General features: G+C 38.4%; 5 protein-coding genes and 1 pseudogene across 8 annotated transcripts in view; 3 read left to right on the top strand and 3 right to left on the bottom strand.

Annotated features, from left to right (window-relative positions):
- Positions 1 to 58, top strand: part of LOC306738499 (N-acyl-aromatic-L-amino acid amidohydrolase (carboxylate-forming) B-like) — a 5,208-nt gene extending 5,150 nt beyond the window's left edge. Inside the window, exon 7 of the mRNA XM_079220358.1 lies at positions 1 to 58. This exon is cut by the window's left edge and continues 468 nt beyond it. The gene's annotated coding sequence lies outside the window, so the exon portion shown is untranslated.
- A 26-nt stretch (positions 59 to 84) lies between these two features.
- Positions 85 to 5,446, bottom strand: cldnd1b (claudin domain containing 1b). Of its 2 annotated transcripts, none has more exons than XM_079220356.1 (5): positions 5,375 to 5,446; positions 4,544 to 5,066; positions 3,851 to 3,964; positions 2,983 to 3,120; positions 85 to 1,839 (listed from the first exon to the last, which is right to left on the bottom strand). In XM_079220356.1, the coding sequence occupies exons 2-5, from the start codon at positions 4,827 to 4,829 to the stop codon at positions 1,619 to 1,621; spliced, it is 759 nt and encodes a 252-aa protein (XP_079076482.1). In that variant the 5' UTR covers positions 4,830 to 5,066; positions 5,375 to 5,446; the 3' UTR covers positions 85 to 1,618. The 2 variants fall into 2 exon arrangements, with proteins under 2 accessions (XP_079076482.1, XP_079076483.1); XM_079220357.1 differs by lacking the exon at positions 5,375 to 5,446 and having other exon boundaries at positions 4,544 to 4,832; positions 4,995 to 5,068.
- Positions 5,447 to 7,211: 1,765 nt separating this feature from the next.
- On the bottom strand, positions 7,212 to 13,708 carry glb1 (galactosidase, beta 1; the record flags this gene model as incomplete). The annotated part of the gene is made up of 16 exons (XM_079219724.1): positions 7,212 to 7,799; positions 8,453 to 8,686; positions 8,929 to 9,060; positions 9,374 to 9,487; positions 9,604 to 9,693; positions 9,787 to 9,861; positions 10,029 to 10,141; positions 10,285 to 10,325; positions 10,532 to 10,653; positions 10,743 to 10,801; positions 11,394 to 11,574; positions 11,664 to 11,758; positions 11,854 to 11,914; positions 12,328 to 12,478; positions 13,078 to 13,247; positions 13,652 to 13,708. 16 exons carry the CDS (start codon positions 13,706 to 13,708, stop codon positions 7,542 to 7,544), a joined length of 1,953 nt encoding a protein of 650 aa, XP_079075850.1. The 3' UTR covers positions 7,212 to 7,541.
- Positions 13,709 to 21,191: 7,483 nt separating this feature from the next.
- LOC306738161 (arachidonate 12-lipoxygenase, 12R-type-like) lies at positions 21,192 to 25,707 on the top strand (annotated as a pseudogene). Its single transcript has 9 exons — positions 21,192 to 21,344; positions 21,653 to 21,971; positions 22,327 to 22,493; positions 22,647 to 22,790; positions 23,834 to 24,026; positions 24,215 to 24,287; positions 24,320 to 24,414; positions 25,132 to 25,302; positions 25,528 to 25,707. The product of its transcript is annotated as an arachidonate 12-lipoxygenase, 12R-type-like (transcript).
- A 2,667-nt stretch (positions 25,708 to 28,374) lies between these two features.
- On the top strand, positions 28,375 to 33,155 carry ccdc86 (coiled-coil domain containing 86). Its single transcript, XM_079219144.1, has 4 exons — positions 28,375 to 28,937; positions 31,430 to 31,559; positions 31,653 to 31,727; positions 32,676 to 33,155. The coding sequence occupies exons 1-4, from the start codon at positions 28,393 to 28,395 to the stop codon at positions 32,826 to 32,828; spliced, it is 903 nt and encodes a 300-aa protein (XP_079075270.1). The 5' UTR covers positions 28,375 to 28,392; the 3' UTR covers positions 32,829 to 33,155.
- An 8,228-nt stretch (positions 33,156 to 41,383) lies between these two features.
- Positions 41,384 to 57,412, bottom strand: rnf24 (ring finger protein 24). Of its 2 annotated transcripts, XM_079219706.1 has the most exons (6): positions 57,308 to 57,412; positions 55,008 to 55,157; positions 51,863 to 51,905; positions 51,079 to 51,120; positions 46,656 to 46,735; positions 41,384 to 45,604 (listed from the first exon to the last, which is right to left on the bottom strand). In XM_079219706.1, the coding sequence occupies exons 1-6, from the start codon at positions 57,322 to 57,324 to the stop codon at positions 45,463 to 45,465; spliced, it is 474 nt and encodes a 157-aa protein (XP_079075832.1). In that variant the 5' UTR covers positions 57,325 to 57,412; the 3' UTR covers positions 41,384 to 45,462. The 2 variants fall into 2 exon arrangements, with proteins under 2 accessions (XP_079075832.1, XP_079075831.1); XM_079219705.1 differs by lacking the exon at positions 57,308 to 57,412 and having other exon boundaries at positions 55,008 to 55,489.
- Positions 57,413 to 72,089: the final 14,677 nt, after the last annotated feature.

Raw genomic sequence — 72,089 nt, 5'->3', positions numbered from 1 at the left:
TGCACTGTGGCAATGATGCAAAACACCATGTTTGAATAAATGGAAAATATGGATTCCTTTGAGTTTTCAGATGTTGTATTTTGTTCTTGATTTTTGAACAACATGCTCATGTTTAGCTGCTTTGATATTTACAATGTTCACAACTAAATGTTGCATGATCTGCAAATTAACACTTTACACACAGTACAGCTGAGGCTGATGGGAATGTCATTAGTTTTGCAGGTGTTTAGTTATAAAGTAAAGTATGGCATTGCGATTTCAAGAGCCATGTTTTGCTAGTATGGCTAGAAATAGCAATGGCAAAGCATCTCTGTAGCTTTCATTTCTGTTAGGATTGATGATGTTTTACCAATTCTACTACACAGGATCACAGAAAAACAAGTCAGCAAATGTCAAATTTATCAATACATAAAAGTGTGCTTCAGAATACATAGAAAACATTTACAAAAGCCATGTTGTATACACATAAGACAAATAACAAATCATTTGTATTCTAGTGCCAATGAATCCTCTATTTTGGACACACAATGAAGTAACAAATTCCTTTACTTTCCACACAAATGTTAAGTTTAATGAGGATTTTCACCAGCAAATGAAGATTTTGGTAATTCAATTGTCATTCAAGTTACCAGTCTCTTTGACTCTGGAGTATCAGGAACACACATTTAGAAAGTTTTACATTATCAAACCAGTCTGTTAAGTCATTGATTAAACGGAGCTCAAAGTGGAAGAGAGAGCTGACCGCAACCACGCATAGAAAAACATTTTAAGTAGCTTAACAATTGGAAAGTGGCAGTAGTATAATTTGGGGCTGAAACATTAGTATTTAAATGTTACAAAGAAGTCACAGGTCAGCCAGATCAAATCAAGTCAGTTTTTTCAAAGAAAATAAGTGTATTAATAAATATTAGACATATAAAGACGGTGACAATGGGAGATGAGTGGTTACACCTTTAGTGAGTGACATTTAGTCAACACATAACACAGACTGAAATCGACAATAACCACAGATGACAGAAATGTCAGCTTAAAAAAGGCATGCACAGCCAAGGCTTGATATTTAAGATTATGCAAAAATAAAACCACACCAAAAAAAAAAAAAGAACACAAAAATAAAGGCTTGGGTAATATTTTTCATGCATTAACAAAGAAACCTACCCTGATAACAGCAGGCAGGAAATCTGCTTGCAAGTTTATAATCTATGAATGATTAAAGGGCAATGTGGTGAGCAGCTTTAGAAGCAATGGCAACTGAAAAGAAGGCATTTAAATAGAGCACACCAACACCAGAGAGAACTAATGATCCACAACATCTGGGTGTTAAAATACACCTAAGAGCATGCGCTGGGTAAGAGTCAGGTTCCAAATGCGAGAAAACAAAAAGGTGAAATAACACAACTCAAAGGTATTAAACCCCTAATTATGAGCACTTATGATGATTAGCTGCAAACTTGTTTAATGCATTTCTGTCTAGATCTGTGATATCATGTAATTGTTTTTTTTTCTACCTAAAGATTGCTGCAGAAGAGGTGAAAAGTTATAACCAGAAACCTTTTTTTTTGTCCTGAGACCAGTAGGCGGCTTTAAGGTAAGTTGTTGTAGTAGTAGTAGCCTCTCTTTAGGCTACCCTGTAAGCAGTCATGCGGGTGTAGTTTTTGCGGTGACTCCGGGCCGCCCACAGGAACAAAGCAGCTGCCATCATCTGCAGAGGGACGGAGATGAGAGCGAGGTAGAGGGACCAGCCCAACGAGCCCTCCACCCCTTCTGGGAGGGGGGAATACTGCTGCAGCAAATCCACCCCGGCCAGGAAACAGCAGACGGTACCCAGAGTACACAGACCTGACGAGTAGAGCAGAGACTTACGAGAGGAACACCACAAACCAGCAAATGTGAAGCACTGCGTTCGTGGAGGTGTGAAGGCAGCAGGATGAGAGAAATAGAGTGAAATTATAAGGTGTGCATTCTGCAATTTAACAGCAACCGTCACAGATTACTGTTGAAATCAATATAAAAATTGTGGCATATTGTTGCAGAGGCATACATTAATAAATCAAGACCAACCTTGCTAACATCAGAAGAAATTATTAACTTTTATTAAATCTAACGTTCATCTTTAAAGGGAAATTGCATATATAAATGTTTGGGAATTTAACGAGCGAGGCAGTTGTTTAGACTATCATCTATTAACTGAATTGTTAACAACACAGGAGTCAGGACCCATTAAGGTCACCAGGTAAAGTCGATAGATCAGATAACAGTATATGTTTGCTTCAGAGTAATTAAAACCTTCTAAGGTTTAGACATCTGGGAAAGTAAAAACAAACCGTTCAACTGGTCGGGTGAGGATGTATGAGGAAGAATTCACCTTACAAGAAGAAGACCGTAAGCAGCGCCGCCAGGCTGATGTTAGTTTTAAGTTTGAGAATCACCAGCTGGACATGTGTTGGGCACAAAAAGGCGCTGGCGGCTCATGACATGCGTACAAATACCAGCAATTTTTTATTTTTTTTTCACACACCATCATCATGGTCAGGGAGTCAGTATACTCCATTGGAAATTTATTTACACATTTGCTCTCCAGATAGCAACATAGCCGTACCTTAACTATTTTAAGTGTATGTGTTACTGGTGTCATTGACATAGCGCTATGAAAAGCAGTCTATATGTTTAACACTATACCAAATACAGTCTGCATAGAGTTGAATTTAGTATTACGTCAGATGATTACCAAATCAAGCATGCATTTTAATTTCAGGAGATTTATTTGAATGACTTTTTTTTTTTTTTTTAAGTTTCTTGTTACAATACTTGCCACCACCCCTTTCCCCTTGATTTGTGTTTTCTTGTTTAGATAATTGCCAATATGGCAGTGAGCATTACACTTAAATACAAATGTCCCTTCAGAACATCAAAGATACCATGCCATTTTTTTTGTCTGTGGCCCATGGCAGAAATGGGATAATATACATGGATTTTGCTCACCTGCGAGTACATGGAGCACTCCCACCCCCAAGGTGGGGGTGAAGCTGCGGCACAGACAGGCACAGACGCCAACGAGGCCGCCGAGAAACACCAAACCCAGAGACACCAAGGGCAAGAGAACCTGGCACCGCCACAAGTCTGAAAAAAAGACATTAAACATTAACTAAAAAAAAAAAAACACCTCTTAAAATCTACGCACAAAGACATGTAAAAAAGATGTCAGGTGCATATTTATACAATAAAGAAAACAGAGCAAGTTGGTCACAATTTGAGCAATAATTTGAAGGAAAGAGAGACAACTGAAGGAGGATCTGGCCAGAGGTGATTTGTTATAAAGTCTTATTGCAGTTGGCCGTGTTCTCCTGTATCTGTCCTTGTGACAGCAGAGCTGAATCAGGCATTTGTTGGAGAGCAAAATCAAGAACCTATAAGGAACATAACAGAAAAAGTCCCCTGATGCAAAACAACATGGGCCAATAATCTGAATGCAGGATTTTACAGTATGTTGGTGCCTAAAATTCCCTCACCGAAGGCTGAAAAAATAATTGTCCAGCTAAACATAACTTCACAATAGAGTTTGTATTTTCTGAATAGTCTGGCGTATTGCTTTAATATTGTATGTGTTAGTGACATGCAATTGTGACTGCTGATACATCAATATTACATACTTTTTATATTCCATATCTAAAAAAGTTCATTGTGAACACCAACACCAATAAATGTCACTCACACAAAATTCACCAGCTGTGGTCGTGGCTGGTGACCTTTTTGTCTGGTGAAACTCAGCTAAAATGAATGCAGGGTAAACAGAAAACTTAAACACAACCTTGTGTACTCTACAGACACAAGCGGAACAGAGTAAACTCACATGTTCTCAGCAGATCTTCTTCACTGTCATGGTTTCCAGATCCAGATTGTTTGTACTTTGGACTGAACTGCTGAGGAAGAGTGAAACTCACACACTGTGTCTCCATCTTTGGATCTGAAGACAGAATCAGAGAGGGCAAATTCAACGGATCTGTCATCGTGTACCGACACATAGGGTGTGAGGTTGGGCAGCAGGAGGATACACACCACGATACAATATACATTTATCATGTATTTGATACTGAGGTAGTTATCCATTGCATTGTCAGTGGTTGCATTGCAAATCGAATATTGGACTTACAGGTAAGGATATATAGATTCAACTTTTGATAAGTTTGAAAGTGTCACCCTGAGGAAACTTTAAAACTAGACAAAAACCTTTATTTTGTACCCTTTTAAATTAACATATGATGCATCTGCATTATCTGGCGTTTCAATAAAACTCTAGACATATTTTTGTTTTGCTTCCACATTTCCCTGAAATGAGAAAATTCGTGGTGTCTTCTAAATCATTTTTAATCATCACGTTCCTGAAAATGCAACCGGACATATTTGGTGTCGCGGTTGTGATGTTAACTATGATTTACTTCAGGCATAGGCATAACGATCTAGCAAATAGTGTGGGATGTTCATTTTTTTTAAAGAGTCGTTAGAAAAGCTGTCGAGATGTCATATTTTGACCAGGAGCACATACCTGGCTGTTTGAACCAGTGCGACTCGCTGGGCACCCGTATGCACCGCCACCACAGTCCCAGTGTGCCGTTGAGGCGGAACATGGTGTCGCGGTAGGTCTTCTCGTCAAACTCTCCATTGAAGAACTCCTCGCGGAGCACGGAGGCGTTGGTGCCCTCGCGCTTGGCTGGCGGGCAGCTGTACTGGTACCAGTGCTGCGTTCCCACAGCCACAGAGAGGTAGACTGTCGCCAGCAGGCTGAGCACCGAGCCGATGACCAGAGCTGTGGCATAGCGATTGTCTACCATGGTCTAGATGAGGATAGGGCGTGTTTACAAGAATACACGATATACTAAAAGAATAAAAGATCAGCTTTCACTGTGGGCTGGTTAAAAATTATATTTCCGCTTAGTGTTCAGGCACCACGGCATGTCTGTCAACTGTCCTCAGGTATAGTGATAGTGCCCCAGTACCTCAACAAAGGATACTCTATTTAATCATGCTGCATCTGGAGCAACGTTCCCAAACACAGAGGCGTTCACAACCTGTCGGAGAAGCAAAGATACACGAGCTGTATTTTAAGCGTCAGGTTCAGTTCTGTGCTAAATCCTGTATACGTAGAACACGTTACAACAGCACGGCGTTACAGCTAATTAACTGTCTCAGCTAATAATCACAACGAAGGCAGCTTCCTCAACTGTGCAACTAAGTGAGCCTCTCAAGAGCTAGCTAACGCCCAGTATAGTTAGCCACAGCTGGCTGCATACGTACGAGACATTTCACGAACAGTTGACGTCAAACGTTAACGTATATACTACATTTAATGTTGTCTTTTTCTTCTTCTTCTTTTTACCTAATTTCTGGACAAAACTTCCTTATATTCGCGTTATTTCTTCAGCTCGTCAAATCCCAAGCAGGCCTCCGCCCACTTATCTACGTCATTCAGTTTTTCTTCTTCTTCTTTATTTGGCAGCCAGCGCGTTTAGGTACGTTACCGCCACCTTGTGCTTGCGGAAGTGGGACTAGAATCCAAACTATATCCAATAATCCTGAATATATAAATACTAATAATAATAAACATTTGAAAGAGGAAATAAAACATACCTTTAACACTTTAGAATATCATTAATCCAACATTCCAGCCTTACTTATTATCTATCTACTTGTTGGACAGATTAAATTGGCCCTACACAAATGCCAATGTAGAAATAGTGTCGCTATTACATAGTTTGTCCTCTTAACAAGTTTATTGCATATTTTTACTGAAGTAACAAATACAATGCAGGGTTTTAACTTGAGTGAAGGATCTGAATACGTCCTCCAAAATGTGGAAGCACACAAACAAAAACAAGCAGAATAATAGTTTAGAATTTGATGTTTTTGACATCTGCCCCCTTCCTTCCCTCTCAATACAACAGCAGTTTCATTACATTACATTACATTTCACATGATCAGCTTATCAGTGTTCTCAGAGATCATCTTTACAGATGTGTTGCCCATGGTAATGGTGAAGAAGTTGCTAACACAAAAGCTTCAGTGTGTGTTGCTGCATGGAACCTATCTGAATGAACTGGCCCCTAAATGTTGTATCTAAAGCTATGGCTGGACTAATAATACAATTGGGGAATTTGAAGGTTCGAACACCAACACTGGTTCTGCGCTCACATTCCCGGGCATTTTACCCTCAGTCTTGCGTGAATCAATCTTCATTTGCTCATACTCTATCCCAGCTGCAAATTTGAGGTGTTCATGAAAAAGTTTGCTTGTGTGAAAATAACTCTGGATCACGAACAGGTGAGCAGATTTGCCTTGTCCCACCAACAGACAGACGTTAACATTATTACTGGAATGTTACAAGTATTAAAACAACTGGAAACTTGAAAAGTTAAGATCCTGGAACATTCACGAAGAGATTATAACTTCCGTAACAACTTTCAAATAGTTTTATTTCTCATTTTCCCATGTATGAAATTTCCGTGACACAGCAAAGATGAAAACAGGAGTGAAAATCTAAGACTCCATGTTGCCTCCAAACACAAACACACAAACATCTCTATCAATAATATTTTAGCATCGGTACTGGTCTCAAAAATCCTTTATTGGCTATTTCTTATTGTCTGAATTGTTTTTATTAGAATGTCCAAGTATATTTGAAGACCCTGTGACCTCTTTCATGTTCAGCTTTCAACATTGCTGTTAAAATTATGTTTCTCTTGCCATGTTTTACTATTGCCAAGTGGTTTTGCTCCAAATTATTGTTGGTAGACTGGATGTTAAAAATGCATTGTTGCCATCAACTGTCAATGAAACCACTTGGTTCATGTTTGGTAAAATAATATACATATATAAATCATATTCACAAGTTTAATGGTGTGGACAAATAAGATGATCCTTAATTTTCTGCCCCATGCTCTCTGTTTTCTATCAATATTAGGAGAGGATTTTGTGCTCACGCGGCAATACATATTTCCCCTTGGGATAATAAAGGTTATTTCCCATGCTTCCTAGAAAATTATTTAGATAGAAAACATTTTTATACAAGATATGGTTATGGTGGTACATACGTATATCCAACTAGCATATAGTCACATAATAAGAAAGGGGATTATTGGAGTTTTATCCAATCAGATTTGTTTATTTATTTTTTGCTTCAAAAGCCAAAATGCTTAACAAGCATTAAATCAGAGTATATGCAAAATATTAAAAGCTAATATAAGATACATATCAGCAGTCCCACAATGCATCTGTGGTTGTAGACAGTATTTTCCTGCAGAATCAGTGAGGTAGAGATGCCCACAGTTGATGTGATGGTTAAATACATTATTTGGCTAAAACCACCACCTTCACATTTCATAAAGACACATTCAATCACTGATGTTGTGACAAAAATAACAATTCCAGCTTTTTCTTTTTTCTTAAATCACACATACATCGAGTTCACACAAGTGCTGATTTGAGTTGTATATCAGAAAACAGAGTCGTGCAAATGTATTCCCTTTGTGCAGCAGGAAGTTCCCTTGTTAGCACAACAAATCATCTTTAATGAAAAGCCTCCTTTCCCGTTTGTAGTCAGACTGGACTGTTGCATTCAGGATGGGGGTGGCAGTAAACTCCACACTGCATGGCCCTGAGCTGCAGGGAGCCTCTTCCAGCTCCAGGACAGTCACATTGTTGGGTGCAGCGGTGCTGAGGATGTTGGCAGGGACAAAAAGTGTCACCTGAGGGCCTCGGGCTGGCCAGTAACGTCCCAGGTTGAAGCCGTTGATCCAAACTTGACCCTGAAAAGAAAAAAGGACTGAGTAATTAGTCGACAGTATTAGCATTGCGTTTGAGGAATACGTCCTTCATGACATTACAAAAACACACTAAACACTACAGATACACTCAAACAACATACATTTTACTGCAGAGTACTTCTATTAGTTCTGTCACATTTAGAGGAGGGCTGCAGCTGAAGATGATTTCTATTTATTTATTCTAATTTATAATCGATTAAAAATGTAAATAAATCAGGCCGATATGTTCAATTATGAGTCTCTTCAACTTTTTAATATGAAGAGAATAAACTTGACACCTGACATTACTTCACAGGGCTGCAACAATTATTGTCATTATTTGTTGATCATACTTTTAAATAGCTGATTAATCGTTTAGACTGTAGAATGTCAGGAAATAGTGAAAAATGCTCAGTTTCCAGAATCCAAGGTGTATGCAAATTGCTTGTTTCGAGACTTGATTTACAAGATACAGCAGAGAAAAGCAAATCTACACAAAACAGCTTCTTTCTTATTGTTGCTCGATATGTATATAAAAAATCTCAGTTGTCTTTTTAACAAATAACCTAATCATTAACCTAATCACAGTGCATATGACCACAAACAATCTGGGTTTATTTATGATACTCAATTCATATTGTGCTTGGGTGACATGCCTTCCTCCATTTGGGCAGCTTGATGTAGGTGTCCTGGGGGAGGTCTGGGATGCCGTCAGGAATGATGAAGCTTCCCTTGTAGAAAGCTGGCAGGGAGAGAGCAGGAGGCGGCGCTGGGTCTGTTGGTTTGGTTTCACCGAGAAGTCCCTGACTGATTGCGTCATCGATGCTGAGGCTGTACATGGTCCAGCCAGTGAGCGTATCCTTCCCCAGAGTCATGTTGGACACCAGGCCCTGTGTGCGGTGCAAACAAATCAGACGGGAGGAGCAGAGAACTCACTGACATTCCAATTTGTTGGAAATTGTTTAGAAGTTGTACTTCCTAGAAAGTGTGAAATTAAAATATTATTTTGTTGCACTTAAATCTTAAAATGTTTAAGGCTTGTAAAACCTGAAAAATAAAATCTAGTAAAGTCTTGTGACATCTATACGTCAAAGCACATATAGTATCTTTAAAAAGGTAGCTGGAAATGAACCTTAAAGTCGTTAATGTTCTTTCCGTAGTTGATTCGGCCCATATTCTCCACCAGTATGTCCACCTGACTGCCAGCTTTCCCAGTCACGTTGATAGTAATGACTTTGTTCCTTTCAAGAATCCCCACAGTCACCTTGAGAATAAATCAGCCTCATTAAAACAGAAATAATTATAATAATTTTTTCTTCTATATCTTACTATGAAAAATATATATATTTTTTTTTACATTTACACAAAAGAAGCTCAAGTTCCCCAGAGTTCAATGTTGTCTTAACACATGCAACCTTACAATAACTGCTGCTAATCTACAATTAGTCACATGATGATGCCGTTTTTGACGCATTTCAGCTTGTACCAATGTAGCATATAGTTTAACTCAACTGGTAACAACAAAAGGTTGTGCGTGGACCTGCGTGTAACTTCTGGGAAGATGCAATCAGACTCACCCCGTCCACTGACACATACGCTCTATCATGGACGCCGTTCAGTGGAGATGACAGCGGAGTTGGTGTGTTGCAGTTAACAGGTAGCGTGGTCCTGTAGAGCACATAACCAAATGCCTAAAAAGGACAAATAGGAAAGAGATACATTTTACACAAAATAACAGCTAAATTAGTAATATGTAAAAATATTGTCTGTTTTTCACGATATAAAACAGAAAAGCATTAAAGGATACCTGGTTCAGTTCAATGAAAGTCTGAGGATATTTGCTTTTGACAGGGCCAGAGAAAGACAGTGTTTCTAAGGCATCCGATAGCGTCTGGAGCTGTGGTGGCACAGGATTGCTTTTTACTATTTATTCTTTATGTTTTATATCATTTAACAAAACGTATTTCTATGGTGACCACTGCCTGCTTACCTTTTTCATCACAACAGTCCCATATGCGTACTTTGGAGTTGTGGGTGGTATTGGTCCCTCTGGTATCTTATGGTACTGTTGTGAAAAAATACACACGTTCTTCCAGATAACATATACTCCACTGTACATACCCAATGTACGTACCCAATTTACAATTTAATCATTCCATTCCATTTTATGCAAAACAGCTGAAGCAATACAAACAAAGGTAGTAAATTAGAGGCCTGCACTTGTGTTCTTACCATTTTGATCACCTCTTTAATAGCAAAGTACTTCTCTGTGAGGTCTCCTGCTTCCGTGAGTGGGGCGTCGTAGTCGTAGCTCGTGGGCTGCGAGCCGTATGGCTCGTTGGCACCTGAGTTATTGAGATGCAATCAGAGGGTGAGTTTCTTCATAAATTAATCATTCAAAAAACACAAAAGACCCAAGTGGCATTGCTATAAGTCACTTGAAATGATCATGTCTTCTCATCAAACTAGTCTGTTGAAGGGCACTCACCATTCCAGTATCCAAAGTTTGTTCCTCCTATGAACATGTATCTGTGGGGAGAGAAATTAAAGTGAAATGTAGACAGAAATAAAGCACAAATAGGTTCAAATAACTTTAAACTTCAAGAACAAGACGTGAGCTCCTTGCCTCTTAGTCATCATTACATATTGTGATGGTGGCAATGGAGTCACCATCACAATAATATATGTTGTGTAATTGTACATGCCTAAACCTGTCATTAAATCTGTTTACTCACAGGTTGACATTTGCTCCCATGGCAAGCATCTCGTTGAGGGACTTGGCCACGATGGCAGACGACACAACAGAGTGGCCTGACCCCCAATGGTCCAGCCAGCCAGTGTAAAATTCAGAGTTCACCTGTTCACACGGCAGGAAACCCCATGAGTGCCTGAGAAAAACTGTAGTGTGGTTTAAAAATCACAAACTGTTTCAAGGGAAATACTTGCCAAAGGTCCACGAGGTTCAGCGTGTCTCTGTGCATCAAAGGCAGCGGTTACATTTGAACCTAACAGGATCAAAACACAAAGATAAGATCATGAGTAAATAAGCTATTTGTGCAACTTCCTCATCTCTGCTGACTAATCTAGCACATGGCAACATTTATGTGGAGGGGGTGGGGGGTGGGGGGGGGAAGAGAAAAATGGTTGAATTACTCTAAATCATTAATACTGCTACTGCAGTGTCAGACCTATTGTCACAGTATCTGGAAGCAATAGCCAAGTGGCTTGAAAACTTGTGTTTGACACTTAATATCAAAAGGCAGTGTCCAAACACATAACACCTGAACTAGATGTTAAGCTCAACAGTCAGTCAATCAACCACATTTCTGTGGTCAATTCATCAGTATGTTGGCAAGTTGTTTTGCTGTTCCTTTCAGGACAACATCATGCACCACATAGTTTAACTATTTACAGGCCCATTTAGCAACGGGCTTTGGGTTTTAGTAGTAGCCAAGAATGCTGGTATACGTTGCATTGAAAAACATGTATATTGTATTTGTCCCTCCCAAATAAACATGAAATGAAATACATAACTGAACCTTTAACCAACAATCAATATTTATTGTAAATTGCATTACACTGACCCCCGACACATACCTGGCCCAAAGTCAACAGTAGCATAGAGATCTTGTATTGAGCCACACTTGAGATAGCTGAGCCCAGCTCCATCTGTGGTAAAGAGCACGACTTCCTCACCAAGGTAAGACCGGAACAGCTTAGTCAGATGGCGCATATAATTGTAGTCACAGGCAAAATAACTGCCGTATTCATTCTCCACCTACCAAACACAGCCACAGCAGGGGGGAAATGGTATTTATCTCATGGAATCAAGTACTTGTAATGAAAGGTAATGCATGTAAGACTCACCTGTACAGTGATGATAGGACCACCGTTCTGGTAGAGAAAAGGCTTTATCATTGGCAGTAACTTCCCCATCCACTCATCTACTGCTGTGATGTAATCTGACACAAGGCAAATAATTATAGCGTTGTATGTACTGCAGCATGCAACCATGACTATATGTCATCATTCATCCTGTTTTTCCTGTGATTCTCACCTGGATCTGAGGAGCGCAGCACAATGTCTTTCTTGTTGAGCAGCCAGGCAGGCAGCCCACCCTGGTTGACAGAGTAACAAATTTGCAAATTAGCTAATTTTAGTGCAATTTAAATGGCCTACCAACCATACAAAAATAAAGTTCCATCGTATGTGACTAGGTTATTATATGATTGAGTTGACGTTGAGATGATTTAGTAGTTTATTCACTGTTGTGTAGTTCAGCCCATAAATGCATCATATGTGAGAAGTTGACCAGATGGTTTGCATGTATACTCTTGATCTGAAAAGTTATTAATAACTAAAGCTGTCAAATACATGTAGTTGTCTAAAAAGTACAATAATTTTCTCTTAAATGTTTCAAAGTATTAGTTTAAACTAGCATAAGATGAGAGAGTCAAATATGTTCTGTATTTCTTTCTTCTCTAAATACCATGAAAAACACAAAATGTGTTTACTGACCACTGGCACTCACCATGTCCCACTCTGCACATATGTAGGGTCCAGGCCGAAGGATGACCACTAGACCTATGTCTTGGGCCAGCTGAAGGAAATATCCCAAATCCCTGTCTCCACTAAAATTGTACCGGCCTCGAAAGTCTTCATGGTAGTTCCAGGGAATGTACCTTCAAAGTGAATGAAGTGTCAGTATTACACGCATACTTATGTTTAATGGTGTCACTCCATTACAGCTGCAACAAACAAATAATTTCATCATCAATCAACCTGTCAATTATTTTCTCACATAAGCAATTTGTTGTTTCCTTCTGTAAAATGTCATGAAATGATGATAAACGTCAATCCCAGCTATTAAAAACCAAAGGTTGCACCTTTAAATGTATTGCTTTGCTCGACCAGCAGTCCAAAGCAGTTGATTCTAAACTAAATGAAGATATTTAGTTTACAATCATAGAAGACTAAAGCAAATGATTAATCAACATTTAAGATTGATACATAATCCTTTTCCGTCGCTCATTTATTCACATCAGTACACTGTGTACATGTGACCGCTGGTAAATGATGCCAATTTGTTAGAATGACTGCAGCACAGCCTCATGCACATGTCAAGAGAGCCAACAGTGATGTGAAAAGATTTCTTTAAGGAAACAAATTTTCTCAATTAAAAAAAGGTTTTTGTATAGAAAACATGGCACCATCCCAACAACAGCTGAAACAACAAACCAAATGTAGAGCAGGAAGATGGTGAGACATGAAGTAAACGTACGTCTGGATGGCATTCAGTCCTGCCATGTACATCTTGAGCAGCCGGTCCTTCCAGTAGACTCGGGGGATCCGGCTGTAATGGATGCTTCCTGAGATGTATCGAAACTCTTCCCCATCTTTCCGAAAGCAGTCCTTTTGGTAATCCAGGCTGAATGAACCAGGTGCCCCGAGCTGCAGGTCAACACATCACAATTTAATTCACAATGAGTCAGTTTATATTGTGTTCCTTTATGTGGTTAAAGTTCCATGTTTTATGGTGCAGGGCTGACATGTCAGCTGACTTTACAGACAAGAGAACACGAGCCTGATTTAACCCAACTTTACTGTCAACTTGCCTTTAGCTCCATCAAAAAGTATGAACTCACATTGAGATTCATGTTGTGAAGAAAGCCAAATTAATTTGAGACCAATTTCCAATCCTTTGTTTTGACATTTTGTAGCAAGGCTTTTATAAAACCGGATACATTACCTTTTTTTTTATCAGTTTTTAATGGATTTGGAATGTGGCAGAATGTGTAGCTCCTTCAATGTCGACAACAGGATATACAGTCTTTCAAAAACTCAGCGGTACTTACTGAATGTCCAAACTGCAGCAACAGCAACAGCATGCTCCCGAATCTGAGCAGAGCCATGGTGAATCCTCGCACGAGCCGTGTTGTCCGGTTTAAGTATTACATTAAAAGAATGCAGCTTTTCAAGCAACGTTATTTACTTGTACACCGTCAGCTGCCGTCCTTACTACTCCGAGTACACTGTGATATTTTGAATGGTGTGGTAGCATGAGTTGCGGAAGTAGTCATGTGATGCTGCGTTATTGTGGTGTAAAAACGCGTTTTGACCAATAGGTGGCAGTGTCGCGCTTTTTATTTATGGCGTTCGAGGCGAGATTATTATGTGTAAAGGCTTTAGCGGAGTTCGTAGTCATTGCAGGAAAAGATAAACCTGGTCTACTGTCTGTTCCAAAAGTCAGAACTAAACACGAAGAAGCAGCGTTTAGCTTTTCTGCTCCACATATCTGGAACAAGGTCCCCGAGACCTCCAACTCCTTTAAATCCAGATTGAAGACTTATCTTTTTGCCGTTTTGGATTGATCAGAGGGATACATGGTTTGAAATGTCCAAGAAATTAATAAATCTATCTATCTGCCTATATCTATCCATATCTTTCATCAAAATGTCTCAGCATTAAACAAAGTAAAACTATTATTGATGTAATACCGTCTTTCACACAGGTCTTTTGTCTTTGTTTAGTTTTTGTTGTGTACCTTTCACACCTGAATGCATCATGATCAGAAAGCCTTATCTGCTGTGATTGCTGTGAATGAGTGAAGGCAAGGCAAAGCAAGGCAAGTTTATTTGTATAGCACATTTCAACAACAAGGCGATTCAAAGTGCTTCACATGAAACCATTAAAAGCATCAAAACATAATGCAGATTTAAAAACAGTTAAGAAAACATTAAAACAGTAAAACATTTGAGTGAATGGATGTCCATAAACAGGAATGTTTCCTGGTTCAAAATATGCATAACGTTTGCGCCACATGAACATTTAAAACTTGCGTCGCAAATTACGTAGGATAATCTAAAATTAAACAACATCTGTTGTGAGTTGGTAAAACCAGCATATTAAGTCTTCACGTATCAAAACTAAAACACAATCCCATAAACAGCTCTGTAATATACAAAATATAATGCAATTAACTGAAGCATTTTGAAGCTTGTTATATAAAATTGTGTTGACAATAACGTTGTTTCAAACCTTAGAAAAAGTATATACTTCATACAAACTTGAGTTTCATGAATGCCTCTGACAAATTGTCAACAGAAACTGAACCGTAAAAGATTCACAACGGGAATTCATTTCAGGGTATTAAGTTGCTATTAGAAGCTTAATCATGAGAAAACTTCACATGTATTCCAGGAATAAATCTTCCAAATAAAGCAAACTTGGTTCTTTTGAGTCACAGTTCAATATTTCAGCTAAAGTACTGCACATACATATAGTACAATTTGTTTTTACTAACCTTAAGATTTACTTAATGTGTGTTATGAATAACTGATTATTCACTGATATTATTGCAAAATAAAGTAACAATTCATTCAATCCATCATCATTTTGACAAAGGCTTTACCACAATGAGCACATTGTGTTGAGGTAAACAGCCAAACGGTTGTCTTTTCACAGCCGGCCTCCATCTATTCAAGCTGAGAGGCAGCTACAACACACGTTTTTAATACATGTCCAAACAATTATATTGTTATGTTTATGCCTTATACCTTTTCCCAGTACAGTATACAAATAGTGGGACACAATAGTGCTAAGAAAAAGTCATGAAGAAAATCTGGCCCCAAATCTGGTGTCCTGCAAATGATGTGGGCTTTGTCCTTACCAGACTTTCTAGGAAAGACCTGGTTTGATCAGGAGCCAGAGCATTCATCCCATAGCGCTAAGCTTATATCTAGAAATCTGACCAAGTTTATTAGTGGACTTAACATTTTAATTGAACATTTATTCCAACACTGACATAAGGACATATTATTCATACAATTCAGGATATTAATATATATATATATATATATATATATATATATATATATATATGTATATATATATATATGTATATACATATATACATATATATATATATATATATATATATATATGTATATATATATATACGTATATACATATATACATATATATATATATATATATATATATATGTATATATATATATACATATATATATATACATATATATATATATATATATATGTATATATATGTATATATATATATACATATATATATATGTATATATATATATACATATATATATATATATATATATATATATACATATATATATATATATATATATATATGTATATATATATATATACATATATATATATATATATATATATATATATATATGTATATATATATATATACATATATATATATATACATATATATATATATATATACATATATATATATATATATATATATATATATATATGTATATATATACATATATATATATCATATAATAATATTCAGTATAATACGATATATAAATACCATATGATATAATCATAAGTATACAATATAAATATCATGAATATATTATAATAAATATCATATATATATAGTCTAATAGTACAAGTTTATATTAACCTTGTTTGTTGGGGAAACATCAGTGTGGTGAGGAAACCTGCATGTTTCTATGACAGATTATTTATAAAGGAACTTTGCTCTTCTGTCCTTCTGAGTGGCAAACCTCTCAATGACCTTCTTATTGAAGTCAGGTGTCATGGTGTTTCTCAGGAAGGTCTTGATCCTCTTCAAAGTACAGAAACACCTTTCGGATTCAGCTGTTGTCATGGGTGTGGGGATGAGGATCCTGAGAAGTCTCTGTGAAGGTGCTCTGAAGGTTGTTCTCCATGAAAAACTGGTACATAGGCACTGCACCACTGCAAGCCTTGAACTCACTGTTCTCATAGATGACGGACAGTTCTGTTTTGAGCTTGACCTGGTTCACCTCCACTGTTTTTTCAAGCACCGACTCAGGGAACTTCACACTGTTGTGGGAACAACTCTTCATGCAACAGTGTTGCGCTGACGAGGTGCTGGGTGAAGGAGAACCGCTCCTTGGCTTGCATCAGGATGGTATCACATACCTGTAAAAGATAAATCAACTTAAATTTGCAGAGCTTTATTTTATTACAGAGATTTTATCTCGTTAGGGTTGAGTCTTCTTGCAAGAGTAGCGCTCGTGCTGGGATGTTCCATTGACATGTCGTTAAAATGGAGCTGCGAGAGACGCCAAGAGAACACAAGAGACGAGAAGACGAGAACACGCAAGATGAGAACGAGAGACTAGCCCCGACGAGGACGAGAGACGTGAATGCGCACCGTGGGGCCAAATGAGAGTGGCCCCTCCGTGGATGTTTTTTAGGGCACTGATTGGATACATTGTATGTCACTCATTTACATCTTTAATCAGTGATTGGCTAAACTGCATTAGACCCGTCTTTCTTGGGCCAAAACCATTCGGCCCCGGCACGGCACAGCAGTCTCTGCTCCGCCGTGCACGTGCCAAATTGTGCACGGGGGCAGCTGAGAGGTGCACGGGTGGAGAGGACAAGCAGGAAAAGCATATATTTAGCGCAGATATGCTATTTTACAAATATTACTGGGTATATTCCATAGCTCAAAAACACAAATATTGACAATTTGTATAATGTATTAATATTATTGTAATCTTTATAATTAGATAAATATTTGTTTTGGTGGCTCAAGGTGGGTGAGGCTCTATTGGCCGACCGCCACTGATACTAAAATTCCTCGAGGCACCTCAAGCCTATGTATCATAGTGTACCACGCCCCAAGTCCTTATTCTGAATTACAAGGAATTTTCTTATCAAGTTTACAAGGAATTTACAAGGATTTTTTTGAGTCCTTAACAACAGATAAGGACTTGCACTGTGGGACAAATAAAGGAATATCTTTTGCTATCTTAAATCGTGGTGCTTCTCCCTGAACAGATTTAATTTCAGTCGGATTAAAAGGTGGATTACAGTTATTAAAATATCGGTCAGTGGCAGAGTACAACTTTGTGACTCAGCCCAAACCTGGGGGGTAAAAAGGTATTTTGTTTCTGTTTGCCGCAGCTATATAGCCATATACTATACAGCATATACATGGCTGTTTTTATGCACCATTTTTTAAGCCATTTGAGATGCTAGAATGCCTGTACATCATTTAGGAAAACATGAGTAACATTCATGCTGTACCTTTCCTGTAGCTGTCACCTATAAAATGATGTTCCCATACAACTAAACTGCACTCTCAATTACATTTCAAGGGAAACATTTTTATCCAGACAGAAAGGGCACGGTTTTAAACAGTTTAGCACGTGGTTAATGAACATTACAAATACAAAACTATTACTTGATTATTTTTAGGCAGCAAAAGTACTTTGTTCACCCGTAGCACAAACTGCAGTCTCCTGGGTAAAATACCTGTGTTTTGAGACAGATACATGAGAAGTCAAAAGCATGTGTAATCCAAATGAAACAATATTCCTTCAAAAATATAATTCACAATGCAGTTTTGATGTTTGGGAACATTATTTACATTAACTGTCATTTTACGTCTGGATGAATAATATTGACTTATACCACCTAAAAAAAAAAAAAAAGGCCAAAACTGTTATTAAATTATATAACAGCAAAGGTATTTGGTGTAATCATCATGACTAATTATATAGTATCATACTCTGCTGGAGTAGAGTTCACATTTGGATCTCAATCGAATCTGGGCTGTTCTCATTTTAACTAAAGGCATAACACGGAAAACAATCTGTCGGTGTGTGGGAAGCTGGGGCTTAAATACTGAAGAAAATAGGTGCAGCAGAGTGGACAGGTGAGTGTGATAGAGCTGACGAGGTGGGACTAATAGGTGCAGTGATTGAGCTGACGAGGTCTGACCAACAGGTGTACAGAATAAGATGATTGTGACAAACAGGTGTACTGAATGACCTGATTAAGCAAGCGCAAGTTGAAAATCAAAGTATACCAGACAAAATATGAGCTATTGTTATATAAAACTGTAAATCATAGCCTGTTTTATGAAGAAAAAAGAAAAAACGCTGTACGTATTTGGATGTATTGAACACCATAAGTAATATACAAGTGAAATATATGGTTTGGTACATGAGAAAATTCAAATGTCACAGATGTGCGCAAATGTGGCCCAATGCAAACTTTGGAGACCTCGCCTGAATTTTCTCTCTAAACCCTCTCTAACGTTGTTCTCCTTCCATTTATCAAAGTCAACCTTTGCAGAGAGAATGTTCACATATTGTGTTATGATTTGGGTTAGAGTTAGACCTTACAGCTACATCATTTCAAAGAAATAATCATCCTGAAAGTGCTTTTTTTCTAGGCTTTACCTGAAATGTTTTCATTTGTGTTGTGTGTCATCTTCATTTACTCTTAACCAGTAACATATAGACGTAGGTATTTACGCATCTGAACAAAATCTCACAACACCAAAATTATTCAAATAGCCCTAGTGGTTGCAGAGATGCACCCTTTTTAGTTTGGATATGCAATTTCACACCTGAATGCATCATGATCAGAAAGCCTTATCTGCTGTGATTGCTGTGAATAGGCTCGTTCGTTAGAGCTGCGCCTCGCCTGGAATCCAGACGAGAGCAGGCGGCCGCAGCAGGAGGCGTTGACAAAAAACTGCAATCAAGTCGGACAGTTGTCAGCTGTCAGCTGTGTATACGCAGGAAGTCACAGAAAAAAGTACTTCCTGTTAGTTCCGAACTTTTGTTTACTTGTAGTTTACAGATCACGTTTGGATTTATTATATGTGTTTTTAAATATATATATATTTATGTAAAAATGAGTGTGTAGCTGCATCCTTTGGTCTTTTGATGTCTGCCTATGAAAAACATTACTAGTAGTTTTGATGTGTGTTGTATAAATACGATTTTGTATTAACAACAACACAATAAATGTTTTTAGATCAAACATGAGACTAATAGTCAATAATCCAGCGTTAAGTATTACAACTACACATAAAATAAGAATTTTCTACAACACGTGGTGTTTGCTGTCAGATCTAAGAGCCAATCAGCTCTCTGATGTGGCGACAGCCAGGCGTTTCCCATCATGCACTGGGCCACGCAGTCGTTGGAAAGCAACTGCGGCGGCTGACTCTGAAATCGACGGCGACTTGGTCTCGTGAGAGTATCGTTGACCACGTGTGCATGTCGTCAGAGCAAGTCGGACACAAATCTAACCGGCATGCATTGCGCGCCGATCGCCGCCGATCGATTCTGCGCAGAACTGGCTCATCTCGAACGAGCCTAGTGAGTGAGTGAATGGATGTCCATAAACAGGAATGTTTCCTGGTTCAAAATATGTACATATATACAGTATAAGAATAGAGCGACACAATAGTGCTAAGAAAAAGCTATGAAGAAAGTCTGGCCCCAAATCGAACCAAGGATGTCACCATTCCACCGCTGGCTGTCTGGGTGGTGTCCTGCAAATGGTGTGGGCTTTGTGGATCATTTGCAGACTTTCTGCGGAAAACCTGGTTTGATTAGGAGCGAGAGCATTCGTCCCACTTTGGATAGCGTTAAGCTCATATCTAGAAATCTGACCGAGTTTAACATGCTTTTCTGCTATCTCATTAGAGCGGTAGATTGTCTTCTCCATGGCCACTTACATTAATTAAATCAAAAGCACATTGGAGTTACACACAATAGCCAAATTAAAAATTAACAACTCAACCGCAACAGCGCAACAACAAGAAAATGATCAGATCTTAAATATCAGATCTCTTTCATCTAAAAATTTTAATGATTGAATATCAGATTATCATTGATGTATTTTGTTGTACTAAAACCTGGCTGTCATGAAGAATATGTCAGCCTAAATTAATCATTTACCCCAAGTCATATTAATACATTCCTTGAGGCACCGGTCTCTTTGACTCAAGCCTAGTCTATTTATCATAGTGTACTCCGCCCCAGGTCCTTCTTCGGAACTTCTATCTGAATTACTAAGAATATTTGTTAATCAAGTTTAGTACTTGAAGTAAATATTGATTTACAATTCAGATTATTGTGTTTAAGCCTGAGTCACTACCATGTCACCACCTTATCTCTGAAACACACAAACTATACATGGAAACATATTGGACAATTCAAATGCAAACATTAAAATACATGCATGTCCAGCATTTCATCACCTGAGCTGACTATTACTGAATACACACCCACAAAACTGTATAAAAAGAGGAATCCATGAGCAGCTCCTCAAAGGAACTTCTTGGTCTCATTAACAGGGAAGAAGAGAGATGCTTTTTTTCGGTTCACATAAACTGGATTGTAATAAATAAGGTAGAAAAGAAAAATTAAATATGAGTTATTATAATAGAATTTGCCAATAGTCTTTTCATTGTAATACCAATATTTTAAAGTGATTTACTCTCAGCTTCATCTAGTGACAGATAACCTGAACAGTGCTGAGAATTGTTATTATGTTTTCTCTTCCCACCAGGATTCTTCTGCTTGCCAGTGTTAAAATGGTAAACTATAATGTGACCGTATACACTGGCAACCTCGCTACTGCCGGCACCTTTAACAGTGTCTCCATTAAACTGGTGGGCACGAAAGGGGAGAGCAAACACACCTGGCTCATTAGCCTCAAATGGGCTTTATCTTTCATCAGAGGAGCAGTAAGTCTGAAATGTCTTTCTCTAAATAACACTCTACCACAATTTAAGATTATTGAATTGAATATCAATTTAGAAAAGCTGATGTTAACCTCCTTCAACTCAGACTCCTGTGCGCAGCATCAGATTATTGTGCTGCTCTGGAATTCTTTAATTTAGGGCCTCAAAATGAGCTTACATTTTATTTTGTCCACCCTTTTAAATTCTGTATGGTATGCTAACTAACGGGACGATACAGCTCAGTTCTTGGTCATAAAATACATTGTATCTTCTGTATGAATGTGTTCAACCCATTTCTGTCTTTATTCCAGGTGTCCAGTTTTACCGTGTCCTGCCCTGCCTCCATTGGAAAGCTAGTCCTGATAGAGATAGATAAACCGCGTTCCCTTCGCTACTTTGAAGACTCTTGGTTCCCTGCCAAGGTGGAAGTGAATTCTCTTGAGGGTGACACCTACAACTTTCCCATCTACCGCTGGATCACTGACGGTCAGGTGCACCGCTTCACTGCACTGCTTTTATTTTCTAGGCTGGCTGAGCTGAAACTGAAGGGAATTTCTGATTCCGAGGAGAACTGGTCTGATATTGAGTCTATCCATGATGTGTTCTGCTACAAGCAGACGGACATATCAGGTACTATCATGGTAGTTTAAATTAAATACTTGATACTGTAAGCATGACAATACATTTAATTGTACTCGTTCAGATATTTAACTGTATGCCATGATGCTATCTAAAACATATCCTAATTATTATTAGTTATAGCTCACTAACAGGGGAACAAAATAGATGTGTAACAATATTTATTTGCATCCAATCAAGACTTTGAAACAACTGTAACCAGTGTCCAGCCATGTCTGACTGTAATCTGTGCCACACCTTGTTTCCCATTTTCCAGTTTCACTTGCACAAGCTGATAACTTTGTAGAGCAATATTTTCAAGCACAAAGTTAAAAACTCAATAAAGATCAACTGTTTCCCCCCCCAGAATATGTCCATGATCATTGGAAGGAGGACGCTTTCTTTGGCTACCAGTTTCTGAACGGTGTCAACCCCATGTTGATCCAACGTTGCTCAACCCTGCCCAACACCTTTCCTGTCAGTGATGACATGGTTTCCCTCAGTGGTCAGTGTAGCTTGACAGATGAAATGAAGGTGAATGTCTTCACTTCGAGTCATATTTCGCTCCATCACATGTTCAATTTGAAAATGCCTGTTGAATTTACATGTTCCCTTAATATAGTTAATAATATTCACACTATGCATCTGAGTCAAATTATTTCTCATCTTCACTAAAATCAAATACAGAGAGGCAACATATTCCTGTGTGACTACAAGTGTTTGGATGGGCTGAAACCAAACACCATCAACGGGAAGAAGCAGTACTTGATGGCTCCCCTGATCCTGCTTCGCAAAACACCTGATGGTAAAATGATGCCAATTGCTATTCAGGTGAGATTAACACTCCAATATATGAAAGTCCTGAGAACCAAGGGAGAAAACAATTCTGGTGATCCATTTTATACATGGGGTCTTTGTTTTCTCTCTTTTTGACTAAAGAACATGTGAAAAAAAGATGTGGCAAGGAAAATCTTTCTAAATTCCCTGGCTTCTTTCATCTCTGGAAGTTATAATGTGTAGGTGTTCCTTTTGAACTGTATGCTCACTTCTGATTTTTAAATACATATTATATATATATCTTTCCCAAATAAATGAGAAAAAAAACATAACATGACTAAGAAAAAACACACTGCAATATTCTCCAAAATGCCAGAGGGTATAGAAACAAAATTAACTGTGAGGAATCAAACTCATATCTTATTTTCATGGATTACTTTATTACATTCGTACAAACCCTGTAAAGTAAATGCACATGCAGTACAAAGAAAATAAATAAACAATTTGATTTGACGGGCAAAATATTTCCTCAAATAAAGATTTTTAAGACCTCCTGTTTCCTGTTCCGCCTATTTTGTATAATCCCTACACATGTAAACAGTGTTTTTATCAGTGAACTATTTGTGGCAGTCACATGATCGCGTGCGCCTTGCAACAACTTCACTACAGTGACCTAAACTAAGGTTAACTGGACATTGAACTTGTGCTTTTGCTTGAATTACTACTATACTATGTGAATAGTATTAAGCACATTTATAATTAGCTTTTTAGATTAGCAATTTTCTTTTCACCCTTCATGAACACACAAATTGAGTACAAACAAACCAAACTTTGAATATTTAGTGACACAATGTCACAATTAACTTTCATGAACTGAAAACACACTGTGAAAGGGTTAAAGATGAAAACCAGGACAACTCCAAGGTTCAATGGAAATAGGATTTCCCCTTAGAGAGCAACAGAGTATCTAACTGAAAAGCAGAGGAAATTCATAGTAAACATACAACAATTGCAGAAAATCCTTTAACACTATTGATCACTACTGGTAATAGATTTATTGGATTGACTTAACCACACCTCCCTTCCTCCTCCTGCAGCTGAAGCAGACTCCAGCAGATGATAATCCCATCTTCTAATCCCATCGACTGGTTGATGGCCAAGATTTTTGTGAGAGGTGCAGATTTCAACGAGCATCAACTCAATGTTCACCTGATGCGCACTCATTTGCTGGCTGAAGTCTTTGCAGTGTCCCTGCTGCGCAACGTGCCCATGGTGCATCCGCTGTACAAGGTAACTGAAAGGGAGAAATACTGAATTTTTACTGTCGTTGGATTTTCTCAAGTTGCTTATTTTTGTGTCTTCCAAAGTTGATGAATTATAATGTTTTAGTATATGGTCAAGTATGTCACACTGTTAAATGGTATAGAAGCATCAAGATGTGTGCTTTGAAGTTAACAGAGTTTTCCTCTTTTCCTCAGCTCCTTATACCTCACACTCCCTACACTCTACAGATCAACTACTTAGCTCGAGCTCTTCTAATATCTGAGACTGGATTTTTCATTAAGGTATGAAATGAACAACAGCAACACGCTTTACCACCGTGGCTGAGTTGGTCAAGTTTGTCACCATGGTCCTCTTCACTTGCTCAGGACAGCACTCAGCTGTGAACACTGGACAGGTAAGGCCTTTTAATTAAATCATAATGTTGCTATTTTTGTGGAATAGGTTGATCAGGTTGTCTGTTAGCCTGAAGTCTTTAACATAAACAAGAGTCTACAGCCATGCTAGCAGGTCTGTGAGGCTGCACTTTGGCACAGTGATGCTTGGAGCTAAATGCCGCGAATGCTACCATACTCACAATGGCAACGCTATCATGCTGACTTTTAGCAGGTATGATGTTTATAAAATCCAAATCTCCAATTACTGTGTTAGCATGCAAGCATTTGCGAATAAGCCCAAAACACAAAGTACAGTTTAGGACTGATAGGAATGTCACTAGATTTTTAAGTATTTGACGATAAACCAAAGTATTGGACATATACAAAATGTATTCTGATGATAGTGCCTAATTAAAAGTAATATGATGACTTAAATTGTCACCCTGAGCTGAACATGAATTTTTAAACTAAATTTTATGACAGCAGTAGTTTTCGAGACATTTCTCTGAAAACCTCAAATGTCCACCTTATGGTGACACTAGGGGGAAAGTTTGCAACACCAAAGCCATCCACTGGGGACCATGAATGTCTGCAAAGGTTGTGTTGCAATCCATATTAAATGCATCCAATAGTTATTAGAGTATGTCAGTGTGGACCAAAGTAGTCAACTTTCCAACTACTGATATGGCGTGGCTTCTAAAAGTATTAATCATATGTCAATCATTCATTCGTCGCAGTTTGACTACGGTGGCTGGATGCCCAACACTCCCACAACCCTGCAATGTCCTCCACCAACAAGAAAGGGGACAACAAGCAAGGCCACGATGCTGCAGACATTGCCTAACAAGGGCACAGCAGCAAACGGAATGGCCGTCATGTGGCTACTTAGTAGGCAATCCTCTGACCTTGTAAGTGTCCAAAACCTCATGAAAATAAAATAGCAAATCACATTTCTGTTGGAGTTAAGTAAGATAAGTCATGATGTCATTCCAACAAAAATTCCCTCTTCAAGCCACTGGGAAATCCTTGTCACTTCCTACAACTGTTTATTCTTTTACCAATAGTTTATGTTTCATAAACATTTAAATGTTAAAAAAATAATCATGTTTAAAATGTATCATTGATGTCATCAGGTCCCTCTTGGCCAGTATCCAGACGAACATTTTAGTGATAAGATTCCCTGCAAGCTGATAAAGGATTTTCAAGGAGAGCTTCAAGAGTCAAGTGTGTCTATCAAAGCCAGAAACAAGAATCTGGATGTCCCATACACATGCCTGGATCCAAGCGAGGCAGAAAATAGTGTGGCCATTTGAATAAAATAAGATAATCCTTTATTAGTGCCGCTGTGGGGAAATTGCAGGATTCCAACAGCAGTGCACACAGAGCCACATAGTATGTAAAACAAATCAAGTAATATAAATAAACAGTAATAAGAACAGTAAAGAAGAAAACAATAGCAATATTGAATATACAGACGGAGTGAAAACGGTATATGAAAAGTATTTAAATGTATTACATATTGCACCAGATGATGAACGTAATTAAAGTGGCCAAAAGTGATTCAAGTGTTTAAGTGTTCTAAAGTGTTGTAGTGTTTGTGGTCTACTGTGAGCTCAGCTTGTTATGCAGCCTGACAGCAGCGAGAAGGAAGGACTTTCGGAACCTCTTCTTCAGACACCGGGGATGAATCGGCCAGTGGCTGAAGGAGCTGTGCAGCTCTGCCAGAGTGTCCTGCATCGGGTGGGAGGTGTGGTTCATCAGGGATGAGAGCTTAGCCATCATCCTCCTGTCTCCCACCACCTCCACAGTATCCAGAGGATACCAGAATATCAGAAGGTGTGACCTTCACAGTCAAATTCAGCTTCATATTAACAAAAGTGAGAAAAGGAAGAACTGCATGTTTTAACTGATAGCTAGAATAAGGGTAAAGAAACTACTTCATGAGATCATCGTTAAGTATTTTACAGGGCATTTTAATAAAACAAATTACTGTGGGAAAAATATGATTTTGCATTATGACGGTAATACTTTAGAAGAACAAACTGTGCAAAACAAGAACTTATCAGACAGAGCAAAGTATGCTTATTGTCGGAGAAGAAATTAGTTTCACCAGAGAAAGAGATGTGGCTTCAATGTTTTGCATGAGGGAGTTGTTTCTGTCTGTCCTAAGATTATTTATTTTTCTCTCTCTATACAAATTCTTAGCCACAGAGTGAAACTGCACTTTCATCTCTGAGTTGTGTTCCTCCCATGCCGCATACTAAAGAATTGATTCACAACATTTATATTGGGTGTTTTTCCTTTCTAAAAATCAAAAAATACATGACACAAATGATGTACTGGGAATGTCTTTTAAAGAATAAACTATTTTGATTTGTATTCACCAATTCTGAGATTTTTTTTCTAGAATGGGTTTGTAATTTGTTGAGATATTTTCATCAATGGCTATTCTAGGTCTGGTTGATTCCCAACAGGTGATTATTAATGTTGAGTTGAATAATATAATTGATTATTTTTTTTGTTATTCCACACGATCTCTTCTGATTCAATGAAGGGTGAATTTGATCTATATTAGATTATGGGTGTGTGGGGTATGGGTCAGCCGCAAAATCATCTCTAAAACAATGACATAAAATCCAATATCAGGCAATGAGAAAATGCACCGGTGCTTTTAAAACAACTCCAACGACGGCACTACAGGTGGAAATGGGTGAAATGCCTCTAGAATTACGGAGAACGCAGTTGGCATTAACCTATTGGGCTAATCTTCAGGGCCACAGTGAAGAGCATCCAACTCAGGAAACCTTACCCTGCTGGGAAAAGGAGAGGAGGGGGACAAGAAGCTTTGGATGGACAGCAGCACAGAAAGCAAAATAAATTAATATTGACAAATTAAACTTCAGTCCAACAGTTCCATTGCCAGCAATAGCACTGTGAATACTTCCTGAGGCAACAGTAGTCTTGGCATTACTTAAAAAGAAGAACAAGGATAGAGGGGGTACAATAAATGTGCATACAATTCGGACACACATAGACAGTTACCACAGTTATATCCAGGTTTACACAGACACATCAAATAATTCAGCAAATAAGGTAGGAATAGCATCAAAATAGGTACAATTATTACAGAGGGAGTATTGGTGTACAGAGGGGAAATGTTGGCAATAATGTTTGCACTACAGTGGATAGAGGACACAAGACCATTGAGGGCAATCATTTGTTCAGACTCCAGTTCATCACTTGACAGCTTACGGAACAGTCGTTCAGACAGTAGACCAGACATCCTCATTGAAATGCAGCAAACACTATAAATGATGGGTATGACAGTGGTGTTCTTATGGGTTCCTGCACATGTGGGGGTTAGGGGAAATGAAATGGCAGATAGAGTGGCAAAAGAAGCCGCAAAGAGTAGTTGCGCAAAAGTTGAAGTGAACTTCAGTATGTCAGAAACCAAGGGGATTATTAAAATGAGGTTAAAGGAAAGGTGGCAGAAGCAATGGGAGGACAGAAAAGGGCGATGGTTTTACAGAGTCCAAAGGAAAGTGAGGGAAATGAGATGGGCAGAAAGGAACAGGAGAGAAGAAACCATCATATCGAGACTGCGATTTGGACACACTGGGCTGAACGGCATGTTGCAGAACATAGGGAAACACGACACGGACTATTGTGTGCAAGAAGGAACAATTGAACACATTATTCTACACTGTCAGAGGTATGAGAATGAAAGGAGACCTTGGCAAGGAGACATCCTGATCCCCACTCCATACCAGTTGGTGGCGGTAATGCACCAAACAGTTGCCAACCGCCAATACACCTTAGAAGAAGAAGAATAAAGTTTGCAGTTCACCCTCCAGACCGGTAAGCGGCAATAACGCGCTGCTACGTTGTTGTCGATCCGCCACAGACAGGAAGTAAAGCAAGTACACAACGTTGGCTGTGTCACACGTGGGTACACAAGTTTCTCAGAGTAATGTGGTGTAGCCAACTTATTTAGAAACATGTCGAAAAGACAGTCAGCCATGCTAGAAGTAAGTAATGGTTCTGGAGTGGGACTCGAGGAGAAGGAGGTCCAGGAGCCACCGCCGGAGACCAGACGGACCCGCAGCGGCCGCAAAGTGCGCACTCCCGCAGCACTTCTGGACTCGGAAGCCCCAGTGAGGACCCCCACACGGAGGACCAGGAGTTCCGTCCTCCAGGAGCTGTCGACTGTAGAAAAGAAAAACAAGGAGGAGGCCGAGCCGAAACTCGAGAGTCTGACCGAGGAGAAGCTCGACATGTCTGCCGATCCGGAGTCGATGGTCGTTACCTTGTCGGAGCCAGCGGAGCCGCACGCGCAGGCTGCAGCAGGTACAGACGGAGGCGCCGTTAACGGCAGCGAAGACGTCCATGTGTCCGGGCCTGCAACGGCAGAAACGGCGCCAACGAGTAAAGGCGCCCCAAAGAAGAAGAAGCCACGTTTGGGTTCAAAAGTAAAACAAGGGCCGGTCATTCCGCTGGGAAAACCCAAATCCGGCCGCGTGTGGAAGGACCGCAACAAGCAGAGGTGAGGATTACGTTAGTATTACTGAGGAAGTAACTGAGCTACTCATCACATTTCAGACGGAGATGTGGGCCTTTTTACGCCACTATATATATATATATATATATATATATATATATATATATATATATATATATATATATATATATATATATATGAGCTTTAGTTACTAATTACTTTTCATATACAACATGTGCTATACATCTCTAGTTAAGTATTAAATAGTTCAAATGAGTAAAGCAAGTACTGCTTACATATTACTCCATGATAATGATACAGATACAATAACACAATAATATAGCACTGACGGAGGTCATTTTGAATATTACGTATTTTAAAATGCTTGTTACTAAATACTCTTACCTTTTTTGAATGCAGTATAATATTTAAAGTAATGGTATTGCTACTTATACTCAGCCCGCATGCATATATATATATATATATATATACACACGCACGCACGCACGGTGTGTATATATATTATCACTTTGAGTCTTTTCTGCTTTAGGCATTAATCTAATTGTGAAAATGGAAACATGGGCATGAAGCATCATTTCACACAACACGGTTGAGAGTATGGTAAACCATTAAGAGATGGGTATTGGATCATTCTCTCACAGATTAAGTCATACATCTGTAATATTGGTTTGGAAATACAAATGAGAGTCCAGTATCAAGCCTCAGTTCTCAAAGCATTGTGTTCTTAGCAGCAAATATCAAATCTCACTTGTTGAAAGTTTTTTTTAAAGATTTATAAACTCTATTATTGGAATAGTTATATTACTGAATCATGATTGTATCATTTTATTTAGGTAAAGTTATTGGATAGCAGTTTGCGTTAAAGTAACATGTAACACAGATGACGGTCGGCTTATTTCACTGAATGAAAACAATTAAATGGATTGTAGAAGAAAGTACAATACTTGATGCGTTTGTATCAAAAATCAACCAACATCAACAATTTTTCCAACAATAATACTATAAAAGTAGAGCGAGAATTGGCCATGACAGGCAGAGGTGTCAAGTAACGAAGTACAAATACTTCGTTACTTTACTTTTTGCTTCTACTCCTTACCTTTTCACGCAAATATCTGTACTTCCTACTCCCTACATTTTAAAAATAGCCTTGTTACTATTTCATTTTGGGTTGTTTTCACTTTGCTCTCTGAACCCGGAGCAGCTCTCCTGCTCCAGGTGAAACGAGCCAAAGTGCTCGTGTCTTCTACCAACAATGAGCTGCTGGCTTCACATATTACAAAAGTACAAAGTACACGGATATAAAACTAAGTCATTAATAAATACATGGACAAATGCCTGTACTTTCGGGTAAATGGTTACAATGCGCTGTTAACAGGTTACGCTTGCGCATGCGCGATTTGACGCGACGCCGTGAGCTCGTCTTTTCCTGCTGTTGCGTTTCTCAAAATAAAAAAACAGATCTAAGCTCAATATTGCGCATGAATTGAGAGAGGCCGTATCAAATCTACAACCCCGTTTATAACATATGTGTAGAGGAAAGCAGTTCACTGCTCCACCAATACTGATACAACGTGATGGTTCACATATCTGCACTCATTCTGTTTTGTTTGGCATAAAAAATTAAAAGCTTATTGTTTTTCACAATGAGCTATTTAGTAGTAACTAAATATGAGTAATTTTTTGCACAGATAGAACTTACACAAAAACATTGTCTGATGCGGCAATCTGATTTACTTGAAAGTGATTGCAATTTTCTTTATTCTGTTATTTATAAAAGCACAGATGAGTCACACAATTATGTTATTTACAGAAAAAGTTTGAGAACCACAGCTTTAAGTGTTTGTGTCGGAGTCGCCGCCGCCGCCTATTTTGCACTATTACAATACTTGTAGGCAACTAGTTATCATGTCTTCCGCTCCATGAAACGCATGTTAATGCTCAGTACACATATGGTACTTTAATGTATTTGCATTAAAATAATAAAATGTGATCATTTTAAACGGGTATATATGCAGCTGAAACAGGTAGCCTAGTGCATCCCACATTTTTCAACATAACATTTTAAAACATTATAGTCATTATGGCCTTTATAAAAATTATTGTTTTGGGGGGATGTGGGGTAGTGCTCTATAGGCCCCTGAGATGCGGCTTAAGAGTTTGTCCTTAATGGAAGAACATTTTTTTTCGTAGTTTTTAAACCAGTACTTTTACACTTTTACTTAAAGTAAAAAGCTTGAGTTGATACTTCAACTTTTACACAAGTATTTTTAAACCCTAGTATCTATACTTCTACTTGAGTAATGAATGTGAATACTTTTGACACCTCTGATGACAGGACAATAAATAATGTGTTTGTCAGCGTCTTTATGTTTCCGTACAAGTTACATTCGTTACTCAACAGACCTGTCTTTTAGGGCCACAGAAGTCCCTGGCCTAATGTTACCTTGCATGCAAATTATTCCATCCTACGGTCTTGAATTATCTATAAACCTGCTATATCTGATTTTGTCTTTCAGGTTCTCTGCACTGTTAAGAGACAAACCATTGTGTTCTTCTTGGGAAAAGAAGATGGAGGCCAAGCGGGAGAAGGACGTGGTGAAACGGTATACTTTGCAGCTTAAAGAGGAGAAAGCCAGCCAGAGAGAGGTAGGCTAAAGTTGTGTGGTGATTTAACCCTTGAAATGTTTTAAGTATTTGCACCGTTTTGTATATTATATTCTATGTTTCCTGGTTTCATAGGAAAAGAGGAAAAGGAGAGAGGACAACTTGAAACGTCGTGCAGAGAACGAACGCAAATCAGAGATTGTGCAAGTGGTATGTCAACTGTTGTTCACACTAAAAGTTCTAGGAGACTTCACCCAATATATGATGACACCCTAATGCGCGGGTCACAATGACGGCGAGAGTAGCGCATGACGGCTGCCGAGCTGAACTTTTGTACAAGCTCAGGGTGCATCAAAAAAGAATGTTAAACCCTGGAGAGCTTCGGACGTCATCAGTGCTTCACGAAGCGTTTCATTGGTTTGACGCGTTTGACAGCTTTGAACGTGGCACCAAACTCTGCTTCATAAGATGCCTCAGTGTCAATCAACAATGTGGGGTTTGAGAGAGGAGATAGCGATAATTGTGAGTTCATAAGCACGTTCCAATGCCACTTCTATGAAACACTACCTCACTAAAATGAGCTATAAAGGACAAATACTATTTATAACTCTGTTGGCATAAAAGTTTAGAGCGATAATAATATCAAGAAATCAATTCAATCGTAAATGTCTCTATAGTCTAGTGGGTACGCATATGCAAAATTATCTTTTCCGTTCTGTGTGGAGAGGTTCAAATGCCATCATGAACACGTTGTTTCATATTGTTGACCTGCATTTAGTTTTATTGCAATGTAAAAAACGACAGAAGCAACATCGATAATGGATGTTTATAACTTCAAACTTCCAGATGTCGCTGTTTTTCTTCAAAGTGAAGCCCCCAAAGCTTCGAATCATTTTCGGTACAAATGGGAAGAAAGCCTCAATGCTTCACAAGGCTTCATCCGCCCATCCCTATGAATCACACATTGAATATGCCAACTGGGAACTTTGACTCTGGTTTAAAAAAGAAATTGAACACATTTGTGTGACTTTAAAGTTATTTAGAAAGTTTTAAACTGCTTTAGAATTTGATTTGAGCAATACAAACAGATAACAAAGTGAAAGGGCAATAATGAGTATTGACCTTTGTTTATATTCGCCTGTCTCTTTTGTATCACAGATCCGAAACACAACAAAGATCAAGAGGATGAAGAAGAAACAACTCCGGAGAGTTGAGAAGAGAGACACGCTGGCTCTGCTGCAGAAGACGGAGAAGCAGCGTGTAAAAGTCAAAGGGCAAAAAAGTCAGATGGTTGCCAAAGATTTGGCCTAAAGACTATGAGATAATAAAAATGCAACTTTTCAGAACTTGGCCTACATGTTTTATATGTGGATGTCTGTAATGCATCAAGCACATTTGTATGGGAGTTAAAATGGCAAAATAAAAAGCTTTGCATTTTGCACAATATGTGAGATTGCTGTGGTTCGGGTCGCCACTGAGGTGACCATCAACATACAGATAAAAGAAACCTTTTCTGTTTTTGGCATTATAAGTATCCTATCATTTATTTTCTTATTGTTATGTTAATTTCTCAGAGCCTGTAAAACATCACCCATGACCATTTTTTGTTTTACTTACAGGATTTTATATTGATTAAAATATAAATTCTTACTGTTTGTCAAATTGTCACACTAATTGATGACCATAAATACAAGTAAAGATAAAGTGAAATTACACATTTAAAGTACCATTAAAACAACAATACTAGAAATATGTATTTTTCAGTTGAGGTGCTTGAGAGTATTGTCGTTTAAAGTGACTGGGGAACTTTTAACTCGTAACAGTACATTTAATACTGGTGCCTCTGAATTATAGACATAAATATCTGAGACTATCAGCGAGAAGATTTTCTAAAAGGTTATTGGGAGTTACAGGAGCATCTACCGGTCCCTGATGCCATACAGCCTAGACGTGACCATACTACTGGGCCTACAGGAGGGCCGGTGGCCCGGGAGGACCAGGACTGAGCGTAGTGATGGCGAGATGAAGCTTCCTGAAGCTTCCTATCCAAATGGTTCGCTCATGGGCCGAAGCTTCATGGGGCTTCATTTGCTCTACTGTGCAAGTGGACAATACATGTAGAACAGGCAGTGATCATAACGACACCATGGCTTTGGTTTGTGAATTGAAAGAATGATGTTTGTGACGCCAATACAGCAATTATTAACTTTTTAATATTGTCTATTTTTATGATATAATGGCTGGGTCAAAAGTGAAATTGGAAACAAATTGGGGAGTGGATTGTGATGTGACTGTGGGTCAGTGGTTAGAGTAATCGTCCTTCAGTCCGAGGCTACGTGGTCAATCTGCTAGTCTCCATTTTATTCATTTTTATAAAAATAAGAACTTTTCCAGTGCTGGGCTTTTTGAGACTATTTCGCCTGCTTTATAAAATACCCTTTCACAAAGCACGGATGAAGCTGGGTACAGAGAGAAAGGGGGAAACCCATTGAGTTTCGCTGCCTCTTATATTTCAAATCGCACGGCAAACCCACAAACCATTTTCTCAATCAGTCACGTCGGCTCACGAGGCTTTGAACGTCACCACATACGTCATCAACACAAGCCTCGATACCGCGCTTCACCAAAATCTACCTGGACACGCGCATCGAAGCCTCGACACGAAAGGAGTCAATACTGACCCTACTGCAGTCAAATTAGGTTTTCTAAAGGGTGCTTAGAAACACTTGGAAAACTGCTTTTGTCCAGAGGGACTGCCAAAATGAAAGTTCCTTGTAACTTTAAATGCACTCAATAAATGACATGGAACGTAAATAAAAACAAACAGACTTTGAGTGAGAACCTACGACTTCAGTTTATTTGTTTACAGTACATCTGATGAGCTTAATTGTGTGATACGATCAAAGGGATTCTAGGATATAGATAAAAGGGCTCATAAAAGGATATAGATAAAGGGCTCATAAAGGATATAGATAAAAGGGCTCAATCCAGAGATTTCGTACCATATATTTGCTGATGATATTAAGCTTTACTGCTCTTTCAAGCCGACTGAGCTCCAGAGGCTAAATTCCTTAGTTCATTGCTTGGTGAAGATAAAAACAATGGCTAAGTGTTAACACCTTGCAGCTAAATGTGGACAAAACAGAAACACTTGTTATTGCCCCTGATGACTTAATTCCAAGGATTAACCAGTACTTAGGTGACTTGGGCCAGTCTGTTAAACCGCGCCTAAGAAACCTGGGTGTTGTATTGGACAAAGACATGTCATTAGTGCAACACTGCAAACAGCTGACCAAAAATAGTTTTTTCCAGCTGAGGAATATCTCCAAACTTAGGAAAATGGTGTCACAAAATGATTTGGAGCTGATCATTCATGCATTTGTGTCTTCACGTTTAGACTACTGTAATAGTTTGTTTTCATGTCTGAACAAGAAGGAGCTGTCTCGTCTGCAGTTAGTGCAAAACTCTGCAGCGAGAATTCTGACCCGCTCTAATAGGTGGACACACATCTCCCCTATTCTTAAAGCTCTTCATTGGCTGCCAGTTTCCTTTAGGATCAATTTTAAAATTCTGGTTTTAACTTTCAGAGCTTTGCATGGTCAGGCTCCACCTTACATCAGTGATCTGATCCAGTCTTACACCCCAGCTCGGGCTCTTAGGTCTGTGGGTCAGAATCTGCTGATGGTTCCGCGCACTCGTTTCTGGACCAGAGGAGACCGATCTTTCCAGGCTGTTGCTCCCAGGCTTTGGAACGATCTTCCGCTCTCTCTGCATTCAATGGAGTCTGTTGACTCCTTCAAAAGGAAACTTAAGACCTATTTATTTGTTCAGGCTTTTGCTTACTTGCCTTGGGGCTTAGATTGTCATTGAATTGTCTTGGCCTTTTTTAAGTTAAATGTGTATGTACTTCTTAACTGTGTATTGTTTTGTTGTAATTATAAAGCGCCGTGACCCTGGCCTGCGAAAGACGCTGTACAAATAAATCTTACTTACTATGTGAGTTTGTTTTGTCAACTTCTGTTTCCAAAGTAAATGACTTTTAATATTCTGTTCAAATGTGATGAAATGGAGGCTGGGAAATATTTGATTTCTCAATTTCATTCACCCATGTCTTCACAGGCCTCTCAAATGTGAGGTTTTTACCCTTTTCTTTCTTATAAACAAAAGTGTTGGGTCACTCGCCACAAAAGCTTGATCCACTACAGCTTTGTTCTGCTCTCAGCCAACACAGGATGGCTGAGAGGACAGCTCTGTATTTCTCATGCTTTTTGGTTGCGGAAACTCCTCTTCACAAATATGTTATTTTTGGATAAAAGGGTTTGTAAAAAAAAACAGAGAGAACAAAACACACCGGTTGGACCAGACTTCCAGTTGAAAGAGCAGACAGAAAAATATCCCTCTTAGCAACAGTTGATTAATAATTGAAGGAATCACCAGACATTGGTCAAATTAATTGGAAGCTTAGCCTCAAAAAGTGTAGATTTAAAAAGGAATATGTTTCTGTGTCAAGTGCACAATGCCTGTAAAAAGATTGACTATTAACAGATGTGTTAATATGAAGAGCTATTCTTAAAACATCACAATAGAAATAAAAAGTTAGTATCGGGTTAGCAGTATTGGAATTGATATTGGATCAATGAATATCAAATAGAGAAATCAAATATAATATGGACAAAGAAATCACAGTGTAAAACCATTCAATCACTGAGTAAACTGCAGAGGACCCACAATATTTAGAGCCCAAATGCACCTTTGTGTTTCAAGAATGAGCTTAAGTCATTTATGCTTATTAAAAAACAAAGGGTATTTGGAGGGAAATAGTTGCAACAGTATTCTCCCCTGGCATGTAACACAGTGGGGACTAAACACGTTTTATTCAAGTAATTCTTCTTTTGGGGACAAAACTATTATAAATATGAATAATCAATTTAGTGTCTGAATTATACTTGTGTTGTCTCTAAAATAGCCATCATTGAAGGAAAGAAAAAACATCAACATACCAGACGTGTCCAAACTGTTGACCGGCAGTGAATGATAGTGAACTTTAGTTTTTGAACGAAAGTCAGATAATACGAGCAATTAGAAAGTGTCAACTTGGGCTTTTGTAGACAAAATAATATGATCTATTATTCGAGAGACAATGATAAGTTTTGTCTCATTATTATGGCTTCACCTGAGAGGGAGGTTTCGGTGAGACGCAGCGTCTAACGTCAGAGAATGTGAATGTTTATTTTCAATTGTGTTAAGCAAGCGATGTGTCACAGGACAGACGTCACTGTCACGTTGTGAACATTTTTGTAATTTCGATGAGAGACTAAACTGAGGCCATGGAAACAAAAGACTATGTTACACAGTCTACCCTCAATAAATGAAAAATGTAATTCATACAAAACAATTGAACAATTGAACTTGAATGTAGGCTTATTGCAGGGCTGATGTATTAGACTGCATTTGTTTCAGCGAGGCGCACCAAATAAACTGGATGCATAATGCTTTACACCTGACATTACTGAGTTTTTTTTTTTAACTATTTTGTATAGAACTGCAACTAATGATTTATTTCATTATCTGCTGATAATTTTCTCGATTAACTAACTGATTGAGTGGGTTGTTTGTAAAACCTTAGAAAATAAAAAGATCAATTGTCACAATTACCCAGAACCCAGAGGGACACCTTCATAAGGCCTGCTGAGTCCAACCAATAGTCCAAACAATAAAAAAATTCAATGGAAAAGCTAAATGTTCTATCAGACTCGATTAGCTACCTATTAGTCAACTAATCGTTTCAGCTGTACTTGTTGGGTAGTTTAATTTATAACAAAGCATATTTTAGAAACTCTTAATACTCTTCAACTAAACCTTTCAAGTGAAAGGACAACATTTCTCGATACTGTCTTGGTTCAGCGCCACACTTTTCTCTATTAATTATTTTCATCCTGTCTGCCTGTCTGTTTACTAACTGTCCTGTCATTTCAGATCCTGAGTCGTGCTTTTGGGTCCTTGGGTTATCGGGCCGTTACAGATACATGTTATCAGAAAATGGACACATACATAACTATATGCATCTACGTAAAGGAATACATCACAAGACACTGATTTCAGTCATCCCATTGTACGTTGGCCCCACAATAGCAGAGTTAACCGGGCAAGCAGGTTGAGTACAACACCCTGCTTTTTCCTCACCTTTATGCTCATTCCAAGGGCATTCTTTGGTAAAGTACACTGTTTCTTTGTGCCACATGGAGAGACAACTCCTTCAGTTCATCACCAACACGTTTGCTTTGTAAATCCTTTAAGTTGCAGTAGAATAATATGACATACTTTAAAACGCATGAATAAACAAAGCAATTTGTCAAACTGAGGTGACTGATTTGGAAGGCGTGACCATCCTTCAATCACCTTTAAGTAAGGTGTATTTCAAGTCATTCTTCATGTCGGTCATTCCTATATAAAGGCCGTGGCGAGACAGGAGAAGCAGCATTCATACAACAGCTCAAGGAAGCTACATAAGTAAAATACAGAGAAGTGTTGTAAGTACAATCTTTTTCTTTATAATGTTCTATATTTAAGTGTGTAGAAAACTGATTTTATTGCTAATTCAGATTCATCTTTTTAAATGATTTTCATTTATTTTTTGCTTTAAGATCATCTCTTGGCAATCTCTGACATTCTTAGTTATTTTTTATTTAAGGAATTGTTTTGTAAGATCTTGCAAGAAAACATCATTTTTGTATTTCTTTTAGATGCAACAGACGTTCAAAATGTTTCTGCCAATTCTAATACAACTCGTTCTCATTGGTGAGTGAAACTTTCTTGTTACAATTGCATTAACATTTTTGGACAATGGACAAAGTCCTCTCTTTCAAATGTATGGTAAATCCACTGCATATTTATTTATTTTGTAATAGCATCAGCAAATGCTCAAGTGGCGACCACCACGGTCCCAGCGGCCACCACGACCGTCGCAGGAGCGGCCACCACGACCGTAGCAGGCGCGGCCACCACGACCGTAGCAGGAGCGGCCACCACGACCGTAGCAGGAGCGGCCACCACGACCGTAGCAGGCGCGGCCACCACGACCGTAGCAGGAGCGGCCACCACGACCGTAGCAGGAGCGGCCACCACGACCGTAGCAGGAGCGGCCACCACGACCGTAGCAGGAGCGGCCACCACGACCGTCGCAGGCGCAACAACAGCAACGATAACCACTAACTCAACCACCTCTAACACCACTGTCACCAGCACTGCTGCTGCACACACTGGATTCACGTACATGAGCAGTCTTGTCGTGTGTTACTTTAGTGGGGTTGTCTACAAGTCGCTCTTTACATTGTAACTTGGTAGTTGCCTTTACCTGTCTTTACAGAATACAGTCATTGTTAGCCACAAAGAAACATAGTATGCAACCTAATAACATTTTATGAAGCACTCGTGTTGATAGGTTTTGCAAATCTAGATGATTCAGTGTGTTTAAATGTTGATAAAAATAAAAGTTTGGTAAGACTTGGAACATTTTGGTTTGTGCTCTCTTATTGTCATAACTTTTAAATCAACTGCTATATATCATTAAAAACGTCTCCTGCCCAGTTCACAGGCACGTTCTTTCCTTATGAATTATATTAAAATGGCCTTTTTCACAAACTGTAATATATATATAAATAGAGTGATCGATATTTTTTTCAGTCAACAAGTACGTTGATACAGACTCTTGAAACAAATATACAGCCTATCCTGTGTTATATAATTATCTCTAAACAACTTATCATTTGCAAACTGGTATTTCATCCTCGCTCTGCAATAACAAAATCATGTTTTTACCTTTCTTTCTAATGTCTGTTTTGATAATCAAGCAGTGAGACCAGTTTCTGACTAATGATCTTAAATGTGTTTTAGGTGTGTCACCATTCATCACAATGAGCGACAATGACATGAATTGGGACTATTTGCTAAACAAACTAAAACAGGCCTCACCCACATTAAAGGATGAAAACATTCTTTTCTCAAACACACAGAGAACAGACACACCTTGTCTACATTACAAATAGGGGAAAGTGAGTAAAGATGGTCAGATCTTGCCTAACACGGTCACTTAAACCCACTTTGGGCCTTGGGTCAAAAAAATCTGTGTGCGGGCCCCTAAATTATAGCTCAATTATATTCTGACGGGAATCCCAGAAACCAAGACAAGTACTCCTGTGCTTAAATACCACCTGGCCTCACGTTTGCTGTGTGTCAATTAGTTTGTGATATTTGAGTTAAACACACATTTATTTAAGAATATTTACCGCCTTAGCACACAACAACTGGGTGGTGAATTATGGAAAGCTAGACCTTCTCTGCATGAAAGGGGCCACCTGACTGAAATTAACGAAGGTATTTCTGGCAGAAAGCTCTGAAGAAAGACTTCAGATGCATCACTGTTTGTTTACAGGTATACAATAAATGGTGAACAGCCTTATCGCCAACTCTGATCCCTAACATATCCACTGAACTCTCTAGAACGATCTTATAGTCAAAGCGAATGCCAGTCATCCCCAAGAAACGCTGATTGGCTGCTGATAAACAATCAGTTAATCAGATGTAAGATTCTTCGAGGTGCAGCAGTGAAACAAATAAACAGGGTATATTCACAAGGCATAACATAAACAGTGAGTGCAAAATGAAACAAAACATACATTAAAACTGACATGTTGTTAAATCTCAGGGTCACATGTCAGTCAGAAGAAACTTGTCAGTCACAGGAATCGTTATGTGAATGTTTACGAACCTACCTGCAAAGATACAGTATAGATAAGAGTATGTGAACGAAAAGGCAGTGACAACTACTCCAAATGACCAATTAAAGTTTGTTTACAGGTCTCGGTGAGGCTGTGCGGAGTAAGAAGGAAGGGATTTTACCAGACCTCTACAACCTGCCCCTCCTCTCTGCTTGAGGCTTACAGGTATAAGCTACTACATCAAGTCAAATCAAGTCGAGTTGCATTGTCGGTAACGTAGGCGCTAGACTTTGACAGAGAAAATAATGCATAGAATAAAGAAAGACGTTCTTTGTTTCTGCTGCGTTGAATTTGATGGGGTATTCTTTTTTTATTATCATAAACTCGACATTGTTATATGTGTAACTTTAGCCTACATACTGTGCCTATTGTATATCTGAACAGCAATATATATACATATATATATATATATATATATATATATATACACATACATACATACATACATATACATATATATATATATATATATATATATATATATATAGTAATACACATCTCAAAGGCTTGAGACGTGAAGGATCAGTAAACATTTCACACTAGATGTCTCTGTTGTTTGTGAGCGTTTTTATTTCATCATTTTGAAGCCCTTGACATTATGGGGCATGATAAATATCAGTAGTGAGACCAAAATGAAAATGTGAATATGGCCATCATGTAGACCAGTATTGCAGAAAATTTAGACTAACGCTGTTTCACCACAAGGTGGTGGAATTACACACTCTTTAATTAAGGATGATGCTGGTCAACTTTACAACTTGCTCTCAGTATAAAATAAAGTCAAAGATATTCATGACATCATGAATACATCTATACAAAAAAATATTTGTGTAGCTTGTATGAGATAGACAAATTATTATCTTGCACCAAATACTATTTTGTATTCAATATACAAACTATATTGTATTTCAAATAATGAAAGACATTTGGACTGCATGTGTGTGTGTGTGTGTGTGTGTGTGTGTGTGTGTGTGTGTGTGTGTGTGTGTGTGTGTGTGTGTGCATGAATGAAAATGCTGCTTCATTACAACCTGCTGAACCATAGGGGCAGCTCAAGCAGCTCACTGCATGAAAGAAAAAGTGCCTAAATCTTTCCAAAACTTGGACATTTATTTACAGTTCAAGTCAGTCACATGCAACATTTTCTTAAACATGAAATTAGCAAAAACAAGAAAAGAAAAAAAAGGCATATTATTTTCTCCAAAATAGCAATATACAAAAATAGAGCTTACAAATACTGTACAGCAAATTGTCTCCAAAAATATTCTGCTGCAGAATTCTTAGTTTTACAAACAATGTCTGTGAGAGACCACAAACTTAACCAGTGTTAACAAAAAGGGGTGTGTGGGTAGGGGAGTGGCGCTTGACACTGGTAAAGGTAGCAAGGTTTGTTTGGACAAAGAGCCAGGAAGTTATCTGTGACTTGAAAGGGCCCTAGAGGAGCCTCAGAGGAATAAATAACACCACAAGAGGAAAGTTGACTTCAGGGAGGCAGTGATAGAGATTAAAAAACCTAAATGGTCTGGTTGCTAAAACCAACCTTGGAAAGATAACGAAACCCTTCATCTATGCAGGATGTTGGCACCACATTCATTTTAATAAAAGCAGTTTTGTTATACTCTTCCAGAACACTGTTTGCCTTCAAACATTGTGCCCTGAAGGCACAATCATATAAATGGCCTAGTGACGCTCTCTACTCTTGAGTATCAGTACATTTTATATATCTAGTGGTGTCCCCGACTGTGGTATTTCATTTCATTGTGTCTCGTCTATTTTTAGTGTAGATAACTCAGAAGCAGCACTGACGTAAATGATTTCAGTGGCGGGGAGCTTTACTTACTATATTCATGCTAGCTTCTTTGGCCATATTGTGACAAAGACTCCCCCCTTTCCCCTTTCCTCTTACTGGCTTTATTTCATAACAGTTCATTTTGGATTGGCACTTTGTTTTTAGTAGGATTAGGACGGCACACAGGAAGGAAACAGGGAAGTTCTGGTGGAAAGGCTAAAAGTGTTTACAATCTAACAACACTTAAGATGGCCAAATGGCAGGAAGTGTTCAGCTGCCATTTGGTTTATATGGAGGAGCATTTTTTTGTGCACCTTATGTATAAATACACTACTACTGTCTACATACATTTAGCAATGGTGATATCAGTGACAACTTGACTTTTCAAAATAGCAGGCTTTCACATTAAATCTCCTCCTCTTGCGTTTCTCTCGTGCACCTTACATTCTGAGACAAAACCGTGAGCAGGAACAAAACTTTAAGACATGTATCATTGAGCATCAAGATATGTTGTCTTTCAGGGACAGTGGCAGAAATACACACTGATGTATCGCTTGTGTAGAGAGGTTTGGAGGATAATGGCTTAAAGGAAAATGTTGGTTATCATACTCTAAAATTAGCAGTATCACACAAGTTCAATTAAACAGTGGCAGTGTCTTCATAACCGAAGACTAAGAAGCAAAAAGGTACCAAACACTGTACATCACACACCATACTGAAGCTGATGTTGCTTATTTCCTTCAACATAAAGCCACTACCTCTTCACTAACAGGCAATGTAAATGATTCTCTGATCACACAGTTAAATCATTAATAAACTAGAGGTTTGAAATTGCCAATTTTTTTGTAATCGTGGCTGTTTTTGTTCAAATAAGTTTAATGTGAAGAATATTTTTCTTGAATTCTAAGTTGCTTTAAGATGTGACTACTTCATCAGTGGTGTCACTACGCTACATTTATGTCCGAGGACTGGACCTTGATAAGGGTATGGGGCAAATGACTAATACGCTACACACAGGATCACAAAATCCTTTGTCACTTTGTAAATGTGTTGGGAACCTGTGAGACTCTATTTGGTGTTGGAGAATAAAGTCTAATAGTGAATGTTGTGTTCTTAAATGCACAATCAATGTTTTTTTAAGCTTATATTTCAAAAGACTAGATAGAAATATTTTTTTCAATTTAGAATATAAGCCTGTTTAAGGTTGTTTATTTGTTTGTGAACATAAAACAACTTGGAAACAAACCTTGTTATAGCGCCAAACACATTGATCAATTTGATTTAATTGTATTTCATTGTGTTAGTTTACATTATTTATGGTGGGACTATTCTTTTGTTTACATTTGGATCAGGGATTGTGCCTGTAATGAGCATGTATTGTCATTTGACAATACATATCACAGGTCAAAGGAAATCTCCAACATATCTTAAGTCCATCACTCTTGATGCAGAACTGTTTTTTTAGCTACCCGTTTCAGGTCAGCACATTGACACACAGCCCATTTACCAAATGCGGCTAACAAGGGATGAGGACAAAAAAACATAACCACAAAAGCTGGCAGGGCTTAAGAGTTACTGTATGTGTGGCACAAAACAAAAAGCATCCTGTACTGCACAGAAAGAGGGAGAGAGGCGAAAGCGCCAGAATACTGCAGCAAAAAAGCAGAACTACTCTTTATGTATGCGTGTGCGTGTGTGTGTGTGTGTGTGTGTGTGTGTGCATGAATGAAAATGCTGCTTCATTACAACCTGCTGACCCCGGACTCTCTGGCAGCCCGTCCATAGGGGCAGCTCAAGCCCCTCCCTTTGTGCATGTAGCGTGTGTTTCTTGACCAAAAGATATGCTGATTATCTGCTGAGGGCAGTAATTCTGATGCAGGTGTTAATCCACTTACTCGTTCACTCTATGCAGCTGTACCAGAAATTATAATAAATACAAAAATAAATACAAATATTCTACTTGGATAGAAGCAAAAGTAACTGCAACTGTGTATACAGAACATTGTAAGTAGGATCTGAACAGTAAAGAACTGCTTCATCCTGCTCTCTTCCTAAATTGAGGTATCAACCTATTCTAGCAGGATATATGATGCTAGTTTGAGATAAATCAACACGATAGTTTGGCGTCTGTTGTTTTCTGAAGTGTCTCAACCCTAATCTGAAGCAAACCACTGTAACATTCACACAGAACAGCTTCAATCAAATAAAATGATGCAGCAGAACAAAATAAAAGTGGAACATTTATGTTATGTGTTTTAGATCTTTGTTTAACATTGGCTTCCTGGTGTTTGTTCTGTAAAACAGTTTTAAAGATAAAGCACCAGGTTTTACACACTAATACTGGTTTAAATAATCGCAGTAGTTGAAGTAGTTGCTTTTAACTGTGACTTCCTGTTGGAGAGATCGAGAATAGTTGTTCTGGGGTAACAGGATGTAGCCTGCACTCGTATATGGTGGAAGTTACTCTGTATATTCCTTTCATTGAAATATAATTTGTTCACTCTATCACCTTCCTGTATTGACAGAATAATAACAAAGGATAGCAACAACAGTCACATTGTAATGAATGACAAACAGGCCATCAATGAGGGAAAAATGATATTGGCTTAGTGTGAAGAACTCTGTTTCAACACATTCAAACCTTTCACATTTAATCAGACAACGTCTCAAGGTTGCTTTGAGCTTCATTTCGTATGTGTGTGTGTGCACTTACAACTAAAAGCATTATCCACATTTCCTGACTATCTATCTACTGACAGGTTTTGTTGTCCCTTTCAGATGTTTTTCTTTACAAATCAAAGTTTACCAATTAAAAATCAAAGTCCATGTGGCTTTCTACTATACAAAAAATAATAGTTAATGATACAATACAAAACATAACCTTGCTACTGGGATCACAAGCAATTAAGGTTTGCCTTATCATAAAGTGCTTGTTAAAAAAAAAGTTAAACAATGTATATGTTAGTGTACTGTAGTTCTTGGCTTTTGTGTTTTTTTCCCTCCTGGTCTTAAGCTGGTGTCCCCAGAAAAGTGCTTTGGTTGAGAAGAAGTTATCGACCACACCTTGGCCCAGAAGGAAACTTCTTCAAGATCAACTATTCTCTTCATTGTCCGCGGAAAGAAAACTACATTATTACGGTTGATAATCAGTCAGAACTGATAGAAGCAAATCCTTTTTTGAACCATTGCAAGAATAAGAGAAGGGATGATGGCGGAAGAGTAACAGTTTTTGAGAGTATCTGCAGATGAACCCCAGTGTTTCCGCTCTGTCCATAGACTCATACCAAAGGTGTACCTGTACAAGTGAGAGTATGAGTGATGGGATGTGTAATTGTGTGTGTCTGTCGTGTATTATAATATAAGTGAGGGGTGGAGTCTGCTACACCAGGTTCTCGATGCCGGGTAGAGGCTGCTGTATTGGCACAGGAGCATCCGTGCTGCCGGCCTGCTGGGCGAGCTGCAGGACGGGCATGTTGCACAGCGGGCACACTTTCCTCACCTCCAACCACTTAATGAGGCACCTGGAAGAAAGCAAAGGGAGTGAGCACATGACTAAGGCAAAAATACAGAGGTATGAGAAGGGGTACAGTACATTAAAACGTAGGTTAGCTTGACTTACATTAGGACACAAACTACACCAATGCATGTGTCAACACTTATATCTGCTGACAAGCTTGGCAGACTTATGGTAAATGGTAAAAGGCTTTATACTTGTAATGGCCACTTTCTAGTCTTCCCACCACTCTAAGCGCTTTAACAGTACGTAATTTACTTACACTGAAACACTAGTGGCAATATCATGTGTATTAGTTTTATATGGTATTATTTTTTTTACAAGAAATTTCAGTCAAGAAATGGAAAATACATGTTTGCGTTGATATAAAAAAAAAGGAGTAGACGTTACACAATTTGTCCACCAGAGGGCACTGACAAACGTATCTTTCTAATAGGACATGACTTTGAAAAAAATCTATAATACAGATGAACAGCAGTGAAGGGTTTTAAGTCCAACTAACACACATTTGTTTGAACAAATGTGACAATCACATTCTACAACCACACTAATTTACAGCATGGCTTTACTTACCACACACTAAAAGGAGAGTTTATACAGTGGAATCAGTGAGTGGTGACTCTCTTGCTGAAACTGGGGGGAAACTAGGCCAAGGGAGGTGTCATGCTGACATAAACAACTCAGTTGAAACAGTCAGGGCACAGGGGGAGGTGTGGGGGATGAAGTTAGCTAAAGCAATCCATCATGTCCTGTGAAGTTCTGCATTTGATACACACTTGCCTTTAGTTCTATGTACAACAAATATCTAATCATTAACTTTTGGTAATTGTCATCACCAACATGCAGTCCATCTATGCAATGACTTGAAAATAATGTCGCTCTAGTCTCTTTTCTTTTTTTCTATCTACTCTCTGTGTCTTGGTTAAATTTTTAAGAGCCGGTAAAGATGCATGAAAATGTACTACTTTGTTAAGGAAATCTCTACTGATCCATGTTTCTTTTGTGCACGTGCACTTGTGTGTATGTGTCCATGGATGCACACAAAACCTTATACTTACTTCCTATGAAAGGCATGTTTGCACGGACAAATCCCCAGCTCGTCCTTCTGTTTAAACTCCTCCAAGCACACTGCACAAATCTGAAAGGGAGAGGAGAATTTAGAGATATTTTTCAGGGGGGAGGAGTGAAACAACTTTGAATGTGTTTGGTTGTTCTCTGGTATTTGTTATTTTTCTTCAGTCTTAATCTGAATGTTGTGTCAGTGGTTTGGAAACAAACTATTCAAACAACCAAGGTCAGGCACTCATGGAAAAAGACAACTGTGGCCAACATCCACAAAAAAAAATGACACAAACAACAGAGTAGTAACTGACAAACTGTGTTGCGTTATATAACTCTGACTTAACTCACACTAGGGACTTGTTCAGGCTTACTTTAGTGGCAAGGTTTCCAGGTTATGGGACTTAGAAAGAATGACAAATTTGAAAGAGAGCCACAGCCATAAAAGTGGACTCACATCACAGCACACAGGACAATTTGTGCATTTTAAAACTTTATCTTTGAAGGAAAACAGACACATTTTCACTGATTATTTAGCTCATTACATTCTAACCAACTTTGTGGGTCTATGATCTCAATGCTATTAGCTTCTGCCATAATAGATAGCGATAGATAATAGATAGATCATAGATAACAGTTTGATAGTAGAGATAATGGCAGTCTTTTATGCCTGACTGAGGCAGTCCTGATGGACAGGTTGGAGTTCTTTGTCTTTTTGTGCACTGTTTGTCTTACACACACACACACACACACACACATGCGCGCGCACACACGCACACACACACACATGCGCACGCACACACACACACACACACACACACACACACACACACACACACACACACACACACGTTCAACAGGCTGACGCAAACATGTTTGCCAGATAGCATTAGCTCACTGTTTTGGCTACGTGTGACAGGATTATTCATGGAAATCTAGATCAATAAGTAAAACATATGTTTTTCAATAATTGTCAAATTATGTAAATGTATCTTTAGCAGACTTTGCCAAGTTGGCAAAAACTGAGAGAATGTTGGTAAACTTCCTTTTTGTCATCTATTGAATATATTTTCTATTTATTAAACAACTGACTGCTGGTTTATTGTTCTTCTACTGCAAATACATGATAAAAGATGCTTTGTGTGTACAATTGATTCAGTATATTCTGGGTATCATACAGGCTGAACACATTGCACTTCTAGATAAATTGCAGAGAATCTGCTGAATCAGAACAACATAACACAGCCATCCATCCATCCATCCTTTCCTCCCCCTGTGTTGTAGGTCCAGGTTACAGAGGCAGCAACAGTTATCTCTTCAGCGTGTTCTGAGTCTGCCTAGTGTCTCTTCAACTATTTAGAGGAAGCTGAGATGGATAATGGACGTTCAGGAGGCATACTAATCAGAGGGTTTAATGACCTCAACTGTCTCTTTCAAACTAAAAAGAGAGGACATGTTGGCAACTTATATATGCAATCTCCTTGTTTTCCCATCACAATCCAGAGCTACTGGCCCATAGGATAGAGCTGGCATAAATCTAACCTCCCAGTGAAACTCATTATTGACAGGGGAAAAGAAGCGACTGACAACATCACATACAGTATAATGTAGGTAGGACATGGCTGACTACACCACTTTTCTAGACCAACGTTAGAGTTGCAATGACAAGGGTAACAGTGCATAAGGAACTACAGATTTCAAATTGTGAAATAAATTGGCAAAAATCCTCACCCCATTCCCATCACAATACTTTATCCAACCATTGGGTGACATTTCCATAAAAGAGGGTTCTGATTTGGCACACAGTTTTTGGGGCTGTCGAACCATGCAGCCCTGGCTTTAGCCACACAGTGTATCTTTTTCTCAGCTCTACAATATGGGGGTGGATGGATAAGGAGGGATGAAAAGGACAGCATGGGGGCTCTTCTCTCCTGATGATTTCGGGACACTGAGCAACTCTCTGTTAAGATGTCTGCTTTGCTCTCTTTATTTGTGCATATATCCTGTTGCTCCTTTCAGTGCCTTGTCTACGTTGTCATTCTGTTGAGATCTGACACCCTTGACCAACTTTTGACAGAATCTCTTTCTCCTGATTAACTGAATAAACCCTGGAGGATTTAGTTACATATTTAATGCAAAACACATGTACTTCATTTTATTGAAAAACATTACTAGATCATGGATTTGATCAGAGAAAACATATGTGGTACAAATGAATTACTTAACAAATTTGAGCGGAAATAAAATAACATATAATTTTCTAAAAAGCTTGGTCCAAGAGAGGCAAGCAACAGGGTAACATTAAAATAGAGTTTGTGAAAAGAAGAGAAGAACCCAGGCTAAAAATAGGCTAATCCTCAAAAGCTATTTGTGGCCACTATAGGGACTAGTTAACCTCAGTGGGTATTCGGAACAAAGTGTGCGTGACATCCATGTCTGTTAACATTTTTTAAACGTCATCATTTTATCCCATTAGACATTTCAATTTGTCATAATCAGCATTTAAATTCTTGAGTTTTTGTTGTGAGGTCACAGTTCTGACCACCTAATTCACATCAGTTCATCCTTGAGTCCAAGTTTGCGCCAGATGTCATTTTTCATCACGGAATCTCTTTTAATTGACTTTTCTGCTGCATTAGCTTTACAAATATTTCTACAAGTGGATGTGTAACAATAACAGATATTGAAAATGTTACATTATTGTACAATAGTATTATGTAATTGTAGCCGAGTTGTTTTCAGGTGTAATAACTTTAATTTGATTCTTTTTTAAGCTCATTTATTTGCATGTTATGAGTTCCCTTCATTTTCTCTCCAGTGTAAAAGTTAGTCCCAGTAGTCGATTAGGTAATGATTTGCTGCCTTTGTAAAACAGAAACTAATTACACACAGATGCTGAGCGCAAACTGAATGAAAGGCCCACCACAATCTCTAACACAGAACATGGCAATCAGTGGAGTACTACTGTCATTCTATAGGCAATTGGTGTTACTTGGTTATGAGTGTTGTTGAGGGTGGTTTGAGCACCCATTGTATATACTGACTGTTAGCACACATGTATGCACATTTGTACAACTGTAATTGATTAAAAAAAAGAGGCTGAAAAGGTATTAGTTGGTGCTGCATTATCATTTTTGATTCAGAATCTCTTTCATACCACATTGTATGTCACAAATCCTTTACATTAGGGTATTATTAACAAACAACATATAGGACAGTTAAATGGAGAGTGGGGTCAATGTAATATTCACACACAAAATTAGAACTGATCAGGTAACACAAACTTTAACATGACTTGACCAGTAAACTGATCCCCAAATAGCACTCCTATTGTAGATATATTTTATCAAAATACTGAGATTAAATATGTTCAATTCAGTTTAAAATCATGTCTCCAGGGTGATCTTTCAGCAGGCTAGTGTGTGTGTTATTATTGTCCTTATACACAGCTTTGTAAGTCCATCAGTCTCCACTCACATGACACCTTCTGATGCTTTCTTTTAGTTTCTAACAACGTAAAGAATAAAAGACTGGGGCCTGATGGAGCCGCGGGAAATTACAACACTGATGACAATAAACTGGTAAGCCACGTGTCAAAGCACACACCAAGATGGTATTGTTCACATTTCATTTGCACTACGGTGTTAAAGAGATAGTGTTCCTCGCTGCAAAGCCAATGCGGCTGCTTTACTCACCGACTTCTGCTTGCAGCATTATAGCATTACAGCATTACGTAATAATGGTAGAGAGAACACTCAACACTTAACCACGAGATGCTAGTTTTCACATGGCAGTGTGTCAAGATAGATGCACTGAATGTGAAATAACTAACAATGTGTTTGTCATCAGTGTTGCCAAACTAGACAAAACCCATAAAACAAAACAAAAACGGAAGCCCAGAAATACAAACCATGCTGTGCAGATAGTCCAAACGATTCCTGATATATTCTGAGATGGCATATGTCTGCTCCTGATGCACATTACATAACAAGAGTTGCTACCATTTACAATCAAAGCTAAGGATGTTTATGTTCATAATGACGGCACAAATGTACCCTTTTCTAGCTGTCAGAGCTACCATGGAGCCCACACTGTCACTAACTGCACTCCCTGAAAAAATACTATCTCATTTAAAAAAAAAAGAAGTAATTTCAGAGAGAGGTAGACAGAGGTGTCTAGAATATGTGTTAGAAGGAGATATATCTGAGTAAATTACCAACATTGTGGCTAAAGCATTGGTAAATTTAAGTAGCACATGACTAGTTAGTCCATATTAGATGATATGACAGTACAGTGTATACTTGTAAGGGTACATTACAGAATGTTCCATACATGAGATAGGCCGGCTGGTAAAAGAAAGTGATATTTTGGAATAAAGTATCATCAACTGATAATAACTGAACAAAGAAGATGAGTGCTTACCTCGTGCAAATTTAGCTCTTTGACTTTTTCCTTCTGAATGACCTAAGAGGCATGATAAGAGATAAAGCAAGGTTAGTCACTGGATGACAATAACACTGTAGTCGGGTGATAGAAACCAGTTTCTTCTGAAAATAAATGAAAAGACTGAGCATCTAATATTGAGTGTGTGAGGAAAAAACAACCATTCAGGCTGAAAAGGGCCACAAAGATCATATGTACTACAATATATGGATTCATCGTTCTAGCTGGCAAGAGGTAATAAGACAATTTACAGAGTTAATGGTCATCACAGTATATACTATGCCGATGTGTGTGTACATGTGATATGTTTGGGTATCCTTGCATGCATGTATTACATAATTGAAGGGCATGAGAGTGATGTATATATCCTCCATCATCTCCTCTTACTAGCTTTGCAGGCCACTCTTTACTGGCATGCTCTGTCCCAATAAACTGTGAAACTTATTTTTTCCAGTTGAGCCACTTGCTTCCCTTCAGTTTAAGGGCAGACATTTTCAGAGAACCTGTAAATATTTTGAAATGGGCCAAATCTATTTTAATTCTTGAAATATCCGCAGCTGCCAGTAGAGTCTGCAAATACATTTTTGGATCAGCTGAATTAACATTTAGGGACAAGAGGGGCTCACTGTGATGTTTACATTTTTGAACTGCAGTGTGTGTGTGTGTGTGTGTGTGTGTGTGTGTGTGTGTGTGTGTGTGTGTGTGTGTGTGTGTGTGTGTGTGTGTGTGTGTGTGTGAGCGTGTGTGTCACTGGAGTGCTTACTTGTTTGTATGCATATAGCTCTTTGTGTGCCTGGTGCCGTAACCTGGAGAAACGCAAAAACAAAACATCTTCTTGATTAGTAAGGGTTCTTCAACTGAGTACGTTAAATAGAGAGAAAGCAGTCATACAGTCCTGAAAGAAAGAACAATGACAAACATGGATTTCATTTCCTTATAATTACCTTTTGACACTCATTATTGTAATGTAACACTGTGGTACCAAATGGACATACAAAGCAATTCTAAATCCATAGCGATCAATACTAATTTGGCATATACAGTGCAACCGGATTGTAGATTTTACATATAATATATCTCAAAGGGAGACAGACAAAAAAAGGAAGAGCAGTTTTTCTTTATCTGGAGACAAACATGTTTGGTTTGTGCATGAGTGTCAAAGAGGGTGCAACTCTTCATAAACATTGCTCTTGTAAATGAGCAAAAACAAAACAACTCAAAACAAAAAGAGAACAGAAAGAACACTGGATAATAAGATAATCTAGGCACTGAGAATGAGAATAATATGTAGAAAAAGGGGACAAAAACAAGAGAGATAGGAGAAATTCGTAGGTTTGTAAGATTTACCTCCATTACAAGTAACCTTAACCTCTCGCAGCAGAGTGAGAGGGATCTGTAAAACAAGCAGCACAGTCTAGGAGAAAAACTGACATTTTTAAAGAGGTCAGCAGGAAAAGGTGCAGAGACTCCCAAGGGTAGGGGACAATTTGGTCACGGGTGAGGGTATTGTGGGTGACTAATGGGGGTTGCTCAATGGCCCTTAACCGCAATGTCAACGTGGGTAACATTAACCAGCTGAGAGAAAAACAGATTGACCGTCCTCTCAAAAGGTATCATTAGCATTATTTGCCTGTAGTCAGCGGGCTACTCAACATGTTAAATATGTGTGACAGCCATCATTATAGTGAAGAATGTCCAAATGGTTTGGTCTACTTTGAGGTGTGTAAACTCACTGAACATTCATAAGCACTACGCTGTTACAGACTTGCTGTTACAGACTTGCTGTTACAAAGATCTAGGTTTACATTGCACATGCATAAACATGAAGGCCATGCTTGTGAATTCATCTTACTTTCAGAAACACCCCATGCTCAGGAAATACTTGTTTTAATGTACACTGCATATTTTACATATATGTGTGGCCCCAGGACTTACTGGTGAAGATAGTTGAGTATTTCTGTGACAGTCTGCCTTGTGTCAAACGTTGTGTGAGTGTTTGTCTGTTGGAATAATTACCTATCACATCTAAACTTTAAAGTAAATTCCTTGGGCCCATCATTCTCCTCTCAATGTAAATAAGCAATGGTGCTTACTGCACAGAGATTATAGGATTCATGCTTTAAAACAACCTCTGAGGTTTAAGTTAAGCTTGAGCCAATTTGTAAAAGAAGAAATTTCTTACAGGCTATACTTTGTATATTCATCATGCATGCGGGTTCATATAAATGTAGGCCAGTCCTTTGGGAGACTGCATCTTTAGCTGCTCTTTATGGCAAAAATGCTCTTTTTGCTTTGTGTGACTTAATCTGGCCACATTGATTTCCAGTGTTGAATCATGGTACTGCATCAAAGTCAGAAAGTGTCTTTTCACAGTTAAATGAAGAAGTGTGGGAACACATTAGTAGTTAACCTACTTACCATTCGCCCTGCATGATAGGATATGGCAAGGTGACGAGGGGTGAATTTTGTTGGAAACTGCAGCTTCTCACTGTCTTAGATAAAACACGCTGGACATTATTTCTGTTCAGTTAGTTGTTGGCAGGAGGAAACCGCTGCAGCAACGGCAGCCAGGGCAACTTAATTAGACCAGTGGTATTAAAAAGAGGGGCAAGGGAATGACTAGAAACAATCTCCACTCTTTGTAGGGAAATAATTACTGGATTACACTCAAGACTAATTGCTTTAAAAAGGGAGATTCAACAAGAATAATATAATGGTTACAAACAAGAGTTATAAAAACCCAAATGCTAATTTAATGAATAGCAAATGTTAATTTAATTTAAGAAGGAATATGGGGAGTACATTTAGGAGGCTAATTGGCTCTTAAAATAAATAAATATAGAACTAGTTTATTTGACGCCAAGTGCCATGATCATGATAATGTAGACAAGCAGCATAGTATTACTGTGTTTCCTATAAATTCAAATCATAAAGTCACCAATGTCTCCAAACTGTGCTGTTGAAACATTTTGCCCTTTTGTGAAATAACTATTAGCGAGACACATACAAAAACACATATTTCTAAAAAAAAGAAAAAAAAAGGAAATACCGTAATAATAAAATTATTCAACTTCAACTAAAAGCCCTTGAGACAACAACGATGTCAACTACATGAATAATCAATATTCAATTGGAGTTTTCTGTATAGATTACTAGAGAAGTTTCCATTAGTATTACGCCTTAACATTGAGAAACATCAATTTTTACTGGTTTGAAAATGAGACCCCTGGAAGCCTGAACATTTATTTATTTAAATAGATTTATGCAAATTTTTGCTTTTCGATCCTGGCAGTGCATGAGCAGGAGAATGCAGTCCACGAGGTTAATTAATATCAGACTGGCTTTACACATACCACCATATTAATGATTGTGTCACCCAGTAAGTAAACAATGTTGTCTACCCAGAGGACCTTTGAATGACACTGTATTACCACAAACTCACACATATATATATATATATATACATATATATATATATATATATATATATATATATATATATATATATATATATATATATATATATATATATATATATATATATACATACATACATACATACATATATATATATATATATATGTATATATATGTATATACATATATGTATATATACATATACACATATATATATATATATACACACATACATACATACATACATATACATACACATATATATATATATATATATACACACACATATATATATATATACACACATACATACATACATACATATACATATATATATATATATATATATATATATACACATATATATATATATATATATATATATATATATATATATATATATATATATATATATATATATATATATATATAATAATAATAATAATTTTAAGCAAAGCCAAATCCAAAGATAACAGGTGCATGGGTGTTACCGTATTAAGTAGCAGCAGAAGAGGAGGCTGAGGATGAAGACAAAGATGGCTGTCCCAAACACCACAATGTAGATGTTAAGGGGAAGATTCTGGAACCCTATATTTGGCATCCTGAAACTGTAGTGAGGGAAATCGGAGCTCATGGATATTCTGGATGGAGAGAGACAAATAGCATACAGTACATAAGAATTTCCATATTGTTCAACACACTTAGAGACTGGACAAATATAAACATGTACAAATATTGACAGCATTATACGACACAAAGTGAAACTGGAACTGAGGGTAATTTAGTTAGACTTTCAAGTTAGTTTTACTTTCAGTATTGCTGGAAAAATGTTCAGGGTTTGGTTTGTTTTCACTTTAGTTTCATTGTAAAGGCTAAAGTTAGCTTCATCAGCCTGTAAACCATTTTCACTTCTTCAACTGTTTGGATGCCAGATCTTTGTTGGCATTACTATTATAATGACTGCATATATTGCCCCCTAAAAATAGCAATTTATATAGGAGTGTCATAATATACTTTCAACAATCATGCTATCACAACATTCGGCAAAAGATGCCCTTGAGCTAAAGATGCAATACAGCCTTGATTATCCTTTACTCACAGTGCCACTAGACTCCAAATAAATAGAATTTACCTTTTTGTTTTACATTTGAGGTTTGTTTTATTTGTCTCAACACCAAAAACAAAAAATCAAAAGGCTATGGTGCGATATGTAATAACAGGCAACCACAAACCTTACTGTGACATTATAGGTATATTCTCATTTACATATTCTATGGTTAACAGAAAAGCTCAAGCTTTGTTCCTACAGTATTTTACGGCTCTCTTTGTTTTTCATGCCCCACTCAGAAAAAAGCTTTGATTATTTAAAATACAATGTTTTAAAATACACACTGGTGCGGTTCTAACATAGCTTTTCTTGTTGTAAAACAATCTTTATTAAAGCGACATATATTAATCATATTGTATGAGCATACCAAGAACATTTCTTTTGATTCATAAAAACCAAGGCAAACAAACAAGAATCTACTGGTCAAGAGCTCTTACTCAACGTGCCTAAGGGACATAACTAGACGTGGCTACGCCTGCCCCGAGAAGAGGAGGAGGAGGAGGAGGAGGAGGAGGAGGAGAACAGGAATAACTTTGGCTCCTTTGGGAACCCTGTATTGCGCCCCTCCCCTTCACTAAACACCAAGAGCTTCATTCCTCTACACTCCTCTGGAGAGTGGAAAGTTTTGGAGGATTTGCTGAAGCCATCTCAAGTATCTTCTTCTTCTTCTTATTACACTACCTGTGTATCCCAGTGAAACTTGCTCTTTATATTCTAACTATGGCGTCGCAGTATGGGGAACAGTCTCAGCATTACCCTCAGAATCCACCAAATAACATTTCTCCTGCTAGTATTTTGAGTCTCAGTACAGAGCCACTGGTCTCCCATTTAAAAAGGGGTTGACACAGACAGTGTCATCCGTCTTTCAGGATATGCTCACCTCCATATGGCTTTACACAAAGGCAGTGTTCTTGGTAAAACACCTGGCTGAAGACATCAAGGTTGACAGGATAAATAACTTGAAGTTCTATTTAAAACATACGTTTGTAAATGTCGCACTATGACACTATTTCTGCCAACTCAGCAGGTACATTATTATTTTACTTTTTATATCACTGTAAAGAACATACGCAACCACTAGTATGCAGGAGAGGAGATGATGGTTCTTGGTCTCAAAGGCCATATTAGCCTGAGCTTCATCTTAGTTAGATGTCCCGACCCATGCAAGATGTTGTGGATTGGGCCTAGAATGTCTAAACAATGGCACTGAAGTCATAGGGAAACCCAACTGTTATACAATTAAATAAGCCACGCCCATAAGTGTGGATCAATTCATTTCATATTTTCAAACAGTGCAGGCCATTTTTGCTGTTGATTTTGCCACCTGACTATCTGTTTTCGACAATTAAATCAGCTGTAGACAAATCATGCAATGACTTCATTTTGATAATCCTTATTTGTACTGCTTCTCTCTCCGTCTTTCTCTCCAAACACAGCCCAGACAACCGCCATTGCCTATATGAACACACAAATATGCGGCAGAGTTAACATGATCCTTTCACACAAACTTCAAGCTGCAAAAAAGAACCAATAACAACATTATATTACTAGCCAAATACTTGTTTGCACACCACTATTTACTTGAAAGCTGCTTTTCCCCTGCTAATAGGACTGACAAGACTAACAACTACATAATATCGTATTATTGTTGTATAGACGCAAACCTACATAACACATACATACCCAAGTGGTGCCTTCATGCTGAAGAGCAGAACAATCTGTATCTCTGTATCACAGGCCCTTGAGAAGTGGCATAACTTGTCCTTAAGAGCCTTGTCAGTGGGTTGCCTCCAGTTGATCCGATTTGGATCATAGCCCGTATTTGCCTCGTTCATGAAGGTTCCATGTCGCTTCACTCTCTGACTCTCTCTTTAAACAGCCACTATAACCTCCCCCCTGCTTATCTGAACACATAAACAAGCTGTGGAGCCACATGCTTTCCACACACAAACAAACCCCTCTGGAGAGAGCAACACACCGACAATCAATCCTAAACAGCAGATAAGTAAGAACAGAGGCCACTAATCAGTAGATGGAAGTAACTTCTGTCAATGGTATTATTTTGATACCCCGAAGTTTAGCAGATTTATGAAATAATGTTCAAAGCATACACCATGGATTTAAGTCCAAATGAACTTCTGAACTTTTTGCCAATATGTGATTATTTCCATGGTCAATTCAGCTTTCAGCTGCAGCTCCTGTAGCCCCCGGGGATATTTTTAGCACATTTTTGTTAGCAGATCGGCTTTAGTGAACTGTGGCTCACCACCAGAGCTAACATGCACCTCCAGTGACTTGTCAGTTTTGTCACTGAGCTTTCTCATACACGATTCCAATAGTGGTTGGACATTATTGATAATAAAGACAACATCAAGGAATGCGAAGAAAGGCTCAGTTGTCTTCTCCTTTTCTGTAACACCAGACATATTTTGTAATCTAGAAAGCCATTTCCGGTACTGACATTCATCTTTTGTGGAAATATTTACGTTTCAAAAGCTACACGGCTAGTCTGGTTCCAGAAAACAATAATTGTTCATGTGTTTGTGGTTCATGCTTTTTTCTTATCTACAGATATTTCTTTCCATTTCTATAAACACTTTAACATCTCACCTAGGATTCATGAGGTGTTGCACTGCTTCCTCTTACTAAATAGCTTCCTGTGCATCTAAAAATACCTTGTTGCCCTTCTCCCTCTTTGAAACTGAAGGGCCCACTCGGGACCAAAGCCAAACTTTCACGCATCACTGGCTATAAAACTGTACAAAAAATGTGAATGTACAGCAAGGCAGCACTGACAAGGCTTTCTCTACTGCACAATGACCAAATGCAATGTTATTGTGAACACTTCTCACACAGAGAATAATATACTAGAGACCAAACAGCCCCCAGAGAGATATATGATGATTGGCAATAAACAGTGTCTTCTTATGGGAAAGGGCGGATGTGATTTGCATCCGATTTCTGCCAACAACTGCCTTTCTCACTCAGACATTTTCACATGGCCTCACCCTGTTACAAAACCAGAAACAATACCACGCACCACACATCATATTCATAGGATATGAGCATGAGTGGGCAAATCCCTCTTCGTAGTCATTGTGCAGTTTCCTGTGGTATGATGGAAGAGTACAAATATATATATATATATATATATATATATATATATATATATATTTTCAACTTCTGTAATATGAAAGACTGAGAAAGAGCAGAAAAAGGTGGAATGTGAACAATACACAAGAAATCTATGAAGTTAAGAGTTTAGCCTTGAAGTGCCACTTCCTCAAAATGATAAAAAGATAGAACATAAAAACACATTTGCTCCTACCTGTTCTAGTGTTGTCTGACCACAGCATTTTTGATTTAATGTGCCCTACAAGCCCATTTATTTTTATGTCAGTAGATAAGGACATTTTGTGATGTTTGTTTTGAGCTCCTGAGTAAACTATGATGCAACAGAATAGTTATTTCAAGACCCTGCATGAAACAAAATGTATGCTTCAATAAAAAACACTTTGGACAATCATGGAAGCCGTACTTGCATGAATCCACAAGCTATTAATCAAATCCACCTGCAGATACGTATCTAGAAAACTATTCATTAGTCAGCAAAAGAAAAATTAAGTCAGTGAAGAAAGGCACTCAATACACATGAAAATTACTAATCTGTCAGATATTTGTATCCACTCTACTTCCTTTTGTGAACTTTAACACACACCATTCTGCAACCTGAGATTGAGAAACATACAAGCTTGAGTCTGCTCGGTCTGGTCGGGAGGAATTTCAATTGACATTATGTTTTATTTTCCAGTGAAGCTTCCAAAGAACAAAGCCATTCAATGAGCTGCTGTTCCTCATGTATGGGAACTCATTGCTTCATCTGAGGATAACATCACTCCCTAACTTAGTGAATCAAAGACAACACCGCTGTGTAAAACTGTTTCCCTTTGTTGGCTGTAATAGTTTCACTATTAGACTAAAGTACATTTCCAGAAGGATCATGTTCCACTTGGCCAATGAGTCATCACTTATTTTAAGTTGCAAAATGGTTTTATTTTGACCCATGCTGTGTCAAATAAGCATGCAGACTCCCTTAAATCAATTAGGAAATACATTAAAGCCCATACACACAAATCACAGTTCAGTTTCACATGTGATAGGGATACCAGCTGCAGAGATTGATACCCACATATTTAAATCAAAATTTGATACAGGATAATGAAGAGTAGTTCAAACAAGTATTTCTGTCATGATGTTGGTTTGTTGTGAGTCCTGTTTTATTGTGAAGTCCTTGTCTTGTGTGTCCTCTGTGTTCCCTGCACTTCCAGCCCCTGTGATTGTCCGTGATTGTCTGTCTGCCTTGCATTCCCTTCACCTGTTCTGCCCTCATTGTTTCCACCTGTGCCTCGTTACCTTCCTCTTGTATTTAAACCCTGTTTGTCTCCTGTCCCCTTATCGGATTGTACTGTGCGTTAATGCGTGTCCTCTGTCCGTGCCGCTGTTAGTGTGTTTTGAAGCCTGAGTTTTGTTTTGGACAATACATTTACTTTAAACTGTTGCAACGGCATTTGGGTCCTCTCTTTCGTACCAGAACCTGACAATTTGTATAACATAGTAAAATGTATATGTTTTTACGACCTTTTACTTCATATAACACAATTACATATTAGCAGTTTTATATAGACTCATTCTTCACAAATAAAACCCTGTTTTCAGACAACCAAGATCCTTCTTTAACATCTGACTGAAGAACACTGCATTTGCCCTTGCTCAGCCATTACTTAACTAATTCATCATGCAATGTGATGACTGTAGAGCTTAATCGAACATAATGAACAGAGCACTCCTCCCTCTTCTATACATGTACCTTACTCATCTTCAATAATCAGAAGCTGAACCATTAAGTAGACACATCACATGGACCTTGGACCCACATATTTGCCATGTGATATTAGTTTCAGGAAGCTGCAGAGTAATACTACCCTTGGTTTTTTTCCAAGGAAAACGTATTCCAATACATAACCCAAACAGGTTAATTAAATGTACCCTTGTCATGTGTAATTTTTCAAAATGCACTCTCCAAAATAGAGGTGTATGTATGTATGTATGTATATATATATACAGCCCACAACCTCACATTCACAAGATGTTGTCCGAACGAGAAGTGGAAATTTCCACTAGCAGCCACAGCCGGCCATGAGATTTGCACATCTGAAACTTAATATGCCAAAGGGCAGCAATAAACACCGGGGCCTCAGAGGCTAAAGGGCTCTTCAAAATGTACTGGCTGTGGTAAGTGAAAGGCCCATATTTAGATGATACTGAACTCTCACACCCGAATTTCAGTAATTTGAGTGGGGGAGGTTGTTAGGCACTGGTCATTCACATATCTGGCCGCCCATCAAAACATACTTGCTGCTGCTTGAAATGTTGCATGACAGAAGTGGCTAGTTAAATCATCCTTTCAGCTGGAGAGGAATAAAAACAGATTAGGCTTTGGACACAGTGAGGGGTGTAGACAGCTTTAAAAGACTCCTTTCTCTGTTTAAAGTGTACAGCAGTTTTACTTTGAGAGGAATGAAGATGATATTATGAATGATCACGCACACCATTACTTATGAAAGTACCCAACAGTGTTTCCACTTCAAACCCTAAAATATGCATTATAAAAAGCTTGTTTTTCCAAAGTTGGACCAAATTCTACAGTAAGTAGGTCGCTGTAACGATAACTCTAGTTATGGAGATGTGGGAGGCAAAGGACTTGAGTGGAGCTGACAAAATTAACCTAATGCCGGCTGCTGATATAATTCCAATTACTGGATTTACTTCTAATGCCACTCCATGTACCATCAAGCACTTTTATATTCACGCATGCATCTAACTATAAGGCATAGAGTATACATGTTATCATGATTTTTATACAAAATGCAGTCATTTAAAAAATTCTTTTCCAGTGTGACAAATGCTCTGTGACCTGCTGTTTGTTTGCGGATGGTAATTTATGTTGTTTCACATCAGGGACTGGTCCTTACATGCATGCAATCTGACTTTACTGCAAGCTGTAAAGGCACGTGGTATAAATAGGGTCAAAACCAAATTTGGACCAACTTCTATATCTATGCTAAGCTACTATAGTTGGCCTACTACGAACACTATAAAGACAATCCATATCTACTTCATAAAAGAGTTTATCCATTAATATATTTAATTCAATATTTAATTCAAATAAATATTAACAAAAGTTACCCCAGCTATATGTTTTAGGGTTGCTTAATTACTGACACCTGCGAAAAAGTATTTGATTAAATGTTATATAAAGGTTTCATTTGTGAGGCTGTTACCAGATGAAGATTTGTATGATTAACTAAACAAGCATCTGTATTTTTGTGACACATAATTAATACCTAGAATAGTGTATGAGAATGTAATTGAAAGACAAATCGCTTAACAAACGTCTCATGATTTGATTGGGAAAGACGACTGGTTCGAAATGATCTAAATGGGAAGTAAATCAAAGTGTGTCCTGCCCTTTACTATATTTGCTCTTTTGCTCTCTCTCGCTCTCCACAGTGGACTGATTGTAACACAAGCTGACACAAACAAGAGGAACTGACACACACAGCTGTCTCATACTAGCACTCTTGTCTCCCCCCGTGCCAAATCATTCTGGAGTTTTTTTTTCATACCTTTAGTGCTCCACTTCACCTCATTAACTGGAGCCATTTGACTCTAAAAGTTTTACTTTCTACCCCAATTCAATCAATGCTTGAAATTATTTTTCACAAAATAGCAGCACTGAACAATATAATATTACATTTGTATCAAGCCTTATCCTATACTATGACTGTTCACAGCTACCTATTTAAGAGAAACAAGACCTTTGGTCTGCAGCGTGCAGGGTCACATCACATGTACTATTAATAAATTGTGTAGTCATGTGAGGGTGAGTAAAAATCATGCTGAAACATGAAAACAACTTGAACCCTTACTACTACTGACCTGGAGGTCATAAAGAAATAGTTTAAGACTAAACGAAGCATTCAAGTGTCAAGTTCACAAACTGTGACTAAATCTAAAATATTGTATTTTGTTTGATGTTTTACTGGACACCTACTTTGTATGTATATTTTCAATTTCAGTGACGCATTACTTTAGTCAGTGAATTTAAGAAATGTCTTTGAGTTGGACAAGCACCATGTGCTTGAGGCCAAGAGCAACAACAGTTAAGAGTATGTTTAGTGGATGAAACTAAGAGTAACACATAAAAGTAATACATAAAAGATATGTCAAAACATTACCACTAACTGCTCTGCATCAGGATAACACGGAAGGAGGTCCCTTATTGATCAACCATAAATGTACATGGAGTGTCTCTTTGCTTGCTTTTTACAGTGCCCACATACTTTCAAATGGATTTAATCACATTTGCAATGGACCTGCTGCGTTCTCTAATGTTGGGATATCAATATGAATTCAAAATGTTTTCAGCCTACTATACTTGTATATAACGTATACCGTATGTCAAATTATTAGAGCTGGATATTGTACCAAAACTGATGAATAAATACAAATAGACAGCTGGGTGTTCCACTAGCTCGCTAATTGCTGCCTCACTGCACAGCGTTCATACTGCGATAAGCGCTGATAATGCCGCCCTCCTGTCCCACGGATTCCCTCACGGTGGTGGGACCTTATTGACACAGAAGGGTTACACCCACCCACTGTTCGGAGCATGTTCCTGTTCAAAACAGGCTGATTGCTTGGCTCCAGGAAGCACAATTACAAATCCTACTTTTGTCGGAGGGTGCGCCCGTTTGGTGCATGTCGCCATTTGGAACGCATGCCCATTTGGAGTAGGCGATTGCTTAGCCTCCTTGCTCGCAGGGTTCTCGAGAACCGCTGATCGCTTGTTAACTTCAGGGAACTAAAGAATAGTTTGGTTGTATTGTATCCAGCCGAATTAAGCAGCAAAAGCGAACTGCAAATGAGCCGCGGCCTGTTCATATTCATTGAACGTGCTGTAACTCCGATACGTTATTCATTCTGGCCACATGACATCTATTGCTTCTGTCCATCTGGGGAGGGATCCTCCTCTGTTGCTCTCCCTCAGGTTTCTTCCCTTTTTTTCCCCCTGTGAAATGGTTTTTACTATCTTTATTTCAGGGAGTTTTTCCTGATCCGATGTGAGGTCCCGGGACAGGGATGTTATGTGTACAGATTGTAAAGCCCTCCGAGGCAAATTTGTATTTGTGATGTTGGGTTATATAAAATAAACTGAATTGAATTGTAAAGGCCTGCTGTGGACGACATGCTCGACACAGTCTAGCTGCATGAAGGATGCAGCCTAATGTCGAACAAGATTTCTTTGTGGAGGATTATTATTGGAAATAAACCTGGGCCACAACATCTTATTTGCATTTAAGTCCAGCTGATTACCTGCTCCACAATGGTTAACCACTGAAAGTCAAAGTCTGGCCTACTAATCAACCACAAAAAAATATATTGTATTGTTTTATGGTTTGACAACAAATTCAACAAGCACCAATAACTCCCCTTAGGTTCTTTGCCACTAATTGTCATTGAAGTCTGAAGGACGACTCCTGATCAACCACGTCTCAAATGCTGCAGCAATGTGTATTTCAAACGTGTTGGAATGCCTCTAGATGTTGAAGGAAACACCCGTCTGAGTAAGATGAAATGACATTCCCTTTACCGCCATTGACGGGCAGGCTTTGTATTGTGGTGTTTACAAGGTGTCCATCGTCAAAGTCATCTTAATATAAGTAATCCCTTTAATCCCAGGGGTGTATTTTTATATCTGGTCAACACCCACTAGCTGACGTTCATTTTTCTAAGGTTATCAAACAACCCTTTACAGAAGCCATCTAAATAGCCCAACAACCAATTACAACAGTGAAGTCAGAGCCAGGCTAGCAACATGATGTTACAGAAGCCCAGTGTTGCACCTTCATGAAGAGAAAAAAGTTTGTATAGAAATGGAGGGCGTCATGGGCTCCATTCGTTCTCTGACAGTGAGTTTACCTCGTACTGTCTCACTGAAAAATTATAATCTTATTTGACTTAAAAGGTGCAAGAAAATAAATTGGGAGCATTTTCGATTGCCCCTTCTGCGATGCTGCTGTCAGTCAGGGCGGCATTACCAGCTGTAAGCACCGTGAGCATAAGCAAGCAAACGCATGCACAGCCAACCCGGTAATGTCAACAAAGCAAGAAGAAGCTCAAATGCTACCATTTTAGCATTTGCATGTTTCCTGTTTTTATCTATATGATCAATGCCTAAAATGCACGATAGCCTCCAAACATGTACACTTAAAGAAGTTTTATGTATGCAGGGATGGGAAATAATGCAGTCTTTGAATGATTAAATCATATATTGTGATACACTAAATTGATAATAGCTAGCACATACAAACTTGAATTCCTCAGCAAATCTGACTTTAAATTCCCACTCAATGTGATTTACAAACAGGTTTTTTTCTCTAATCAGAAGCAGAATCAGAAACCGTTTATTTGCCAGGAATGTTTTCACAAACGAGGAATTTTGAACATGTAACTATTATGTTCATTTTGCACTGAAGTTCTTAATTAAATCCAGTATTAAATTTATACGGGAGTATACAGAAATAGACTTTACCATGTGGTTAGTTCATATTTATTAATTGAATTACCATAACACATGCTATATATCTATGTAGCATAACATTTCATATACAATTTCATGCTTTAATGATTTGCTTAAAATTCAGAAGGACTGCAAATCAGGTCAGTGCATATCAAATGTAACAAATGTGAACTTTTGGTGCAGTGCATTGTCCACTACAGAGGCTACTTCAGTGCAAGGCTCTAGTTAGCCAGCTAACCATCAGCAGTCCTCTTTTCAACCAAACCACATAGAACATTTGCCTCAGAGAGCTTTGCAATCTGTACAACACATGAAACTCTCAATCCCCTCCAATGGTGTAGGAAGGCTAAAAGTATGTCTAATATTGTGATTTAATATATTTAGTTGCTATTAACGTGACTGATTCTCAAGACATTGAAACAATTGTCTCTGTGTATCCTCCTTGACAGCTGCTTCCATAGTAAACTGTCGTGCAAACGAAATGAACATGATTACTGCCAATAGAAGTTATGCATAGTTCAGATGTACATAACCCCTCTTGCATCTCATGCAGCTGGAGAGCATATGCACTCCGTTTCTCCTCCATAAACCCGTCTTTACAAACGAGAGCATGGTGGCATGCACATGCACCTCAACAGTACACCAGCGGTGCTGTCAGCTACTACACCCACTACGGAGGAGCGTGTTGCAGCCCACACAATGCGGTCAGTGTTGACGGAAACACAGAGAAAAAGCCCTACTGTTTCTCTGCCATGCGTTTTTCACAGAGGTCATCAATGTTTGAGTAAAAAGTGAATTCGTGTTTAATTAGGTTTAAACCACGGCGGCCTCTTGTTTGTGTGCGCCTCACTGGAGAGCACCGACGCGATAATGATGATGAGCGAGGATTGTCACGGTGAAAGGGCATCATTGAGCTGACTTGCATCCATCCATGCCATTGGGTTCTACGAGAGCCTACTTTAATAACCCCACCTTGACATCAATGCATCTTAATATGTTCGCTGCTGTGACTATAGTTATAGTTTATTGCAGGTCAGGGGACCGCTGGGCGTAGGCTCGCGAGCTAGCAGCGTTAACGGTTAACAGCTAACCGTAGCAACTGACATCACGGAGCAACCAATTAATACATTAATGGATAAAAAAAATCACGTTCAGTCAATTAAAAATCATTCGCACGCCTACAACAACGTTGTATCACGGCTCACCGGCCACACGAGTAAACAGACTGCACGTTTGACAATACGTGTGACTATAAATGTGACAAACTAACGCTGCAATATAACACTAGCTAACCGCGGGGATTTGACGTTAGTGCCTCTGGATAAAGGTTTAAAAAGAGTAGCATCCACTCACCGGCAGTTCCCTCAGTCCCAGTAGTCCCGATGTTCTTCTGCCGTGTATTTCTTCACACACTCGGGGTGCAAGAAGGCTGTGAAAAGCGACGAGTTGACCCCCAACCCCAAACTGCAACACAAATCCGCCTTATTTCAGCGTAACCGAAGCCCAGCTGCAGGGCGACCTCATCACACAGCCCCCCGCCTGTGATGGTGACGATGACGACGGCTGTGGTCAACGGGAGCCTCGCCGAGTCCGTGTGTGAAGCAGAGGCAACAACAAAACAGTCCCGGGCGATAAATAAAGAAGGTAGTGGATATAAATGTATGCCTTTGGCAGGGGGAGGGATACTGCAAAGGGGGGGCTTCCTCGTAGTAATGATGTCCTCTCTCTCGAGGAATAAAAATAATCCGTCGTTGGCAGTGGACGTCGTGGTTGGCAATCTGCACGGCTCGCACGTAAACGCTTCCTAAACCCACTACCACCAGCAGCTAGATCCCACCTCCTCCCAGTCAGCTCAGCATGCACAGACCGATGCGGGTGACACTGCCGGAGGTTTTGAGTACGGCGTGTCCGAGGGGAGTGATGCTGGCGTGGGAGAGAGGAGGAGGAAGGGAGGTGGTGCAGCACATGGTTCCTAGTGGATCGCGAGTGAGCCTGAAAAAGTCAAATGGTTTCCAATTAGAATCAATACTGGTTCATGAATGGTGATTCAGATAATCTCCTGTTTACTAGTGGGTGCAAAAATTGAAGAAAATCAAGAGCGCGTTTTTCATATTTGTGGCCGACATCCAAATTCTAAATAACACTATGCAAGTATTATATGTGTATATGTATATTATACAGTATATATATATATATATATATATATATATATATATATATATATATATATATATATATATATATAGTTTTTAACTTCGTTATATGCAGTTTCTTAGTGTAAACTATAACAGACATGATATTTGACCTATGAACGTATATAGCAACCAAAAGTAGCTCTTACTAAAGGTTTATAACATATAAAGCCATGTGAAAGCAAATCTTTTAAGCACCAAACACAAAAAAAGGTGACCGTTCATTTTTCACCTTAAGGAACCGCCACAGGTTATAAATTGAGGATAAGGCTGAGAAAACAGTCAGGTCAGGTATATTTATAGGGCTATTTTTCCATCTGATTTGATCAAATATTGTACAATAAAGGCTGTGCCTATTTGCAACCTGTCACATGTGACATGTCTTCTGGAGAAATGCCCAAATGTAAAATGATCTTTGCTGAGTTTCAGAGATGTGGAACTAGGCAATTCAGACTCCATCAAATTAGAAATGTGTGATTTGCCAAAGACCATACATGTTTGTAATCTCTGAGGTGTTCCACTGGGCCTATATCAAGCAACATGTTGCCCTTTTTGTTGTATTAGGTATGACAAAATACCTATAACACATTTATAACAACAAAATAAATAAAACAAAATACATGTGTTGGTAGATTAAGTTTGTCCATGGACTACAAATGAGATTGAGCACCTATAAAAATGTGTGTCAGCTTTGAAAGACTGTGGATTGATCTCAAGTGCCTTATGTAGACTCATCCATGTGCAGACAGGGTATAATTTATCAGCTCAGAGGTAACAAGACAGGAAACAAGCTCCATTTCTGAAAGTATACTTTCCTGGACCGTTGTTTCACTCTAGAAGTAGTGAATTATAGTACAAGTGTTGAAGGAAACCTTGTTATCTAGAGTGGTCGCTCATGGGAAACTGACTGAATTAGATGTTTGTGGTGATATGGAAGTCCAGAACCAGGCTACAATATCTATACTTTATTCCTGATCAGTTCTTTTACATCCTTTAATGTATCTCTCTTTTTTATTTTTTATTTGAATATTACTTTTTCCCACTGTGACATATTTGGTGTTATCAAGACTATTGGTGTTCAACATTTGTCTCAATCAAATATTTACTCATGGTAACATGACAGTTAAAGATAAGTCATGTGACACATTTGCTGAAACTCACAGCCAATTCCCAACACACACACACAAACACAGACACGTTTCAGCACTTCCTCCTAAGAAATATGAATACCGTATCCAGGAAGCCACACTTTGGCCACCCAGCCCGGCTCTTCATTTCCTTTGAAAGTAATGGAGGAGCACGACCATTCCCCAATGCACATCACTATGAGCGCATGTCAATGAGGTGCGAATGACAGGGTTGCATTGTGAGATGGGCGCAGAGTGGGAGTGCCATGTGACACTCCTGAATGGGCTGCCGGGGGTTGGCCGGGGGGGAAGGATGGCAGCAATCACAAAGGCCCATTGAGGGATAGCAGACTAGGTACAAGACTGGCACTGGTCCTCCTTCCCTTCCATGGTATGGCAGGAGGAGGCTGCTGCTTTGGTACTGACTGAATGGAGGGATTATTTCTGAAGAATTGGAGAGAGGAGGTTTATTATCACCGTCTTACACTTCCTTCAGTCTGTTGATGGCCATTATGTCCACTTCTGCACATGCACTATTGTCTCGTGGGATTTACCACTGCATCTTGTTTGTATAGCCCACAGTAGGATGTTGTGTTTTCAGAACTACAAAAGCATCATAAAATGACACAAAATGAGAGTCATGGTAACATCACATGTTCGACTCTGCCACAGTCCAAAGTAATAGCTAGTCTTTCTCAGGGATAAACTGCAATTTAATTCAGTGACAAAAAGTAATGGTCACAAGAAGAAAAACACAACATTTTCTGATGTCTCGCGCCTCTAAAATGATAGATGCTTAATCAGAACTATTCATGATAGCTTGCAATAGTTTTCCCTCACTAGAGTCAAACACATTATTTAAGAATAGTCTTACTTTTCACAGTCCTTTAAAGAACAATATTACATTTTCAGAAATATTCGCTATCAAAAAGTGTCAGTCCTAAAGAGAGCATGATTTGAGACTATAAATGCTGCCAACCCTTTTGGTTTGGCACATAACACTGTGCGTTGTGACCAAACACCAGAGACTGAAGAATGGGGGAAACAATTAGAAATGTTCTATTTTATGCAAAGCAAAAAAAATATTTGACAGCAGTTCACTATGTCTGATAAAGTTGGTACTGTTTGTAAAGTGACCACCTGTATATCATATTTCATCAAGGGAAGAAGTCTTACAAGTGCACTCAATCTCAAAAGCATTAGGAATTGGTTCAGCATTTTCCTCAGGAGCCCTTACTGTAACAGCACTATAACACAATCAATACAAAGTGTAATACAAACAAATAAAGAAAATTGCTTTTTCTTACCACTAGATAATTTAAGGACAGTCTCATGTTTTTCACGTGTTTTTAGTTTCAAGCAGCTGTTGGCCTGACAGAACAAGCGGTCAAACCTAAAAAAAAAATCATTCACTTTGTTTTGATTTCCATAAGTTAAAGATATCTCACAGACCCTCTGTACTGTATGTTAACATTATGTGTGTACTGTCCACATGAAGTGACAATATGTAATGTGTTTGACTGATGCTTTCATATTAAGACACATTATTGCACTATTTGCTTCCCTCTGGTGGTGGTCTTGGTGCATTACATTTATATAAACTTGCTTCAAATGCAATTTAAAGGCGCAGTATGAAACATACACAATATAGCTCATTAAAGTGAAACAGATGAGGCTTAAGACCTGAAGATTAATAAGCAGGAATGTGTGCTGAGTCCTTTGAGTTTTAAAGACAAGTTACGTTTATGGGGTATATTTTCAACCATATGGCAGAAAAAAAGGATTTGCATATATTTGATAATATATGCAAATCCTTTTTTTCTGGTTTTGTTTTCTTCATGCCAACTAACTTTAGTAACTAACGAAAATATATATATTTTTTTACTGTTTTTTTTGTATATTATCTTGGGTAGTTTTAAATGTAGTTAGGCTGAGGGTGATTCATGTGGCTCCTGCCTTGTGAGCTGAGTAGAGCTGGCCTGTAGAGGGCATTTTAGGCTTCTGTGGAGATCTGGTGAAAAGGATCTACTCCTTAGCATTTACTGTATTGCAGATGTCATGATTATGTTACAGGTACTGCAGTATTTGTTACCATGACTCTCCAAAATAGCATTGAAGATAGTGTAGCTCAGTCAGAACACTGTTGCTAAAGTTATTACTGGGACAAAGATAGCAAAGCCCATTACTGCACTTCATAAGCCTGCGGAATTATAAAGGCTCCAAAAGTTCACGAGATAGCTTTTTGCTTCTAAATATTATTCAGAAGTTGCTTAAATTATCGCGATTAAAATATTCCACTTGTCACTACTTCATATTAAAATGTGTACTTCTAATTTCTGCAAGTTTTAACTCTACTGAAACTGTGATTTAACCTCAATTATTTTAGCTACAGATGTACCTTGTTTAATTGTATTGTTTTTTGGAACACATTGAATTGTTCTCATGTTTTAAATGTGTTATACAACAAAAATGTGCCTTGCCCATGACATGACATGTCAAAAGTAACCTTGCTGCATATTTTCAAATGAGACAATAGGCTTCTAGAAAATGTGACTGGGTGTAGTTTATTTCCTGAAACAATAGTCCACATTTCTAAAAAACAAAAGAAAAGAAAACACCAAAGAGTCATAACAGCATGGAAATAATATGACTTCCATTTTGGGCGTGTGCGTTCAAATCCACTTAAGTAAACAAGTTTGTACCCAAGAGCTTGACACAAGAGAACTCCAAAATGCAAAACAAGTGTGTAGGCTGCTACTCCCAAATGCAAGACATACTGTGCACAACATGTATATAATTTGCAGATTATAAACTGGGGTTTGTATTGTTGCTGCACGTTTGCCATGCTAATTAAGGTAAGAAAAAATAATCATGGTGCTAATTTATGATGATACAGTTCAGAATCAGAATAATTTAAGTACTTTGCACACTTTTGCACAATTTGACGAGGACTTTGACTCGATGAAAGGTGCATACAAATAATAAAACAATATATATAAATGTTAATGTTACAGCTGTTGTTTGGTACAAAAACCAAACAATGTTTTCTTTTCAGGTAGAGGCTGTTTCAGGTAGAGGCTGTTTTCCTCTACATTCCCCCACAGATATGGCGATTCACTGTGGTTGTTTTTTGTCATAAAAACTGCCATTTCTGACTCTTGGAGGTTACCTGAAGCTTTATGAACACAGGGCAGTAAAAAACTATTGTAGAATCAGAACAGCCTTTTCAGGTATATTACTGTGGTTTCTGACTAACTTTAACACAGAGGCCCATAGAAGTCAACGTCCTTTCCACTACAAATCGACTCTTGAATGTAATTACAGATCAGCCACGAACCAGACAGTGTACAATATTTACCAGCCTGCCATCCTGGAGAGTCAGCATCTCTTGCAGGCTGTGGGACATTTAGAATCAGCAAGGTTGTGCGGCTGCAGTGTATGTTTTGTAACAGGAGAGATCCACCATCACATAACTCTCCCAGCTCTCCCTGTGAGACACATAT

Source organism: Taurulus bubalis (genome assembly GCF_910589615.1).
Source record: "Taurulus bubalis genome assembly, chromosome: 6".
In the NCBI taxonomy this organism is placed as follows: domain Eukaryota; kingdom Metazoa; phylum Chordata; class Actinopteri; order Perciformes; family Cottidae; genus Taurulus; species Taurulus bubalis.
Note: the sequence above shows the minus strand (reverse complement) of the source record. Positions and strands in the feature narration are given on the sequence as shown.

Bases quoted from the DNA above. Each gene is read 5' to 3' on its own strand.
- ccdc86 (XM_079219144.1), top strand. From the start codon at position 28,393: ATGTCGAAAAGACAGTCAGCCATGCTAGAAGTAAGTAATGGTTCTGGA. The intron at 28,938-31,429 runs GTGAGGATTACG...TTTGTCTTTCAG, and splicing joins AAGGACCGCAACAAGCAGAG to GTTCTCTGCACTGTTAAGAG. The intron at 31,728-32,675 runs GTATGTCAACTG...TTTGTATCACAG, and splicing joins AATCAGAGATTGTGCAAGTG to ATCCGAAACACAACAAAGAT.
- cldnd1b (XM_079220356.1), bottom strand. From the start codon at position 4,829: ATGGTAGACAATCGCTATGCCACAGCTCTGGTCATCGGCTCGGTGCTC. The intron at 3,965-4,543 runs GTATGTGCTCCT...TTCTGTCTTCAG, and splicing joins GCACTGGTTCAAACAGCCAG to ATCCAAAGATGGAGACACAG. The intron at 1,840-2,982 runs GTGAGCAAAATC...TCTACTCGTCAG, and splicing joins AGTGCTCCATGTACTCGCAG to GTCTGTGTACTCTGGGTACC.
- rnf24 (XM_079219705.1), bottom strand. From the start codon at position 55,261: ATGCTGTCAATATTTGTACATGTTTATATTTGTCCAGTCTCTAAGTGT. The intron at 51,906-55,007 runs GTAACACCCATG...GCGTTTCTCCAG, and splicing joins TTCTGCTGCTACTTAATACG to GTTACGGCACCAGGCACACA. The intron at 46,736-51,078 runs GTAAGCACTCAT...TCTCCCTTTCAG, and splicing joins AAGAGCTAAATTTGCACGAG to ATTTGTGCAGTGTGCTTGGA.